The 70,712-nt window shown below is 33.1% G+C and overlaps 4 protein-coding genes, 2 long non-coding RNA genes, 1 other non-coding gene and 1 pseudogene across 22 annotated transcripts; 3 read left to right on the forward strand and 5 right to left on the reverse strand.

Annotated features, from left to right (window-relative positions):
- The first annotated feature begins 11,020 nt into the window (after nt 1-11,020).
- On the forward strand, nt 11,021-17,180 carry LOC132068494 (uncharacterized). 2 transcript variants are annotated; one of them, XM_059462098.1, is made up of 7 exons: nt 11,021-11,421; nt 11,987-12,093; nt 12,628-13,412; nt 14,826-14,958; nt 16,288-16,640; nt 16,722-16,859; nt 16,944-17,180. In XM_059462098.1, the coding sequence occupies exons 1-6, from the start codon at nt 11,139-11,141 to the stop codon at nt 16,840-16,842; spliced, it is 1,782 nt and encodes a 593-aa protein (XP_059318081.1). In that variant the 5' UTR covers nt 11,021-11,138; the 3' UTR covers nt 16,843-16,859; nt 16,944-17,180. The 2 variants fall into 2 exon arrangements, with proteins under 2 accessions (XP_059318081.1, XP_059318080.1); XM_059462097.1 differs by having other exon boundaries at nt 16,722-17,180.
- Nucleotides 17,181-17,416: 236 nt separating this feature from the next.
- On the reverse strand, nt 17,417-17,559 carry LOC132069102 (small nucleolar RNA snoR2/U65). Its single transcript, XR_009417669.1, has one exon. It is a non-coding gene; the product is annotated as a small nucleolar RNA snoR2/U65 (small nucleolar RNA).
- Nucleotides 17,560-18,231: 672 nt separating this feature from the next.
- LOC132068495 (putative UDP-rhamnose:rhamnosyltransferase 1) lies at nt 18,232-19,841 on the reverse strand. The gene has a single exon (XM_059462099.1). The coding sequence runs from the start codon at nt 19,818-19,820 to the stop codon at nt 18,357-18,359; it is 1,464 nt and encodes a 487-aa protein (XP_059318082.1). The 5' UTR covers nt 19,821-19,841; the 3' UTR covers nt 18,232-18,356.
- A 4,060-nt stretch (nt 19,842-23,901) lies between these two features.
- Nucleotides 23,902-25,596, reverse strand: LOC132066955 (uncharacterized). Its single transcript, XR_009416970.1, has 3 exons — nt 24,918-25,596; nt 24,558-24,831; nt 23,902-24,444 (listed from the first exon to the last, which is right to left on the reverse strand). It is a non-coding gene; the product is annotated as an uncharacterized LOC132066955 (long non-coding RNA).
- Nucleotides 25,597-28,875: 3,279 nt separating this feature from the next.
- On the forward strand, nt 28,876-31,030 carry LOC132066956 (HVA22-like protein e; annotated as a pseudogene).
- An 840-nt stretch (nt 31,031-31,870) lies between these two features.
- On the reverse strand, nt 31,871-41,980 carry LOC132068497 (uncharacterized). The gene is made up of 16 exons (XM_059462100.1): nt 41,804-41,980; nt 40,302-40,377; nt 39,375-39,496; nt 39,209-39,262; nt 38,971-39,096; nt 38,754-38,873; nt 38,039-38,174; nt 37,213-37,383; nt 36,352-36,504; nt 35,215-35,321; nt 34,820-34,910; nt 34,598-34,739; nt 33,873-34,029; nt 33,664-33,780; nt 32,834-32,960; nt 31,871-32,217 (listed from the first exon to the last, which is right to left on the reverse strand). The coding sequence occupies exons 1-16, from the start codon at nt 41,950-41,952 to the stop codon at nt 31,981-31,983; spliced, it is 2,085 nt and encodes a 694-aa protein (XP_059318083.1). The 5' UTR covers nt 41,953-41,980; the 3' UTR covers nt 31,871-31,980.
- Nucleotides 41,981-48,933: 6,953 nt separating this feature from the next.
- LOC132068498 (pentatricopeptide repeat-containing protein At1g66345, mitochondrial) lies at nt 48,934-53,821 on the reverse strand. Of its 5 annotated transcripts, none has more exons than XM_059462104.1 (5): nt 51,920-53,821; nt 51,632-51,742; nt 51,278-51,352; nt 49,604-49,872; nt 48,934-49,525 (listed from the first exon to the last, which is right to left on the reverse strand). In XM_059462104.1, exons 1-2 carry the CDS (start codon nt 53,749-53,751, stop codon nt 51,724-51,726), a joined length of 1,851 nt encoding a protein of 616 aa, XP_059318087.1. In that variant the 5' UTR covers nt 53,752-53,821; the 3' UTR covers nt 48,934-49,525; nt 49,604-49,872; nt 51,278-51,352; nt 51,632-51,723. The 5 variants fall into 5 exon arrangements, with proteins under 5 accessions (XP_059318087.1, XP_059318086.1, XP_059318085.1 ...); XM_059462103.1 differs by having other exon boundaries at nt 51,278-51,396; XM_059462102.1 differs by having other exon boundaries at nt 48,935-49,525; nt 51,278-51,452.
- Nucleotides 53,822-55,522: 1,701 nt separating this feature from the next.
- On the forward strand, nt 55,523-60,620 carry LOC132068499 (uncharacterized). 11 transcript variants are annotated; one of them, XR_009417407.1, is made up of 7 exons: nt 55,523-55,666; nt 55,827-55,991; nt 56,063-58,773; nt 58,888-58,996; nt 59,537-59,642; nt 60,174-60,293; nt 60,388-60,620. It is a non-coding gene; the product is annotated as an uncharacterized LOC132068499 (long non-coding RNA). The 11 variants fall into 11 exon arrangements; XR_009417404.1 differs by lacking the exon at nt 59,537-59,642 and having other exon boundaries at nt 56,063-58,274; nt 58,389-58,773; XR_009417401.1 differs by lacking the exon at nt 59,537-59,642 and having other exon boundaries at nt 56,063-57,088; nt 57,940-58,773.
- Nucleotides 60,621-70,712: the final 10,092 nt, after the last annotated feature.

The following is a 70,712-nucleotide window of genomic DNA, read 5'->3' on the forward strand; positions in this document are numbered from 1 at the left end:
AGCTTACGATTTTATAAGAATCTAGTCATTTTTGCACCGATTCTATATTTTTATTAAAAAGTTTAGTATTATATATTTATAATGTAACTGTGACTTTAATAATTATTATATATTAACTTGAAATCATTGATGAAAGTCATAAATTTCATATTTGTCAACAATACACACTAAATTTCCCCGAGAGATTTTATCAATGCGTGTTTAGTAGGCATATCTTTAGAACTTGCTTGCATCGTTCACTTTTACGTGTCCGCTATAGATTTTGCACATCCCTTAAGAAATAATAAATGAAGTGCATATTTTACCATGATATCTATATTAATTGCTGTATAATTGTATTGGATTTGGAATGAGTAATTAATGTTAAGGTAAAACAAGAAAAACAAATGATTTTTCTCTTGATATACGAAAGTGAACAAGTAAAAGTGAAAATTTATTTTTAGAATAATGGACAAGTAAAAGTAAACATGGGGAGGGAGTATAAGGTATTCGATCAATAGGTCGAATTCCAAAATAGAATGTCTAAATGAGAATGAGGCAATATAATGGTACGTCGATATTTGGCCTAATGTAATTTTCACCCATTTGTAAGTTGTAATTCACGGCCTTAGTCTAAATCAAAATATGTTCATGTAATGAAGATAAAACAAATGTTACTACATACTTACAACTTAAGCAAGTGAAATCGGACAATCAAATTTAAAAATACAATGTACTTGACCTAGCTAAAAAACTTGCTTGCATTCAAAGCAACAAGTATTTTCGACATGTTACTGTATAACAAAATATTGTTCAAGTTCCAAAACTCACTTCTGATCGTCCTAAGAATTGGGGATGAACTAATCCCTATGGAATGAAAATATTGTTTACTCTTTGCGTATTCATCCAGCAATGAGATTTTCTGCTCTAATTAAAAGCAATTCAACTTAAGTTATACTCCCTCCAGATCAAAAAAAGTGTCCACTTCGCATTTTTTTTTTGGGTAAAAAAAAGTGTCAACTTATTAAATCAAGAAACAATTAACCTTATCTTTCCAGATTTGCCCCTATTAAGTGTTATGTGATCAAATCTCAATGCCTATTTAATTAGGGGTAGTTTAGTCAATTTACATATTTTTTTCTTGGAGTGAGTAATTTCTTAAGGGGTGTACAAATAATTAAGTGGACTCTTTTTTTGATCCGGAGGGAGTACTAGATAAATTTTTGCACTATGCATTTTTATAATTCTTATTACGAATGATATGTCAAGATATATAGTCTAGAATTCATTGGTTGTATAGACTCATTCTACTCATCAATAATTCGAAAACATTAACCTAGACAATTTAGCCAGATTTTTTTATATTTAGGTTAATTTTTATTAACTAAACAAATTGTATTTGACAAAGCTTACCTTTTCTTGTTAAATGTATGCAAGCCACAACTTAATTAACTTATGAGTATAGCTTATTTAAAATGATAAACAAGTAAAGATTATTATTACGCTCGCATTAGAATTGCGTATAACTTATTATGAAGGATTTATTCATACATGAGCTCATGATGCTTTGTATTGCAATTGAAACTAATTATTAAAACAACATATGATATACCTATCTATCTTCGAGATTGATTCAGCGATCAAGAGATCACAGTTTAAATCGCATGTACGAGTTCAAATCTCTTAGGAAGAGTAGTATCGTTCAATTGAGCCACTCTACTCTACGTTAAATAGGTGAAAAGTAATAAACTAATTAACCAATTATATCTATTGTTACTCGCTCCATCTCAAATTATCTGTCTATTTTTTGTTGTACATGTCCCTTAAGAAATATTAATTAGGAGAGGTATTTGACTAACTTTACTCTTTTTTACCTCTAAGTTATAATCTCTCTGCATTAAATGTTTACTCTATTTATGTGTAATTTCAATTAATGACAAAATTCTACAAAGGGTAAAATGAGAAAAAAATAATTGATTGTGCCTTAAACTTTTAAAACGATAAATATTTGAGACAACTATTTTTAATAACCACGATCAATAATTTGAGACAGAGGAAGTAATAATTTAATTATTTAATTAAAACAAGAAGGACCTAATTTGCAGGAGAAATGGAGGTTGATCCAATAAAAATACTTGGAATTAGGAAAATGGTTTCCCCAATAAGGCAAATGAAATGAATGTGCTCCTCCCCTCGGGTTTACCATCGAGCCGACCCACCCGGACCAAGTTGCACCTTTTACGTCCCTTTGGTTTTGAACCCACAATTAATTAATTACATAAATAAATTAACACACTTACTTTTGTACTTTTAACCAGCTACCAATACTAACCCAAAAGATATGCATGCTTAGCACGGGACTTGTTTAATGCAGATTTTTTTTTTTGTGTGATTTGAGGACTATTGCACAGGAGGGGATATATTCTATGTGCACCCGAAGGATAGCGGTTGCGGTTCCTTGTCATTAAAAAAATACCGTAATACTCGTATTAATTGGTGTATAATCTTAATAGATTTGGAAAATGATTTTGAAATGCGTAATTAAACAAGAAAAAAACAACTGTCTTTCTTTTAATATCCTAAAGAAGACAAGTAAAAAAAACTTATTTTTAGTATAATGAACAAATAAAGGTGAACGGAGATAGTATATGCATACTTTAATTATAACTTTTAACTTAAATTATTTCAGCTGTCCCTTTAATTAGGTCAATTTTTTCTCGTGTAATTATTAATTTTGGCATGACGCTATGTCATCTTTACCTAATACCAACTAGAGCCTAGAGGGATCCTCTTTTGGTGAGTATGATCCAAGTCATTGGTCATCCTTCTCAAGAGACCTTATTCAACGGCATGTGACATAAGACGTGGATGTACTAGATTAATGTGAGTTATTACCAGCAAAAAGAATGAAACCATATTTGTAATATTAATTTATTAAGTACAATTATTTAACCCCTTACAAGTTACAACTAAAGAAGGGATGAAATGAACTCGACACGCGCAGGGGCGGATGCACAGCCAACCGAGGGTACCCTCGACAAAAATTTACAGTGTATATATGGGGTAGATTTTTTGTGTTTATGTATATAAATTAGCTTTTGAACACCCTCAATAAATGTAAAAGATTAGCTCAAGTGGTTCAGAGTGTTCAAAATTATCTCGAGTGCTATAGGTTCGATTCCCATCAATAATATTATTTTTTAGATTTAGCTTTTGTTATTTTTTTTCAAACCCCTTGAGTTAAAATTCTAGATCCGCCACTGAACACGCGCCATCATATATAGCTTCATTCACCAAGTTGGCAAGTGCCCACGCCACTCGGGGTTAAAACACGTTAAATAGAATCATATATAATTAATCCAACTTGAAGTTTATCTTCAGAAACAAATTAAAAACTTGAACAAATTGGAAAAAGGACAAATGAAAAAATAGCTGTGAACAAAATTATTAACACTTAATTAGTGGTTCACTTTTCTTCCATGTGGAAGAAATCTAGCAAAGGGTAGAAAGTAACATGCAATTCCTTACCTGTATTCATGACTAGTAATTATCCTTTCCCAATCATCGCTTTTATCTGGGTTTACTTCCTTTTCTAGTGAGCGTTTGACCATAAAAATTATTCACTTTTTTTTAAAAAAAAAATTCACTTTTTTTACTTTTAGTGTTTGGCCATAAAAATTATTTACTTTTTTTCGGAGTTATATTTCGGAATATCAAAAACAAAAAAAACTTGTTTTTCAAAATTTTTTCACTTTTTTACACTACATTTCACCAAAAATTACAATTTCAAAAACTATGACCAAACACAACTCCAACTCCAACTTCAAAAATTTCAAAAAAAGTGAAAAAGTTTTTGGCATTAATGGCCAAACGACACCTAGTTCTTACTAGATGATGAAAGTCAGTGCTAATATAAAAAATACGGAAAAGGGCCAAAATTACCCCTGAACTTTGAAAAATAGTTCATCCATACCATCGTTATACTTTTGGAATAATTATACCCTTACGGATTATACTATGGGGTCAATTATATTCTACTGCTAATTGCCACGAAAATCATCTAACCCTTCAAAATTATTTTACCCTCAAATAATTTTTTACTCACTAAAATAACTCAATCCGACCCGATTTTTTTTTTCAAAGAAAATAATACGGAATTATTTTTATATTTTTTTGAAAAATTATCCGTATTATTTTTTTGAAAAAAAAATTGGGTCGGATTGAGTTATTTTAGTGAGTAAAAAATTATTTGAGGGTAAAATAATTTTGAAGGGCTAGGGATGATGCCACGGGCATTAAGCTGATTAAGCATAATTGACCCCATAAGATAACCTGTAAAGGGTATAATTGGCCCTAAAGTATAACGAAGGGTATGAATGAACTATTTTTCAAAGTTCAAGGGTAATTTTGGCCCTTTTCCGTAAAAAATAATACCACACTTTTTTTTTAGTCTATCTAAAAAAAGAATGATATATTTTTATGTTTAGAAATCATTTAACTCGAAACTTTCGCTTTTACCTTTAATGAAATGATTTAAATCCACACAAATATCTATGACTTGTTTTAGACCACAAGTTTCAAATATATTTCCTTTCTTTTTTAAATTTCGTGTCTAGTCAAACTATGTCACATAAATTAGGACAGAGAGAGTACCTTTTAGTAATATAATTATGAAATTTTTATTATAGAAAGTATTATAATTCAATTAATTGGAAATATCAATAAATTATTTTACTTAATCCGCTTCTTTCATATATGACTTTTCTGATTTGGTTCTCCAATTGAAAGATTTGAAATACACCTTTCTCCTACCGAATTTCATGCAATCATCTCTTTCTACTCAACAACACTGAAAAGCGTTTTCTTGCGTTAGCATCTGTTGTAGTCTTAAATTTTTAAGCATAGACCAACTTCATCATTTTAAGAAAATATGTGTATATGTTTCTTGACCGTTTAGTCTTCTTGATGTTATTCCTCATTATTTGTGTGAGACATATGTTTCTAAAATTAATGCATTTTTATCCTTACCCAAAGGTATAGGTTTTAAATCTTTTAATTTTATGACTTCTTTAGCGATTTTTGTGTTTAATTTAAATCGTTATTTATTTTTTCCTGAATTTCTCTTCTTTAAATTTTCTCTAAGCATACCTTTACTATTTTCTGAACTTATTATCATTATTTAAATGTCCTATCTTTTTTGTTTTTGTTTTGTAATTGTCTCCTACTTCTTCACGTGGACCCATCTTATTTTTATTTTTTTTAATTATTATAGAAGAGTGGGTGGACAACGATCCCATGCTCAAACCTACTCCTCTATAATAGTATAAATTTTCTTTTATTAAATACAATTTTCTTTCTAAAATGATATTTAGAATACATGGTGAATGATGAAACCAAACTGTTTTTTTTTTTTTTCTTATTTACGAAATTTTTCAAGTTTTGCCGAAATATTTTTAATTACAAATGTAATAATTATTATAGTATCTTCAATTTCTAAATATATAAATTCTATTAAAAAATAAGTTTAGAAATTTACATAACACTCTGCATTAGTCTCGCACTTTTAACATTGCCAGTCCTTTTAGGACAGAGAGATTGTGCCTCCATTGAAAGATAATAAATATATTTTTAAATTGTGTATACTTCATCATATGTCAATATATTCTCATGTCCGTTGATTATTTTATCAACAACAAAGGTGTAAATATACCTCTCAACTTTACTTTGCGATTTAGAATAGATATATCCCTCGCTATAAAAGTGGTATATATACCCCTGTCAGTATAAAATGGTGCAAATATACACTTTTTTGCTAACGGGATTTTAAAAAAAAAATCATTTTGGTTATTTTTTAATTAAGAATATGCCACGTGACTTTAAAAAAAAAGTTTACCAATTTTTTTTAAGTATACATATTTTTCTAAAGCCACATGGTAATTTTTTTTTCCTGGTGTGTTGGGTCTAGTTGGTTTAAAAAAATATTTTCGTGACTTTAAAAAAATAAGTCTACCCATTTTTTTAAACGAACCAGACCCGAAAAAAATTATCATGTGGCTTTAGAAAAATATGTCTACTAAAAAAAATAGGTAGATTTTTTTTCTAAGTCACGTGGCATATTTTTAATTAAAACATAACCAAAATGATTTAAAAAAAAAAAAAACTCCCGTTAGCAAAAAAGGGTATATTTGCACCATTTTATAACGGCAGAAGTATATTTGCATCATTTTGTAGCGACAGAGGTTTATATATATCACTTTTGTAATGAGGAGTATGTCTACTCTAAATCGTAAAGTTTAGGGGTATATATGCACCTTTGCCCTTTTATCAAAATCTATTTTCTTTTATCGATATCTATTCATATTGGGTAACGCTGACAAAAAGAATTTACTATATAATTTTTCGATGACAACAGTAGAGTCCGAACCAATTTAAGCTTTGATTGTTAGACTATGGTATTAAATTTTGATTTGCCAAATACATACAAACACTATTGCATATTCTTTCATATATAGCGCAGCTCAATTTTTACTTTTAACCTTTTTTTAATATTTCTACTCTACTATCAAGTACTTGCTATCTCCTACTTATACAGTTGTATCAGATGAATTGCTGACTAAGACTAACTCAGATAACAAGAAATCATTTCTATATACTTCGATCATACGCGGTATACTTGCACGTAACTTGATTGTTTCACCGAATACTTGCTATATCTATCGCCAATTTAGCCGTACGTGTTACTTTTCCCACCAAGACTTAATTAAAATGTGAAATAATATTTTCTTTTTGTCAGTTATATCTGAGCTTGCTGCACTTTGATTGTGACTTATCATCTTCCACCTACGTAATTTTATGGGGTGATTCTATCAAAACTTAAGTAGATGAAAAAAAATCACCTAATATTTTGCGTTCACTCTAGAATTCGAACCAAACCTAATGTTCCCTTTAATTTTATTAACAACTCCTCATACTTGTTTGTCGTTATATAATTATAGTTAAGGTGATGATAAATATCTTTATGTCCACAAACTCGTGCAATGTAATCACACTGGCTTTAGACCTTTGACTGGGAAAGGCACGTGCACTGCATCTTTGACTCAAATATCTCGATGCTTCTTGGGAGAAACACGCACGTGCACTTTCTGCCTTTTGGAACAACTAAAATTGTTATTTTATGGCCCTTATAGTATGCTTACTTATTGAATACTAATCCCCTAATTATTAACTTTTGTTAGCATTTGGTGTATATATTAATTAACATAGGATAGGATCCTCTGTCGACCTCAGGGGACAGACAGAATTTGGATTCATCATATTATTTGTGGTCCCACTTTTTATTAAGTTTGTTGGAACTTCACAGATTTCCTATCATATTTAGTAAGAGTTATGAACAGCATAAAATTTGTCTGCTTTTATTTTATGGAAGATTTTGTTAAATCTTAAAGGAAATATTCCTAGGCAGTCGCATTTTTTAAAAATTAAAATTAAAGATGTTGAATATTGAGATGTTTTGTGTGATTTCATATTATTATACTAGCATATATGTAGCATCTAGAAAATGAACATGAAATCTTCATTTGTACGGTATTAATTTTTTTTTTATAATTTGGTCCATATTTGAAAATTACTACATTTTCTAAAATACTCCATCCAATAATTGCAGTTTGTAAAGAATAATAGAAAAAGCAAAAAATATATTCATTCGATCCATAATATTTGTCTTTTAATTTTTTTATAGAAAGATATTTAATGACCTTAATAATAAGAATATTTACCTAAAATATCCTTTATCTTTATCGTAAACGTCTCATTATTAAAACTTCACTAATTTAAGCAGTAATGGTAAAGTCCAAAAAAAAAAAAAAAAACTCCTTTTTTTCGGGGAATAAAACATCAAATATTATGAAACATTTTAAATTTATCAAGACGAGTAATATTTGGGATTCCCATTTAAACCGGGGCTTTATGAGAAAGCTGGATGAAAGGACCTTTTGTATGTTAATGTAATATGGACCTTAGACCTAACTGGGCCGAATAGACTCTTCGTAACATGGACTTCAACAATATTATTTGGGCCTAAACAACAGTAGACCAGATCATTTTGTGTTGTATTTTGATGTTTGCGCTAGAAAAGAAAGGCCTATTTAATTGGGAAACTTACGTAAATGTACAAAAGGCAAACTTAATTACCGGCAGTAGCCCTATATATATATATATATATATATATATATCATGCAGCAAAATCGAGCGCGAACATTAGTGCATGCAGCAAAATCGAGCAAAGGGAAGGGAACTTCTCACCGCTTGGTTTAATTCTACGCCTTATGACCAATATATAATGCAGCAAAATAGAGCGTGAACATTAGTGCATGCAGCAAAATCGAGAGCGAACATTAGTGCATGCATCAAAATTGAGCAAAGGGAAGGGAACTTCTCACCCCTTGGTTTAATTCTACGCCTTATGACCAGTAAGCTATCGCTTCATTCAATGCTTGACAACTTTCTTCATACGCCATGACACGTCTATCTTTGACGCTGATCAATCAGCTAAAAGACGATGGTTGCGAAGCAAGGAGTGAGGTAGCGCTTGCCATGGGATGAGAGCTCTCACCTTGACAGGAGGATTGGAAGGACGAAGATCTGGAACAAGTGCAGCTATCAAGTGGGTTTTGCCACTCCTTGTCACGGCTTAAAGAGGTTTTGAAGATTGCTTGCCATATATATATATAGTGTGTGTGTGTGTGTGTATTTAAGTACAAATATACAAAATCTGTACATATGCTGGCTACTTTGTAAACTAGATCACCCAAAGCTCTTAGGCCGTAATTTTCCCTATCTAATTTTGTAATGCCATGAATGGTTTTGAACAAAGCAATCTAGTTGCTAATTGGCTATATCGTAATCCGTATGTTGATTTGGATATCACATGATTGATTATAGCTTGAAAGTATAATGACCAGATGTATATGCAGGATCATGCATAAAAGGTATTGATCTATTCCCACAATTTGACTTGTATGTATGCATTTAAGTTTAGGGCTCTGGAGTTTTAAAGCTTTTAGTTCATATCCCAAATGAATAGTCATTTTGCATTATCTGTATGTAATATCAACTTATTGTATATGCTCACAAATTCCTTAAAAACTGTTGTCTATGTTTAATTATTTCGATAACCAGTGTCGAATGACACCACTTGGTTTAGTGTGCCTCCCCAACTAATAGTAACGTAATTGAAATTGCATGTTTTCCAGAATGTAATGTAAAGAAGTCACTAGTAACGACTAAGCTCGCTCTTGAACATAGATTCAAATCCTCTTCTTAAAATTATCTGAAATGAGACCTGCATATTTATTATTACTTTTGTATATGTTAAGTTAAATGTCATTCTCAACTTTACTAGTATTTGATAAATTGAAGTTTATGCATATCTCAATCTCAGCACAAGTGGACCAAGCCCTTCCACTCTGATCTTTCTTATTTGGGCTGTATCCTAATTAACCAGCCCAATGATAATCCTAGGCTCCACAAAAGAGTGCCTGTTTGGATTGGCTTATTTGAGGCGCTTGTAAGCCGAAATAGCTTTGAGCATTTTTATAGTGTTTGGATAAGATAAAAAATGTGTTTTTTAAAGACTGTGTTTAAGCCAAAATAACAAAAATAAGCCAAAAGTAGGTTAGGATTACTAATTTATGGGCTTTTAGCTTTTATAAGTCATATGTTATAAAATTCTCGTCCAAACAGGCTCTAAGACTTATTCAACAAATCTTACAAATAAACAAATAATCTCTGTCAAATACTTGTTTCATTTCAATTTGTTTGCCATTTTTCACTCGTTGAACGTTTGATTAATTGTTGGAAATAAATAAGAGTCAATTACGACATAGAAAGTATTATAAATTGTAATTTATTAGATAAAAAATGATGACGAATTACTTTTTAAATGATCAATGTCCAATTAATTGAATATAATAAACCGAAAACCAAAAACATATTTCGACAAAAAGAGCGAGTTTATATTTTCGTGTGAGAGTGAGTTTATGATGCACTGGAAGGAAAGTTTAAATTGAATACTAATGGCAGCGACGTAGCATGAAGACACAAACTACATGGGAATGCTATTTTTGGTGGAATTTTTAGAGATGATCAATGAAAGTGGATATTGGGACATTCAGGTAAGATGAGACCTACCTCAAGTCTCACTACATAATTATGGAGCATCAAACAAGGATTACAATTAGCAAAACCATTGGGATATAGAGAATTAGAAGTGAAACGAACTAGCATAACTGTTGTCAAGCTTATTAAACAGGACGACGTACAACTTCATCATTTAAGGGAAATTATTGAAGATTGCAGATACCTATTGGAAGTCAACAACACGACTATTATCCACATTTGGAGAGAGGCAAACAAGTGTCAACTTTTGGCTAATGAAGGTCACATTGTCACAGACATGCACAAGATTTCCTAATACAAGGGAATGCAATCAAAGAAACGGAGTTTTTGCTCATAGTAAATTTGAGTGGTGTATCTTATGAAAGATCTCAATTTTTTTTTAGTAATTTTCATTGTACCAAAAAAAAAAAAAGTGAGAATAACTTTAATTGTTGAGTACTTTTAGAATTCAGGATTAAGTTATTAAATTATAGTTAAATTATTATCTCTAGACTAATCTATCCCACGTCGAAGGTGGGACATGGTGAGCCACCTTATGCGAGGTGGTCGGTCGCGCGCCCATGCTAAAATTCTCGGTATACATGGTTAAATTTTATTTATTATGAGTATATATTTAATTTTACACACCCTTAACACAAGTGAGAATAAATTTGCACACCTTTCACCTAATTTCTGGCTCCGCCAATAAAGTGGGATAAAATAATACCAAATTTGATAGAAATGAGATAATCTAGAATTAAGTTTGTAACCGGTGGAGTTGTCAATTAGGGATAAAACACAATTACAAATATAGCAGTACTATCACTTTTTTCCAGTTAGTACTACTATCATATTTCGACAAAATAAAAATGTATAACATCCATAATAAGCCTTCTTGACCATTTTCTCCCCTTTTTTTCACATTCTAAACCAAAAAAAACCCAACAACAAAAACCCACCCGACCCAATAACCATCACCAAACCATAATCCGTCAACCCAAAAAATGGCGTTGCTCGGCGAGGATGGCCATGGTTACGACTTAGCTCGTAAACTCGAAACCCACGGCATATGGCGATCATGGCTAGGCGATTCACTTTATACAAACAACTTCATTCACTTCCTTTCTTCTCCTTCTACTTGGGATTCCTTCATGAAAACTGACGATTCAAAAACTAGGGTTCAGATTCAACTCCAACTCCGTGCTCGTGCTCTCCTTTTCGATAAAGCATCGATCGCTTTATTCCTAAGATCTGATAAATCTGCAATTTCTAAGCTCAATCCAAATTGTACGTGCTTTTGAACTGCAATGTGTGTTTTGAGTCCATATTTGTGTACAAGGGTAGCTCAATAAAATTAGTGGTCTAAAGCCGATTATTTGACAAGAGTCTATCACTTTTTTTTTTTTTTACTTCACTTGTTATTTATCTACACTCTTGTACGTGCTTTTCACGCTCTTTTGAACTGCTATGTGTGTGTTGGGTTAGGTTTTTTCGATTTTGCTAGGTTTATTTTTCGGGGAAATTATGTCTATGTCTACTGAGAAAGAATATTTACCCGGTCTAGCCCAGTATTTCCTTAAATTACCCGGTTTAGCCTAGTTTTTCCTTAAACACCTCTTGTACACTTTTATACAAGGTGGACACATTACCGTAAGTGTATAATGTTGTATACCGTGTGTATAAGCACTGTTGCGGAAAAAAAGAGTTGGTTATGCGAATGTAAACTGAAAACATGGCTGTGTTGGGGGAAAAAAGTTGGTTTGCGAATTTAAACTGAAAAGATGGCTATGTAGGTGTTATATTATGTTGGGCTGTGTATTTTTGAAAATTTCCCTTGTTATTTTGTTTGCAGATTTGCAATTGCATGGTGATGATGTGTATTTTACTCTGGAGAATTGTTCGCAAGATGGAGCTCAACAGCGTGAAGGTGTTGCTGGTACAAGCAATGTGTTATCAAAGGTGTGATAGATTGAAGATATTTGGTTTCATGTGAAAATTACTAGCTTTACTATATAGTGTTCACATTTAGATTATTGGATGCTTAAAAAACCGCAACTAAAACAGGATTACTGTTCTGAAGTTGATGACTTACTCTTTAGAAGGAATGGAGACTGGATTAAGATTTTCAATTTGATAGATTAATAGTTTTTTGATTAAATGAAGGGAGGGAGAGAAGAAAAGTGTGAAACTATTGTTGTTATCTAAAGGAAAGTACCGCCCCTCTCCCAAGTCATAATAGCTCGTTATGAGGTGGAGTATAGATCAGTGGCGGAGCTAGAGGGGCGGAAAAGGGTTGATTCGCCGGAAAATCACACACTATATATATATATATATAAGGTTAAAATGGCTTTTACGTGTATAAGTAGATTATGAAAACCCCTTGGTGAAAATCCTGCTTCTGCCGTTGGTATAGATGATTTTTTCATTTTTGTATGGTTGTTTTTTTTTTTTTTTAATTCACAGCATAGCTCACATTTCCCTACATATATTCAGGTCCAGTCAAAGTTAAATTTTGGTGTTGGATCAAGATATAGTGAGTCAGAAACTGATGCAATGTCACAGAGGTTGAATGATTTACCTGAAACATGGTATAACCAGTTCTTTGAAACATACAGAGCAAGTAAATCATATAGGATACAGTTTGGTGACAGGGAAGCAGAAAGACGAACACCTGAACAGATGTCCTTTTATCTTAGAGTTGTTGAGAATCATAAGAGAAGGCGAGTAGCTTTTAAGGTTGATCAGAACATTGGTCATGGCATGTTGGATGATGGATCAAACTCAGTTTTAGATAACGACAACCCATTTTTTCCTGAAACTATGTCTGCCATGAATTGTGTTCCTGATAGTGCAGTCTCACGGAGAAGTCAACTGAAAGAGAACCGGAAAGTGGAGTTCAATGGGGTTCTAGATACTTTACCCCAAATAATGACCAAGAGCCCTAGCCCTATTATGATTGAGAGGCTTGGTATTAGACCAGAGTACCTAAGCATGGATCAAGGCAGTAATCAAAATCATGGAAAGAATGGTGCTGAGAGGAGTAAGAAATGTATTGGTGAAGAGCAAGCATTAAAGTTATCACAAAAGGTGACGGCACAATTGCTGGGAAATGTGGGTTTCGAAGGCTCATCTGAAGTTCCACTAGAAGTCTTGACTAAATTCATGAGTTGCCATATTCGTAAATTAGGTTCTACCTTAAAACTCCTTGCTGATAGCTACAGAAAGCAGTGTTCAGCAATGGAACTTCTCAAGATGTTTCTCCATTCTGATGAACATAGGTTGGTGGTGCACTTTTTCATATGATATTTCTTATGTTTGATTTTTTCCTCTTCACTTTGTTATAATCTCTGTTTTCCTTTTTTTTTTTCCTCCATGAAGTATGACGCATTGGGTTTTCATCATGCTACAATGCAAGGTTTAACCTCTTAAAAGACTTGTACTTAAAGTACTAACGCATGAAAATTAGGTCCTCATTGTTGTAACATATTTTCCAAAGAACTTAATAAATAATGTTGCTTTTTGTTTACAAACAACTTTCCTGGTGATTAACTCTGCACTTCACATTTTATGCTGTTTAGATTATATATTTCTCATGAATTTGTTGCTTGTTTTGAAGTATGTGAAATACGCAATGATAAGTATATCAAAGAAACATCTTTTCAGTGATCTTGAATTGCTGAAGGGAAGTATAGGTAGGTGAAAATTGTTGTTTTAATAACTTAATCATTGTGGTTTCTGTACAAAAGTTGGTTTGCTTTTGGATTACTGGAACACTTGGAAGTCCTATCATGCCAAAATAGGAACAATTTCATTATAGTCTTTTTGAACAGAAACAGTTTCAGTATAGTCTTTACCCACCTCAATAGGGAATTGCTGGTGTTAGAACTATTGCTACAACTCTTCCTTGACTCCGAGGGTTTAATACGTTTAATAGCTGAAGTGTCTGCATTTGATGTCTGTTGCAGGTCCAATCATATACATTGTGAAAGTATGATCTCAGTAATCAACTCTTTTTTTCTCTGTGAAAATGTAAAAGCTCATCCCTTTCAGGAGCTTTAGTCCGACTTTCGTTTTCTGCCGTTTCCCTTTTGTTGCTTTATAGTTTTAGACCTGAATATACTTTGTATGAAATTGGAGCTGATACTCGAATCACTTGTTATTGAACTTAGCTAAGACAGATGCAATTTATTGAGTTTTTCATGCATTCTTCTTCTTTTGCTCCTTTGTTCTAGGAAATTCTCGTCCGTGTGAATGACACAATAGTCATACCATTTATACCCTTATATCTTGCAAATAGACTGTAAAAATGATGATTTTTTGAGGTTTTAATCTCTCTCTATCTCCCTATATACATATACATAGATACCGATAATCTTCATGTTCTCTCTCTCTCTCTTGCCCTATAAAATAATACTCCCTCCGTCCCAAATTATGTGGCACCATTTGACTTGGCACGGAGTTTAAGAAATAGAGGAAGACTTTTGAAATTTGTGGTCCACAACAAGCCTTAGATAAATGTGGCTGTAAATCAGCTCATAAATTTAATTTGTTTCTAAATATAGAAAGGTGACATTCTTTGTGGGACGGACGAAAAAGGAAAGTGTGCCACATAAATTGGGACAGTAAGGAGTGATAATTTTTTCTCCCCTCCCACTTTCAGTATCTAACTCATTTTCCTTGTTTTGGTGCAGTAATCTTGCCGTGTTATCTGAACTTGTGAAGGATAATACTAGGAATGTTGTGCAACAAACTCAGCAGCAAGTACAGGGATTCCAACAACAGTTGCAACCTCAGCAGGCAGCTGCCCTTCGACAGTCACAGCAGGTATGTCGATTTGTTGTCAGTGATATTCATCAAATCATATTGATGTTGTCGCTCTTGCTATAATGTGGTCCATTTCTGCAAACTGGTAGTATAAGATTTTGGTACTGGACAAAATAAGTAGAAAGACTGAAAAAGATGTGTTAAGCCTTTTGAATTTTAGGGGTCATTCAGTCCGTGCGACTGGACTTGGTAGGATATTTCCTTCTACTAGATTGGATTGTATGACAGGATTATTTTTGAGATTATCACTCCTGTCCTATGTTCGGGTACAGCATTAATTTAGGGATATTTTGTCCCTGGGCTTTGGTCTTGTGGTGGTAAGAGCACAGCTTTTGAGGGTTAGGCACATGTCAAAGGTTCGAATCTTGTTGCAAACAAAAGCTAGGTATTTAATTGGAGAAGGGCATAGGGGCGGACCAATTATCCACGGAGTTTTGAACCATGCGCCACCGGCTCTCAGGAATTTCTCGGTTATCAGAATTAATTTGGGGATTTCTCCTCACTGTTCCCATCTATCGTTTAGTATGATGCCGGAATAAAAGTTTAAGTTCCAAAAATACTCTTGCGACAATCTCATTTATTTCTGAGTTCACAATTCACAATTCCTTTCTCATAATTCTTTTTCCATCTCAGGAATCCAATTCCAAATAGTGAATAGAATAGCATCACCAATAAAAAAAGCTTCCAATTATACTTTGACAAATTTTAGGAAAAAAATTGTAGCACTACAAATCAAAGAACACATATAAACTATTAAGAAACTGAAATAAAAACTTTAGAAAAATCGCAGAAAATAGATTTTTAACAGAATGCAAAAAGTAAAGAGTATCTAGTAAAACAAGAAATTGCACAAAATGATTTGGAAGGCTTTTGAATTTTCCCGAGAGAAAAATTGCAGAAGAGCCGTGGGTGCTGAAGCCATGGGCTCTTGTAGCTGCTGTTTTTTTGGGGGGGGGGGGGGGATTGCAGTGTCAGGTGAGGGAGGAGATTTTTGGGGGCTGTGGAGAGGTGTAGTGAGGGAACAGTAAAAGGGGATTAAGAAGGGAAGAAATAGGGAGCAAGGCTTGCCTGAATCCTTTTGCATGTTAGGGGCATAAGTGTCTCGTTACATCATTATCAGCTGGGATTTTGTAATAGTCCACCCTCCCTACCCCGAGGATAAGATAGTAGCTTAGATAAATCTATGTGGAGATTTAATGCTGAGGTGTACTAAAATGCGGGATAAGGCTAAATATTTTATCTTGGCCTTTATTCCACATACCAAATTTACCTATTGATATTCTGTTTTTTGGTTAGATCGTCTACAATTACAACTTGGGTTATGTGCAGATATTAAGAATGCATCCTCAAATGCAGCAGCAAATGCAGCAGATGATCAATTCCGGAAATCTGACTCCTCAGCAACTGCAGAATCTGATGCGAAGGCGCCAGCAGCTAACACCTCGTCCTGGTATGAGTATGAACATGAACATCGACAAAGACAGGCCCTTGGTCGATGTCAAGCTTGAACATCCAACTGATTTCCCAATGGACAATAATGCCTTTAATGCAATGGCTGCGAGACAGCCCCAGATGCAGCAGTTCCGTCAGCAACAAAATGCAGCTATGTCATCTCCCTATGCTCAAAACACAACTCAGTTTAGGCCAATGACTTCTCTTCAAATTCCTCAAGTGCAGTCACCGTAAGTAATATTATATGCAATAGAAGCTGTAGGCATCTAAATGCATCATATGAAGTATTATCATACTTGTGTTTTCCACAGGACTATGGGAATGAATAGGGCTCCCCCTGTAAAAGTTGAAGGCTTCCAGGAATTGATGGGTGGAGATGCAACAATGAAGCTTGATTCTGAAGAAAATAAGTTAATGTCTCCTCAAAAATAGCGTCGCACCAATGACTAGTAAGTATTGAAGTAGCAGTAGATGGATTCTTATTTCAGCTGTTTACTTGTCACTTTTGTGAACTGTTTTTTTACATTGTTTAGGTAAATTATATATCGCAGAATGACTGCAATAAGAAAATTTAGGTAGGAATTAAACTTTTGTCATCAGGATGGCTGCTAAGGTGTGTACCATATTCTGTTGTCATTCAGCTTTGTTCCTCTGGAAATGTGCATATGTAGCATTTGTATAATTTTATTTCCTCAACTCATGGACCTTGTAATTCTCTTCAGCAAAAGTAATATTATATGTGCTTATGCACAGAGAGTTTTTCCTGCCAATATGTTGAAAATTATGTATCTCAAGATGCCAAAATTTATGCAAATTGATCATCATCATGTCAAGGCCTCTTGACTGACAATGTATTCCAATGACTATTTTTTTTTTTTTTTTTTTTTTTTTTTTTTTTTTTGAGAAACTGGTACTGAATGTATTCCAATAACTATTAGAAAATAAGTTGGGGGAAGAAACGTATTTTGATTGCTTGAAAGTATAAAATTCAATTTTTTTTTTTTTAAATTGTAATCGCACGAAACGGCTCCGTGTAGGAATTGAAAAATCCATACACAGATTCCTATCAAAATGCGAAATGTTAATTAAAACTTATTATTGGTCCAATCATAGCACCTTCGGAATTCAATTTAGGACTTGCATTAGAAACATTGTCCTTTATTTATTTAGAAAAGAAAATGACCCAGTTCATGAATTTTCTCTGTGATTCTTGTTTAAATTTTCACGCATAGGACGATAAGTTTCTGCAGCTCACTTTTATGACAAATATTAACATGCCGGTTCCAATTTTTGTTGGATAACATAAAATATGTTGATAGCTTAGTGATTCTGCTACTTTAATTGCTTAAGAAATTATTCTTCTTGGAGCACAAGTAATACGTTGGACCAGAGATCCTACGTATTTTACAATGTTGATAACCTATGTGGACGAGGGTCAGATGGGGTACATATGATGTTCATGATCTTGGACAAATTGTTCTAATATCAGTTTCTGTTGCTAGTTTCCCATAAAGATCTTCCCATGTCCTTTGTCCCATTGTCTCTGCCATTACTAAAATCATATTGATCTCGGTGGTTTTCCAAGTAAACGCTCATGTTGTACCTGAGGGGTTTGCTCGGCAAATGTACAAAGTGAGAATGCGGTTAGGCTGATCCTTTTCTTCCAGTCAGGTTAGGTTGACCCAAAAGTACGGTAAGAAAGAATGAAGCCACTAGAGTGTTTTCTACATTGATTGTGGATTAAGTGACAAATGTATACTGTGTACAAATGCTGTGATACCTATGTAATGGTACCTAATGCTAAACATGCTGCTGCCCATATAGTGAAGTTATGAAGCCTTGCTTCGTTTGTTATTATTAAGATTAACACATCTGTACTTAAATAAACATTTGAGTATTAAGATATTACATATAGATCCGAACACCTAATAATTAATTGGTTTTGATTACATCAAGTTCTGGGAACTATGCCCTTTGCACATTTTTCTATGATCTTCCAGGAACTGAATTAGATCTTCTATGTACTTGTCATATAGCCTTCTGTCCCCAAATATTGAGCTGATTTCTTTTGCTTTCTCTCTAATTTTCTTTCCATCTCTTTCTACCATTACCATCTTGACTGAACTGGAAACGGAGTCCCTTGTATATGAACCGTCCTCTTCATTTCTTGGTATTTCTATACCAATCTCCTTGTCCTCTAGGATTCTTGCATTCAACCCTTGATCAACCAAAAAAGGCAGCATAATCAAAGCGTGACCAAACATCAGCCCTTCTATTACCGAGCTCCATCCACAATGAGTCAAGAATCCACCAACTGACTCATGACTGAGTATCTTCAACTGAGGTACCCAACTCTTCCATACTATACCTCGACCATATATTCTCTCCTCGAACCCATCGGGCAGCTCAATATAGTCCATATTTTCCGAGTTAGATGGCTTCCTCAAAACCCAAAAGAACGGTAATCCAGACAACTCCAACCCATGGGCCAACTCGTTAATTTCAGTCGGACCAATAGTCACCTCACTCCCTAACGCTACGTAAACTACCGAGCCTTTTGTTCGTTCATCTAGCCATTCCTTAATGCATGCCCAATTTTCATTATTCTCATCATTGCTATCGTGCAATGGAGGTGGCATTAACCCCACAGGAAGTATGGGCCTGTGGTGAAGATCCTCTAGTAACTTCAGCCACTGACCTTCGAACTCGCGACACTGACGTATGATAATTACGTCAACGTCCTTTATTGTAGCCCCAGTACGATAGAGGTCCGAAACGCCGGACACGTTCTTTTGCATGGCGTCAACTATCCACTTAGCCTCGTGGCGACGAAAAGCCGCCTTTGTTTCGAACGGTATCCATTTCGCCGGCACCATGAACTCCTCCGGGGTTGGTGGTGGATTAGTCGAACCAGTAAGCATCATGTCCGTAGACCCCAAAAAAGCCAAAAAACAAGCATTAATAATTCGGAAAAACCCCCTAGATATCCCTAACCTAGTTGTGATTGGCGCTAACCAATAAGGTGCAAAATCATGAATTACCCAATCAGGAGAATTTTTCTCCAAGAAACTTGTCAACTCAAGTTCCATACCATCTAAGGCTTTCTTGAGATATACAATATCTTTAGTGTGAATATCCATAGTTGCTTCTGCATTTTCTGGTAGTCCATCAACTTTTGGAAGTGGAATTTTTACTAAGTTTATGGATGTGGAATATTCAAGGGGGAGTTTCGGGAGTCTATCAATATTTCTTGGAGTTGAAATGAAGGAAATTTTGTTACCCTTTTGAGCTATTAATTTGGAAAGTTCAAGATATGGTATAATATGACCAAAAGCTAACCAAGGAAACACAACTATATGAAGTTTACATTCAACTCCATCAGCCAATGATTTTACAAATTCAGCAGCCATGGCTTAAAGAGGTATGTTTTTCTGTGTTTTGTTAATAACCTAAGGGAATCACAACTATATATGTTTTTCTGTGTTTTGTTAATAACCTAAGGGAATCACAACTATATAAAGAGTGGCAATGTCCCTTCGGGGAATATTTAAAATAAACCAGCAAGATAAACATTATTTTAGAAAAAATATATATTAAGAGTATCATAGCAGTATCAAATACTAAATCTAATGGCCGTGATTGAAATGCAATATAAAACGTTTAATTAGTTCCATAGGGGAATATTTAAATAAACCAGTAATGTTTGTCTTACTGGTTTATTTAAATATTAAGAGTATCACAGCAGTATGAATTACTAAATCTAATGACAGTGATTGAAGGCAATAAAAAGTAGTATAAATTTGCAATTATAGAGATAGACCTTTATAAGGACGCGGGTGATACACGTTATTAATGTTGAATTAGGGATAATAATTGGGGGGAATTAGTGATAATATTGTTGTAGGATCACAAGACGACTATTTTCTTATTTTAAAGATCCATTACTTTAATTAGCTTGCCCTGCTGTAGCCTGTAGATATCATACTCAACATGTTATTTCTAAATAACTAGTGATATATATGTGTCGGTCATTTTTTGTGCTCCTGAAATGTTAATTCTAGCAAATTCACTCTTTCAAAATATGTGAATAGTAAAGTGAATGGTAATATTTCTCTGTGGCATGTTTATATTCTTTTGGGTCATTTCTATATTCACTTGGGAATTTAAAAGAGTAATTTCTTTCACCCCCTTTTTAATAACTTTGATAATTATACTCGAGAACCACTTTGCAACTTAATAGTTTGTGGCAAGGGGTGAAAATCTGCATTATAAACTCAACAATGATGAATCTTCGCTAGGCAATGCAGGAATAGGATGGGTTTTTTTTGACAGTTCCTCTTCTAAAAAACATTTAAGTATCTTTCTAACCAAATAAAAAATAAAAAATGAGAATCCGCAGTGTGGTGGTAACAACCGGGTATGTTGTTTGTTGTTGGTGGTAACAACTAACAACGTACCCGTAACCCCACAAGTGGGGTCTGGAAAAGGTAGGTGTACGTAGACCTTATCTCTAGGATAGAGTGTAGTGGTACAAGTTCTCATATCATACTTTCAACCTTTTTTTTTTTTTTTTTTGAAAGTTTTCGAACATTTTAGAACTTTATTTGCATCATTTATGGGAAAGAGGGAGATGAGAGACCATGGTTAGTTTATTCTAATGATTATATTTGGATAGCATTTTTACTTTTGTCGTAAGTTGTTTAATACTGTTTCTGTATTAGTAACTGTAAACTAAATAGAAATTGGAGAAAGCTTAATGCTAAGCTCAGAGCATGATTATGAACAATCATCGAGAACATTATACACATGAATGATATGATAGATTTAGGAAATGAGATTGAATAACAACAAATCAATCAGTAATAAGGATGCTCAAGAACATTTCAGTGTAAATTAGAGTACTGGAAAAAAGTGTTGTCATGAATTATTGTCACATATTTAATTGAAAAATAAAATAAAATGTAGGATCTATTTAGGAGTGGCTTAAAGCGTAGATCATTTTCAAGGCACTATAACGTGTGGAGCAACATTTAATATTTTTCACGTTTAAAATTTTAATGGAAAGTGATGGAACAAAAAAAATGAAAATGTTGAATCCACGACTTCAATAATTTTTCTATCTCTTCATGTTTATCATGACAGACGAGTTAATTAGAGATAATTTGTTGATTTAGTACATATCTACACGTCTTGTAATTCTAGTTGTTTAGTTTCGATCCATTTCTTGGCCCCTCGTTCATGGTTTTGATGCATATGACGCTAAATTAGGGAGATCGTTGTCATTTCCCTTCCAACTGTGTTCTACACTGCCATGTTACAAGTCTATCTTTGTTCACTTATGAAAATTGGTAGTCTCAACCTAGTAATCTTTGACTGCAATTGCAATCACAGTATCAAGTGTTTGAATCAAGTAGTCGATCGATTATTATTGACTATACTTTAACTATGTAGAATATATCAACTGTGATCAAACATTTTATATAAAGCATCTGATGATGACATAACGAAGGATACCACGCTTTTGAAGAAGCACAACAATGTTTCTTTTAATTCCACCTTATTACATGCTTATCATTTTTTTGTGGAATTTAATTGCTGCAACCCTTCTATATCATGTTGTTAGAAGTATAAGTTTATGTATCATTCTACTATTGACGTGCCAAGAGAGAACACTGATTCAAGAATATAATTTTTATGAGCCCAGATATTCAAAATTGTCCTGTTAAAAACCAAATCATATCATCAATAACCTAAACCAGCTCATATCAACCTTAACCCTAACACTATAATCTGTTAAAAACCAAAAATCTCATATAAATCTGAACATGCAAGAATAATGAGTAATAATCTATAGCAACAAATGGCAGATGTATTAACACCTAAGTGTCATACTTATCAAGGAATATAAACCATAATTCCCAAAAAACTTAGATAGAAACCCTTAATCGAAGTTAACCCGAATCCCTAACTTATAAAAACTTCCAAAACATGCAACAACTGAGAAAATAAACCCTTAAGGGAACTAATAACTCAGAAAATCAACAAAAACTTAGATGAAACCTTTATTCGAAGTTAACCCAAAACCCTAACTTGTAAGAACTTCAAATATATACAAAAACTGAAGAGAACTATACATAATGGAGGTGGGTAGTTAAATTTCATACCTTTACAATGTTTGTCTGAGACTGGAAGAAGGAGAGACGCCTAAATCGCCATTGATACACAGAAACCCTAACTTTTATGACTCTCTCTCATGAAATATCGGAATGTGTTTTTTAGGTCGTAGAGGGGTATATTTGGGTGGGGGTGAAATTATTTGGAGATGGGTCTGGGCGGGTTATATTTTGGGGAAGGGTAATTTAACTAAAATCGTGTAATTGAAGGGAATTGGGGTTTTCCTTCCAATTAAGGGTACAAGTTAATTGGACGGCAGGGGTATATTTAACTACTATCGCTAACGGAGGGCAAACTTAACTAATAAAATAAAGTAGAGGGGTATATTTAACCCTTTTTCCTATACGATATATATGAAAAAGTTGAATCCACGAATTCAATAATTTTTCTGTCTCTTCATGTTTAACATGACGGACGAGTTAACTAGAGATTGTTGATTCAGTACACATCTACACGTTTTTTAATTCTAGTTATTTAGTTTCGATCCATTTCTTGGTCCCTCGTTCATGGTTTTGATGCATATGATGCTAAATGAGGGAGATCGCTGTCATTTCCCTTCCAATTGTGTTCTACGCTGCCATGTCACAAGTCTATCTTTGTTCACTTATGAAAATTGGTAGTCTCAACCTAGTAATCTTTGACCGCAATTACAATCACAGTATCAAGTAGCCGATCGATTCTTATTGACTATACTTTAACTATGTAGAATATATCAATTATGATCAAACATTTTATATGAAGTATTTGATGATGACAAAACGAAGGATACCACACTTTCAAAGAAGCACAATGTTTCTTTTAACTCCGCCTTATTACATTCTTATCATTTTTTTGTGGAATATAAGTAGGCGTTTAGCCATGAAAATAAAAAATTATTCACTTTACTTGGAATTTGAAGTTGGAGTTGAAGACGGAGTTGTGTTTGGTTATAATTTTTGCAAAGAATATTTGTTTGTTTGAAGGTAATAGAAGCGAAAAAAGTGAAAACAAGGTTTTTAGTGTTTTTTCAAATTCCAAGTTGTATTTAGAATTTTCATGGCCAAACACAGATTTTCGAATAAAATGAAAAAAAATCCGGATAAGTGAAAAATTCTCATGGCCAAACGGGCCCTTAAGTGTCTATATCATGTTGTTAGAAGTATAAGTTTATGTATCATTATACTATTGACGTGCCAAGAGAGAACACTGATTTTAGAATATAACTTTTATGATCCCAGAAATTCAAAACTGTCCTGCAAAATAAATAATAGGATTATATTAGTGAGACTCTATCTTCACAGTTAACTTTCCATTCGTTATAAACTTGAACATTTCAGAAGCAACATTATAAATAATTAAACCAGGCCGCTGCTGCTATGACACTATAAGAAAACAACTATTTTGTGGAGGTTTTTGTCAATTTGTGATGGTTTCTGACTACCATAAGAAAAATTTGGCTGAGTAACCAGGTAGAGATTGTTTCATTTTGATATCACATAGAAATATAGTGTTATTAAGCTGATCAGAAGTAGTACAAACTATCTACTTCTTACCTGTATTTGAGTAGCAAACAGATCAGTAAATTATATTCTTCAGGAACCCCTCATTCTTTTGATATCACGTAATCCTTCAACAGTCAAGGTTCCTTCTAATCCAAACGAGCAACCTTTTGATGCAAATAGCTAGAAGTTGCAGATGATGCATTGTAGCTAGTAAGAAATGCTTAGCTCGCTAAGTCATCATTTGGTATTTAAGAATGTGTTTGAAGGAGCTGCTCCCATAGCCATACATCTTACTCTCCAGAGTGCTCTGCCCCTAATGTCTTGCTAATAATATCATGCGGGAAACTTCAGACTCATCGGCATTCAATTCAAGTTATTCCTACGAGCATAATGATATCATTACCAATTACAAAATAGTAAGACTTGTGATGCAAAATATTATACTGTAACAATGAAATTATTATTAGAAAAATGAACCAATGCTATACTTACCCCTATAGTCTGTGCCTCATCATTCACAAATGATCCGTTCTTTCTCTTATGAGTTTCAATAAACATTTTTCCACGGCTAGGGCTTTTTTCAATTTCTAGAAACTAAGAAAGAAATGTATTATAAAAGTTATCCTAAAACAGTTTAATTAAATAAAAAGTAAAACTATTAAGTTAATGCTCATGCCTGCTCATATCGTCTTCTCGAGTTAGCTTTTGAAACATCAGTATGACTTTTTTTCTTCCTTTGAATTTTTTTATTTCTTCTACAAAGCTCCTATCACCAAATACAATCAAGACTTAAATTTGCATCTCTATCTAATTATGATGAAAAAAACTTATTAACATAATTTTGAATCTTACCAGTGTTAATGGTTTTTCGTGGTAAGCAACAAAACTAGCCCATTGATCTTTATTTATACCTTATGGCACATTACTTATAATCTCATTTTTGCTTTTGGGCTGGGTCAAACTATTCATTCCACAACCTCTGCCTATGTGTAGCCCACTTCTTTGAAATACTAGCATTGGAATATCTATATGCAATAGACTCACTTACCTGGAAAAGAAATCGAGGCTTCAAAGAAGAAATATAAGTTAGTTTTCTCACATCTATTAAAATATTGGTGCAATAAATAAATGTATATTTAATAACACTTGTAGCTTCAATATTGTTTCAAAGTAGTCTTCATTGTACTTCTTACGCATGCCTGACGACCTCGCAAAACTAATCGGCAACAAATTTCAATCAATTTTGAATGATCCACAATATCCAGCGAGCAAATTCATAAGAAAAAAGATAGACAGAGAGGATCTGATTAATACCGTCAGAATGCACAGATAATTGAAAAACTACACGATGTCATTTTTACAGGTAATACTTAGTATTGATAGAACAAGTGAAGAAAACCAAAATAAGACATGGGAAATTTTATCTTTGAAACAGAATCAAGGCATATGCAGCATAATTAAATACGACATGAATACACCGTAGCTCATATTACTAGTACAATAACGAATTACTGAGAACTTGTTGTGCATGTTCGAAAAAACAGAGAAAAATATAAAGGAACGTAGAGAAAATAGAAAGAATATGTTTGGTAAAACATCCTTAAACACCATTTATTTATCTACTAAAGAAGTAATAAAGAAAGTAAGGACAAAACAAAACATTCAAAATAACAACAAATTGAAATACAGAAATATTTACGGAAACCATCACAAATTCATCTAATATTCAGAATAGCTAAAATTCTTAGGTTAGATAAATGCAGAAAAATTCTAATTATCAAATTATTTATTTGAACATAGTGTTTTAAAACTTTTTTGGTTCTCGCCCATATCAAAATGCCCTGAGGCATTTTGCATTGACGATTACTATCAAATCGATACAATTTGTATCGAATTGCAACTATTTCTCAATCAGCTGAAATTTAATGTATTTGTGGAGGTTATAAAAAACCTACACAAAATTATCGCCACAAAGAAGAACAATGTTGAGAAGGTTGAAACAAACACTACAAATTGAATATATAGTAGGAGTTTGTGACAACATCCACACTTAAACCGCCACAAAAAGAATTATTTTGTGGGACTTGACACAAACACCACAAAATAAATGTATAGCTAGTGAGGTTTTTCATGACCTCCATAAATAAACCGCCACAATATAATTTTTTTTTTTTTTTTTTTTTGTAGTGGGAGGACTACTTGAAAATTCTCCCAAAATGAGTTGACACATATTATATAAGTGTTCTAGGAAACTGAATTGATTTATAGTTTTTCACCAACAATAATTAATTTTGCCCTCTTCTTAACATTTTTAATAAGCTCTATCTTAGGAATCCATAGCTTTTGCTATGTTCTTTGTAATAAAATTTATAAGCTGCAAAAGTTATGCTAGATCAGAGTCAATTTAATTAATTTTAATTTGATTTGATTTAGTATGTAAACTTTTGTTTTCATTAATTGTTAGTGTAAGAGAAAGAGCTATTAACACAAATACGTAAAAATATTTTAAAAAGGTACACTTCAGGACAATTTTTTCCATCCTCTACTTTTCACAATTGGCACTAGCAGTAGAACGTCAAGCTTTAGCTGGGTTCTTGATTACACTCTATTTTATATTTCAATATACTTTATTTTTTGCTTCATCAAGCATGACCAAAAGCAATGTGAGCATAATAAGTGAATTTAATGAGCATTGACTTGTATTCGACCTGTTTTTAATACATATTCAATCCATTTTTATGATGGGTTGAACTCAAATTTAAACGAACGGATTGGATATGATTTTACTTGGGCAAATTGCACGGGTCAACCAATTATGAGTAAAAGTTACCCGCATTAGATGTGCTATTCAAGATTTTATAAGTGCTGGCCAGTAAACAATGTTTCTATATGATTTAATTTGTTCTGAATAGTCATAAGATGGTCAATTTAGGGCAATCATTCTACTGATGAATGCTGTTATTACACTCGTAATATGTAAAAGATGAGAACCAATTATGTTACATCTACCTTCAGAAGAGATAACAAGAAAAGTTCAATTCAATAAAGTAGTCTTATGAAGCATTGGCATTATGAAAATTCACATTAGCTGAATTTGGTACTCTTCTGGCTGTAAAAATTATTGGTGTAGCAATATACTTTGAAAGGTGGTTATTTGAACACCCTTCGTCGAAAAACTATATTATAAATATGTAAAATTATAAATTATACTAAGTATATAGGTTAAAATATATTAAGTTTTAATTCTTGAATATTTTTGGCAAAATTACTGACTTCCTCATTAGTAAAACGCTCGACCGTAGTGATAGCTGAAAAATAAGCTACTCATAGCCATGATGACTGGTTGAGTTTAAGAAATATGAGTAGCCATGATGACTGGTTGAGTTTAAGAAATATAACTGAGCCTCCTTGAATTTTTCTTGTATATCATTTTTATCCCTCAATAAATTCCCAGTTGGTGATAATGATAAGAGCTGGACAGATTGGAGATTGGACTATGACCCATTGTTTAGTTCATTTTGACTCAGTTTATTTCAGTCAAAGTAACTTTTGAATAGGTTAATGATGAACTCATTCATAGACTCAACTCACTTTAACTACTCAAATTCAGCTCAATTCGCGCATTTAACACCCTTATTTTTTATTATCATTTATACAAGTCAAACATGGATGGATAACACAATATAATGTCGTCAACACGTGGCAAATAGGAAATTAGAAATGATAATTGCGAAACATGACCTTGTAAGAGCTATTACCTAAGGGCTATACCGAAATCGAATTACCTAACCGAATCGGGAATTTCGGTAATTCGACATTCAGTACGATATTAGAGAGTATAATTTCAAAATTACGTATGGTATTCAGGTTCAGGTTTGGGTTCGTTCAGAGATATTAATATCGGGTATTTAGTATTTACCGAATACCGAATTATTTATTGAACAAAGGGCCACGCCTTGTTATAACTCATATATCTAGCAGGCCCATCAATAGAAAATAATCAGCTCAAAGAAGCTAAAGAGTAACCTGCAATCAGATGATTCTATATAATGACTAGGAAAATCTTGAGTGCTGACTTCTTGTCTTCTTAAACATTTCACCTGTTCCAAATGATTTGACATAACATGGAAATTGTTCATGTGAGAATGGACAGTGAGAAAACGAGTTTTGAAATTGTATGCCTATTGATACAAGTTGTCAGGATTACTTGAATGATTCATTGTTCATGTTGATAAGAATCTCTGCTTGGTCCCCTTATGAGTGTGCTTTATCAATAATTTGCCTTTTGTTAGCTATATTAATTTGTTTTCTTATTTATGAAGCTGCACATAGAAAAACAGAAATAATTGGAGAAACGGTATTAAATTTATAATACAGCCGACTCCAACTTCAATACGGTATTACCGAATGTCGTACCGAATCAAAGTTTGATTTACGGATTACCGAATTATCGAATTGAACTTTCTCGGTTCGGTATTTAGTATTTAGTTTCAACTATTGATTACTAAATTATCGAATCCAAACTTTGAAAATACCGAACTGAATCCACCCCTAATTACCTATATGCATGGAAAATCATGGTGCCTTTTTAAGAGATGCTACTACCTATGCATAGAGATTATCCTCTCCTCGTCTAGGGGTTTGAGTATTGGCCCTATCTATATATCGAAAGATGCTATGTCAACTTGCTTAAGAGTAGTTAAGAGGCCCCTATCTACTGTTTTATAACTACTCTCTCCCTTCAATTTAATGTAAAATAACTCTATCACATACATTGCAAGGGCGGACGTAAACCTTTAGGTGTCAAGTTCATTGGAATGTAGTATTTTCGATGCGGAATATAAATATATATGTGAAAATCTATTAAAATTTTAATAAATATTATATATGAAAATATTTATTTTAAAAGTATAATGAGTACAGTAACAAAAATGTTATTGGTCAAATGGCTTATCAAATTTAATATCAGATCCGCTTCTCATAGTTTGAGCTACTCTTTGTTGAGTTCCACATCCGTGAACTAGCTTTTGGGGTTGAATTAAGCCAAAGTCTATATCTTTGTCATGATATCCGGCCAGACTCATACTAATCACGCTCCAAATATCCCCTTCCGGGTTGTGCGATGGGATATTGAATAATATATCTTTATATGATTTTGACAATCCTCACCTCATGAACTAGTTTTTTGAGGTATGCCTAAGAATAGCAATAATGTACTAAACGTTGTCAATTACTCTATAAATAGAGAAGAACTCCGCTTTCTTCTTCACTTCTCTTTGTGTTCTTCTTCGGTTCATCTAAATCCTTTCTTTGTTACAATATGAATCGATTCTGGACTTTGATCACTCATCTTCATACTCTAGCAGGGTAAATTTATTTAGATGTCCCAGATTTTTTCTGTTCTTTTTTTTTTTTTTTTTTTGTTGTTGTTGTTGTTAATTGTTTACTCTTTTCTAACTTTAATACTATTTATTACTTCTTGAGAAATTTCTTGAAAGCTATTTTTATCTTCTTGTTAAAATGCAGGCCAGTGATGATGTTGCTTTATCCACTGTACGTATTATTCTTATTTTGATCGTTAAAACTTCTTCTTCTTTTTTTCTTTTCTTATTAAATTGATTCTTGGCTAATTTTATGAGTAACAATTGTGTAGAAATGCATCTGTAGTAGCTATAGAGAGCACATCCAAGTTGGATGATGAACAGTGGCTTGCTTATTGGATCCTATATTCTTTTCTTACACTTATGGAGATGTTGCTTCATCCCATCCTTGAATGGTACGTTAGCTTTTTAACTTTATTATTCTGGAAAAGTTTCAAATTAATATTAAGGGTGTGTGTTTGTAAGAATCAAAATGTATTTTCTGGTGGTTGGTACGTATATAAGTAGAAATATTGTCTTAATAACATTTATATATAATTTAGGAGGATACAGGATGAGAAGGTAGGTGTCGGAGTCGGAGTTGGGGTGTTCGGGGTGGGGAGGAAATAATGAGTGGTTGAGTGTGGCATGTCACTTATGGAACTTGTTTTCCTACTGAACCAACCAACATAAAAAAATTGAAAAATTATTTTTCCGGTCATACCAAACACATCCTAAAAGAATGAAAGATACTAATAGAAGTAAACGAATTATCTAATGAACACCACTAAAACGAGCAAATTTCCGTTTCCGAGGATGGCCCGTTGAAAATTTGTTCGTTGGAAGCTTTTCCGACGGGCTTTCCTTATGAAGTTTTCATCGAAATTCGCTTGTTTTTAGTAATGAATCGAATTTACCCTCTATACAATAATGGTTTCAATTTCTTTTATCAGTAATAATGCAAATTAACAAGTGAACTGCTTCATCTTCTGGTCACTAGCTAGCTAGTTTCATTTATAATATAAATACATGTAGTTATAGTTTTGATGACTAACTATGTAAAATTTTGTTTACATTGTGAGTGCGTAAACGTTAAATTCTTATCTGGTTATAATTTTCTTTTCCTTTATGGGACTGATTTTGATTATAGGATACCAATGTGGTACGATGTGAAGTTGATATTTGTGGCATGGCTAGTTCTGCCTTAGTTTAGGGGAGCTGCTTTTATATATCAGAAGTTTGTTAGAGAAAAACTAATCAAGAAATATCGAGGATCACAGCAGCACAACTCTCCTAATGGCAAAGCTAATTAAACCAAATTTGTGGACTTCATTACTCCAAATTAAATTAAGAAAGTGAATTCAAGTAAATGTGGTTAGGATTATGTTTGTAATAGTTGAAATTTTATTTACAAATTCTTTAAGTATAGACTATAAAGTCTTGATCTTTAAAGCTAGAGAAAAATTATAAGTTAATCAAGATTTGTTGGTTTGTAATCAGGAAAATGTTGTTCATTGTGAGGTTTGCTCAGGCAGATTAGAGTTACGCTGTTACCGAATTTAAAGATTGATTGACATGTGTCATAGTAGTTCTTTCTTCTTATTTCTTCTTTATGTAAGTTATATTTTGTATGAGGCAAGTGTTATTTCTTTTAAAAATACTTGAAAATTTTAGCTTAGATTTTATAAATTAAGGTATATAATCTCTCGCAGCAAAAGTAAGAGGTAAGATAACATGTTATTTGATCCAAGTTAGTCCGACTTTCGTCTTGCCAAAATGATGGACAATCGAGCCTAAACCAACTCTTAAAACTAGTTCATGAGGTGAAAATTGTTCAAGATCAGCCGAGGAGACATATATGGTCTATTCTTTCAACCAACGTGGAATACTTAGGACCCATTTGGCCAGGAAAAAAAATCATTTTATTTCAAAGTCACTGTTTACCCATGAAAATTCCAAATTCAACTCCAAGTTGGATTCAGAATTTGAAAAATAGCTTATAACCTACTTTTCAAGTCCATCTTGATAATTCTAAATAAAATACTGTCTTCTTTCCTTTGTAAGAAGTGTACCCAAACACAACTCCATCTTCAACTCCAATTTGAAAAATTCCACGTTAGCGGTCAGGGGATAACAACTTTTAAATAGCCAAGTTCAGGGGTAATTAAAACTAGACATAGTTTGTGGAGGAACTAATAATTTGAGCCAAATTTAGGAGTGTATGAAGGTATTCTGCTACTTTTAAATACAATTGAGATTGATGCTTATAGAATTTTTCCGGGTAATAATGATTGCCATTCGAAAAAAAAGAGTTATTTTTGTGAGAAATAATCGATTACAACAAATATTATATGACTATCAATAAAGAAACTTGACTGTAGCGCCCTTTGTAGATGAATCAATTCTCATTATCCCTATATTTCCCCACCCTCAAAATCATGTATATATCAGCTTGAAAAAAAATAATAAAAAAGAAAAGAATATTAACATAGTGAGGTCATTAAACTGGAAAATTCTCCTAAATATATATGTGTATAATATCCACTTGATCAATTTTATTGTGGAGGGCCTTCCAAACGAATGTAGTCATATTGATGCCCATAGAAAGGATAACCAGCTTTTATTTGCTTCAAATATATTTTATTTTCTCCCTTTTGTAGTTGTGACCCTGGAATTTGAAAATTGAAGAGCCAATATAATCCATGTATCCCATGTCTAGCTATTGCATTACTCCTCCCAATTGATGGAGTTTCAAAGTGAGGCGTTTGGCTAGAGGGGTTGTTGATCCTCCCCTAAAATTGCAAAAAATAAAACATGTTATTATACAAGAATATAGAGCACTAATCATTTGTAAAGTAATAAAAACTTAATTTTCTTTTTTGCTTTAAGCATCCGGTACCTGACTAACATAGAGATTCGCGTTGAAGAGGTCCACTAAAAGTCTAAATCATTTTCTATGAAGGGTTTTATGCTTCATCTTTGTGTGCGTATTCGGACTATTCGATTATTTTGGTCGAATTCTATTCTTAATTTGCTTTGAGTTATCGTTCTTTAATATTTTGTTGCTTTCTTTATCTCCGATAGTATCACCATTGCTCACGCCTAAGACCTCTAATTAAGAATGGACCAAGAGATCCCAACCATCTCACCGATAAACAATTACAATTAATCTCATTATAAAATGAAACAGTGAATATTATAGATCTAGAAGGTTAAGTTTTCATCGCTTAATCACTAGATATTGTATGTTAAACATACGGAGAATGGTCGTATCTCCAAAATCCCATTGAATTGTGTGAAATTGAGTTGTTGATTTTTGGTTCTCTCCCTGCTTTTTTTTACTGTGTTCATCAAGAAGTTTGGAATATGGATAAATTGTTAATGAGAAATTGAGGCAGGGTTATATACCTGCAAATGGGAATATGTTGCAGAGGCCAGTGCCACACGTAGTGTATAATTTCCCTTTGGATCAACTCTTGGGAGTTCAAATGAAATTTTCCATGTTGTTGGTATATAATTCTTGCTTCTAGTTCTCCTGCAATGCAAATTTGAAAAACTTAGAAAATACAAAACATATTTAATTACTTAAATTGAAAAGTATAGGGAAATATGAGTATATGACCATCCAAAGTTAACCTGCGGGGGGTAAGTACCCCTTCATTTATAATCAACATTTGCGATTTGAGCCTTAAAAATGAACTTTAGGCCTAACTTAACCCCAAAAGTTAGCTCAAGATGTGAGGATTGCTAAAATTATAAAAAGTCCAATTTTTTTCATCCCGCTGATGTGGACTCAACACCTCCCCACCCCCTCCGCCCACACACATTCAGGATTGGATATTTGGAGCGTGGATAATATAAGATGGGTGTCTTGAGCTTGTTTTTGGGATCGAGTTGAGCCCAAGTCCAATTTCTTAACATGGAATCAGAGTCAGGTGTATCTCAATTATTGGTTTACCCTATGTTGGGTCCCCATATCATATTATTCATGTTCCAGTTGGTAGGTCGGCCGTGGGGTGGGGGGTGGGGTTAGTTAGTTGAGTTTCTTGCATCAGTTCTTTAAGGATGGGATGATTTCTTCATATGGTTCTGGATATTCCTAAATTTTAAAGTTGAGTTAAACCCAATATTCATTTGTTTATCACAACAGAATTAATGGGGCCCAAAAACAAGTGACGAAGAACTGAGTTGAAACTAAGAAAGAGGGAAGCATGAATGATGGTACTAATTATAGTCACCTGGTTACATGAGCAAAGAACCAGTCTTTTCGATAATCACTGACACCAACTTTATATACCAAATCTTTTTTTGGATATAAGTCAGTGTATCGATCCCACAAACCATATTGTCTATATCTGTTAACAGAAAACAATAGTCAACTTAGTTTTTGATGCAAAAAAACTATACTAAAGAGAAGCAAAATAATTTAGTTTAAAGGGAAGCTAACTTTTGTGTAGTATCGTTGAATAACTGATTTGTGAACCCAGGCAATGGATCAGGGACAAAAAATTCTGCAGCAGTTCGATCAGGATTGCCTATTTCCCATAAAGTTGGACCATTTCTTGGAGGATCATAAATTAGGTGACCTAAGCTAATATCACTTCCTGCATTAATATAATTAATTCATGTTAGAAATTGTTTGATTTGGGAGCAAATAATTTAAAGTTTAATTCTATAATTTTCATACTATTAGATCAGTTAAAGATAATTACAAATAACTATTCATAAAAAGTGAGATTTTAGCAACCTGCAAGCTAGTCTGTTACATGCTATAAAAGGTTAAAAGACATTGCTATTGTAAAAGATTTATACTTATCGTATTACCGTATACAGTGTATATAACTTAAATTTGAATGTGGCAAAATCAACTCATTTTTTAGTTACTTGCCCAAGTTTAAATGGGGTGAATTATGACCAATCTGTTTGTTGACTTGACCAGACATGTTGGACCCACAATAACCCATCAAATTATAGGGTTGAAACGGGTCAAAATAAAATTCAAATATAAAAAGGATGAAATTGGATTATGTCCGATGGATTGAATTATGACACATTATTTAACCTATTTTGACCTAATTACATTTTAAATAGGTTAGATCATGACTAGTTTATTATTTTGATCTGTTTTAACCGGCCCAAAAAAAAGAGGAAAAAAGGAAAGAAAAGGAGGACCTTGTTTGACATTTATGTCATAGTTGTATTTGTAATCTCCAATAATTCCGGGGACCCAAGAATACAAGCTATAAGTTCCAGGTCTAACGCCGCTGATTTTGAATTGTCCAGTCTCATCTGTTTGGGTCCAAAATTGATAACCCTGAGAGGAAATTAAAAGTCATTAAGTGATCATAAACAATTTCTATGGAATTAAACATTGAATAGGGCTTAATTAATTACCTTGGTCTCATATTGCCAAGATCCAACATCTCCAGGAAGAGCTAATCCAATATATGCAGATTTTGCATATACAGGATCTTTGTTTATGTACCTAAACAAGATTTTCAAAGTCATTTTCATAATTTCCTCATGATACTTTTCGTACAACTGCTACATGAGATTACTCTTTGGATCATAAAGGTTCCAAAAGCAGCGACACAAACATACTCGCCTGTTTCAATTTATGTGTTTTAGTTTGACTGAGCATGAAATTCAAAAAAAAAAAAAAAAAACCTTTGTATTTTGTGGTTCAAAATTAAGTATGTATATTATCAAAATATTCTTTGAATTTTGTAGATGTAAAACATAATATGTTAGATATTAAAATTAAAAAGTTACTAAACATAGAAAGTAACCTGTCTCGAATGAATAATTGACCTCCAACTGTACCGCGTTCATTAGCATGGGGATAATCAACAGATTCTGGGAAATCATATGGCCATTTTGCAGTTTCTTCCTGCATCTGCAGAGTAATAAAATTCACAAATTAGCATTTGTCTAACTACATTAGTTTGATGTGATACTGTTTATAGGTATCACGACCCAAGCCCAACACAATTGTCAAGATATTATGGGGTCATTTGAACTCAGGCAATTCGCACTATTGCTCCTATCTTGGGGTGGTCTTTAATTTTTGTCCCTCAAATCGCTGGTCTTTAATTTTTATCCTTCCGCACTTTAAGTAATAAAAAACTGGCTCAAAATATCTTTGGCATTCTAGCTTCGAACCCTAGCAGAGTAAATAAAAAAAAAAAATTGCAAGGTAAGGTTTCATAGAAATTATGCATATTCGGGCAAAATTACATAGACAAGTGGTCGGAAAAGGCATAGTTTCTGTGTAACTTTGCGCGAATAGGCATAGTTTCTATGTAACTTTGCCCGGATAGGCATAGTTTCTATGAAACCTAGCCTTGCAAAGTTTTTTTCTTTTTTTCTTTTGACTCTGTTGGGGTTCAAACACAAAATCTCTAGTTTCATAGACCCGCGAATAAGGATACTTTAGCTCACAAATTTTTATTAAATGAGAAGTGGGGACAAAAATTAAAGACCAGTCCATTTGATGGGAAATCCTTGCAAAAACTTGTTTGAACTTTTGCCTCTATTTTGTATTGGTCTTTAGTTTTTGCTGCTTGTAACAAATAACTTTTTCTCAGACATAAATATCATAATATTCCACAAGTTATGGTTCGCGTCACTTTTTGCCTTACAGAATTTATGTCCCACTAGGCAAAAGTTTGATTGCTAAAGAGCAAAAATTGAAGACCAACCCATTTGAAAGGAAAAAATTAAGGACCAGCTTATTTGAAGGACAATTCGTGCAATTTCTTCGATATTATGCGCTTTGGGCCACCTCAATGCTTGGGCCTGAGATTTTTTTCATGGGCTTTAGATCAAAAGGTACCCCGACAATTGAATCTTAAACTCGCCCTCATATGACAACTAACTTTTGCTTCTCATTTCGGTGTGAATTTACCCAAGGTAAATTAATTTACCTGTTTTTTGGCATCTTCCCAAAGTGTATGGTGATTGTCACCAGAATCAGAGTTAAGGTAAAAGAAGACAGGCCCAAAAACCTTCTTCCATTGCTCTCCTTTTTTTAGTGTGACTCCTAACTCTGGCCCTGCGTAATGCCCACTAAAAAATATCTGTACAAGAAGAAGAATTAAACATAAGTATTGCTAAAATATCTATGCTAATTTCTCTTAAATGATTAGTCATATTGATATATTAGAGCACCATCAAGGGATGAGATGGAATAGTTAATTTTTTGAGAAATTTATACAAATATAAACTCAACATAACACATTACACCTACGCAGCCATATTTTTTAGTTTATAGCCATATAACCCTTTTTTTTTTTCTTTTTTCTTTTTCTGTTGGCAATAGTGTTTACACACACTTATACACAAATATCCCATATTTGGGACCAGCTTGTAGAAAATCTTTGAACCATTTCGAGTTTCCTTGCATTTGATATAGACTGAAATCTGTTTTCAAAATATACACATGTTGGTCAAATCGGGTAAGATCTGGATATATGGACCCATTTAGTTATGAGGTTGGGCCGCATGATTCACAGTGTAAATTAAAAAAACTGAGAAATATTGTATTTTTTTTTTATTTTTTTTTTTGTGTATCTGACTAGCAAATGTAATTAATTTTGGCCAACCGGCCCAACGTTTAACTTGCCCAAAACATTTCACCTTTAACTAAAAATCTCAACTTTAAATTCAAGAATAACGAGTCACTTATATATATATACTCGTCGAGAATTTAAATTAGTGGAGACAGTAAATCTAGATATCGAATGCATAACAAATACACAAAGTAATTTTAATAAAGGGTAACTTACTGCTAAGGAGGTGGGACCAGCATGAGAAGTTAGATCTTGCTTCATCGGTCCACCATTACGGTCTTCATAACTAGGTGTAATCACCCAAAAACCTACGTGTGGAGTATTGCAAATCCATCCATGTACTTTAATATCCTTATTCTCGAACGAATATTGGTACTTGTCATCCACCTAAAATGGAAAAATGAGATGGTAATTAAACAAAGTGTATTTAATTAGGGACCATTTGGTTACCAAGATTAAGAAAAATAATCCCAATATAAGATTTAATATTGTTTTATATTATATGTTTGCGTGGCATTTCATTTTCGGTACTATAAGCAATACCAGAATAATTTTATACAACTAATTTGGTTATTTATATTGAATCCAGCATGGATCAACAACTTATGCAAGAATTAGCTTTATGCCTAAGGAAAAAGTGAATCATGGACCAACTTATGCAAGAACTAGCTTTACAAAGATAAAACACCTAAAAGACTAAAATAACATTGGTTTCGTCTTTCTATTTTGTTTTACTTTAAAAATAAGGTAAATGTAGGACGAATCTAAATATCTATAATCAATTATTATTATTATAGTATTAACTTTAGATCGTTGTAGGAATCCATAAATTTCACATTTTGGACCCGACTCTAGTAAAAGTATAGACTTTTATGTTATGCCCGGTAAATGCAATGAACCGAAAATCCACTAAAAATATATATACTAAATAATTTAGTAATTAATAATTTTTTGGTAAATTATACAAAATATCCCTTATAATATGAGTCAATTGCAGATACATCTTTTGTGTTTTAAAATAAAAGCATTTTTTTTTTTTTACCTCGCCCTTAAGTTTAGGATTGGATGGATGTGTTAGTCTAACTGCTTCTTTGTAGTCAAGGATCTGCCCATCAGATCGATCTTCATCTGTTGGCATCATCGTTTGCATGTCATCTGATATGGCCATATAGTGGAACCTATTCATTGCAATTCAACAAGAAAATTTTGAACTTATGATCAGTCTAATTAGCATCACTAATAACTACGCTTAGAGTAAATTGAAATCGGTTACATGACCAATTTAAAATTAATAGAAAATTAGAGCTGTTAAAAAAAGAAACGTTTTCTACTTAGGGTGTGTCTGGTATAAAAGAATATTTTCTTAAAAAGTAATCGATTTTCTTATTTATGTTATGATATTAGGTAAAGTAATTAAACAAAAAAATATTATCCCAATTACATTTAAATATAATTTAACCAAATGTTACGAAGGAGATAAGGTGAAGGTGGAGGGATATGAGGTTTGGGGTGAGTTGCATGTCACGAGAGCTTCAAATTACTAAAAGAATCCAAGTTCTTTGTATTGACGGCATATTCTGAATTATCAAATAATATTGACCTACAACAATAAACAACTCTTTATATCAAGTCTGATACGATAACCTAGAAAATACAAAGTATAGCCAGTTGCACTATGACAAATATTTTATACTATCAATAAATATACACACACAGACTAAATTATAAAAATAATGTATAAATCTTTGGAATCTTACAGAGCCCTTCTTAGCTTGATGGCAATCCTAGCTTCTTCAAGAGTTAGACTGGGCCAGCCCTTCAAGTGTTCAAATACCCCATATGAATAAAATCCAGAACTCCCACGCAACATTACATACCTGCAATTTAAATTTATTTTATCAAAATTAACCTTTTTACCACCATTTTAACGTGATCAATTAGGTAGTGATGAATATTTTATTAAATAAAGCTTACCTTTTGTCAATGTTTAGAGGAAGATCATTGGCAGTACCATTAATGGAAGGATTCCATGTTCTTGTAAAAGAAACTTCGACTTTGTTTTTGTCTTGTGCAATTACTCTGAATTTTGTTGCTAAAAACCTGCGAATATTTATTTCCATGCTTAAAATTTATTATATTTTCTTCTTATGGTTTTACACATACACCTTGAAAGTACATATATGTATCTCATAAATGATTAAAGAAAACTTACATATCAAAAGTGTAATCCTTGTCTCCAGGACGTTCCCACACGGTATCCCAATATCTACATTATTTATAAATTGAGTAATTTATGCATTTTCAAACCTCTTTTTCTCTCCAAAATTTCCTATATTTTAAGTTAATAAAAAAGAAAGAAAAAAATGCTTATAACTTACCCTCTATTTGTATCTTTGAAGTCCGTCTCTAGTACATTATCAATACCATTGTAACGCACTCCAGCAATGGATCCAGTGGGATTAGTTAGGGTAATTTGGACAATGCCATTATCCATCAATACCTGATAATTTCAAGACTTTTAGCTCAATAATAGAATAAGATAGACATTGATAGTGTTGAAGACAAATAGGACTTATAAAGTGAGTTACTTTTAATTTTTTTAATCTTTTAGACAGGATGGTCACACTATTCAATATGATATCAAAGTAAGTAAATGTTCTGAGTTTGAGTCTCACTATATATTACCCATCACCAAAATGAATTTTCAAGTGTCTGGCCTATAAATCCGCACGGTGAGGGGCGTATTGATCAAGACATAATTAATTAAAGAAAAATAATCTTTTAGAGGAGAAAGTCCCAAGCATTAACACATAAACCTTCACATATTTTAATTCAAACTATTATACTTTGACGGTAAAAAAAAATTATGCAGGCCACTAGCTTGAAGAAGTAATAAGTAATCTTGTATAATAAATAACATATATAGTTACATGAAAAATAAATAAAACATATTATCTGCTATAACAAGTTATTCAATGTACACTACTGATAATAGGAGAAAGACATAAATAGTGCTAGAGTTTTTTCTGTCCTTCATAACCTATAATTTGATTAGAAAAAAAATGGATAAAGGTCAATCACACATAGTTTCAACTATAAGGTTGACTTTATTGTTGTGTAAGTTTTCAAAATCTTTTTCTTTTCGGGGAAAGTCTCAGACAGTTTATTTCACGCATAGAAAAACGCCATTTTTACCTTTTTTAAATTTCTTTTATCATTTTTAATATGGACAATAGAATTGAATTTCAAAGACAAACTTATTAGGCACTGACCATTCAAGAGGATTAGAGATAGTGGACACTTACATAATTACGTGAGATAAGCAGTTTGACAGGAGGAGTAGTTGATATCAACTTTTGACTATCGTCTAGTGGAGTATGCCTGCAATTTAACAAAAAACAGGAAATTAAAATGAATACACTAACTTTACATTAAACTCACCTTAGCTGGGGCAGTTTTGGGTACAACTAAAAGATATAACTAAATCATTATTAAAACCTTTTTTGGCAATTAAAATCCATTATTAAAGCCTTTTGAAGCACATAATTAATGTGAGATGATGTATTTCTCTAATAAAAATACAATTCAAAAAAATATCAGTAGATATATGCTAAGATAAAAAAAGTCAGCCTCAAATAAATCTCACCATTACCACATATTCTATTTTAGGGTAAAAAAGAATTCAGGCAAACATTTGTAGTAGAATTTCTTTCATTTTAACTTGTTAGATTTATTTTTGTTCAACCACCGGCTATTCAAAACGTACTGGTTTTATTGGAATAGGGATTTTTTTTTTTTTTTTTTGGTTGTTCAGCCAATCCTTACATTTATAAAACCAACTAAAGCACGATAAATAGGTAATGTGAAAGAAGGAAAGGTAAAATCAATTTAAGGACCAAAAACTGATGACTTTCGTGCAACCAGAGGAAATAGTACTTAAATGAATGTAGCTTTTTCAATTGCCAATGACTTTCTAGTATGGAATACTCATCATTATATTCCATGAAAGTAAAAAAGATAAATAAAGTTAAATTCCTTCTGGAGACGAATTGTCAAAGGATGAACCAAGTTGCAAATGCATAAGTTTTCTAGTCTAGCTTAATTAATGATATCATAGAATCTACGCAAGAACTCATAAAGAGTTTGAAAAATTAACAAACTATGGCGGCATCACTTTTCTTCTCCTTTCCTTTTAGATTTAAATGAAAACACTAACATTGTAAGAGATATTTATATGAAAATGCAGTCTTACCAATTGTAATAGGTAATTACCTTAATTTACAGTCGTTACTAAAAATGCGAAGTAAAAAATCCATCAAAAATTCGTCGGAAATTTGCTCATTTTCGACCGATTCCGTCGAAAATGCTAATTTCTCTGACGGAAATGTCCGTCAGAAGTTCCCATATTTTAAGTGGTTTAGTATAATAAACCATACATGCTAAAATTCTTGCACGTGTAACCTTGTTCTTGAGTTTTCGATATATTTATAATGAGTGGGTCTGAAGTAATGTTAGTTGCTCGATAAGTTGATTTGAGCTGATGGTGATAAGACATGAGGGAAAATGGTCGTACTGACGGGCTGACAAAAAATTAATTTGATACCATGTAAAAAAATTGTAAACTCAAAACCTTAATCAAGGTAACGGATTAAACGATCCCGGCACCATAAACCCTTTGAAAATCCTTACATAACAAATGTATTATCTAACAGAGATTGAAAATCCTTACATAACAAATGTATTATCTAACAGAGATGATGAATTCATAACTTTATATTAAAAAATAAAAAAGAACAAGTTATCATACTTAAATTGGTCCGTCGTCGACCTTGAACCACTAACAAGCATGAAAATCTGGAAAACAATGGAACAAAACCATAAAACAAGACGTGGTTGCCTCTTCCACCCTATCTTATTCATCTTTTTACTCTGCCACAGAAATAAAGAAACAAACATCAAGATTAATGAGAAGCTCTCGTAAGTATATGAGGCGGGATTTGACTAAGCACGGAATTTAAAAAAAAAATTTCTTTTAAAGAACTCGTATCTTAAATATGCTATGAGCTTTTTGTGGCTATAAAAACATACCGTTGAGAGTAAAATTTAAAAATGTACTCCGGCAGTCCCAATCTATGTGGCACCATTTGACTAGGCATAAAGTTTAAGAGAGAAAGGAAGATTTTTAAAATTGGTGGTCCAAAATAAGTCTTAGATACTTGTGTGACTGTAAATCATCTCACTAAGCGTAAGAAAGGTAATTTAAAGTTCAATTATTTCTAAATATAGAAGACGATATTCTTTTTGGGACACAATAAAAAGGAAAGTATGCCACGTAAATTGGGACAGAGGGAGTATCTACTTTTATTAAAACGAACTAATAAGAAAAATAGTGTCGCTTCTCAGAGGGAGTATTTCTTTTTTGGTTTCCGAACCGTTTCTGGTACCCGCATTGGGCCCCGACTAATCTGAACTCATGCCGCATAAAGCCCAAGGGGGCAAGCGCTCCCTATCAGAGTTTTTTCTATAACCAGAACTTGATTCCAAGACTTTTGGTTCAGGTGGAGCATCCTATCCTTTTGCACCGCTACCCTCGTTAGAGGGAGTATGTGAAACCGTGCAAGAAAAAAGTATGATACTAAAGGGATTGGAAAATAGCAAAGGCAAAATAGAGTAGCATGCGTACCTTAAGGCAAAGTAAAAATTACTTCGTTGATATCAGAAAAAATGAGAGAATTAAGGCAAAGTAAAAATTACTTCGTTGATATCAGAAAAAATCAGAAAAAAATGAGAGAATTAAGGCAAAGTAAAAATTACTTCGTTGATATCAGAAGAAATGAGAGAAAAATTATGGAAATGAATTCGTTACAGTCTTCAAATATATATAGGCTTCGAAGCCTATAGGTTTAGATGGTCTAATATTGTAATGGTGAAGTAGTTAGTATATGAAAAATCTAGCTGATCCTATACCAAAAAAGTGTGTGTTGTTTATTATATATGGTGAAGTAATACTAGTACAATTTTACGAAGAATAGAAGGTTGACTTTTTAGTTGTATTATTAGGTATTTAGGTATTTACTGTTGACGAATGTGCCTTTTTAATTGGGCAAAATCGCAGACACAGGGTTCTTTCTTTCTATACACGGCAGTTGCCAGATAAAAATATTGCAAATATAAAACAAAAGAACCAGGATTGTTGTGCTGTGTGCTTTCCAAGACACTCTTTCACTTTTGGAAAGTTCTAAATATTTGGCAATTATACAATTTTCACAATTTTAATTACTCAAGTTAATTGAATCATTAAACTTTCAATCTTGATGTAATATAATATTTTTCAATTATTAATCACTTTTATTTTTGTTTCTTTTATTATCATTAATAACACATTAGTTAAACTTCATGTCCAATCAAATACTGCTATATCAAATAGAACGACAAGAGCATTTTCTTTTCATCTTATTTTTCAAGTTCCAGTTAATTAACCCCTCTTGTTACCACCAACGGTTGTGGTGGAATGAATAATTAAGATCCTTTCATCGGCCTTAACCAGAAGTCCAGGGTTCGAGCCTGAGTATGGAAAAAATCTATATGAATTGTTTCTTCTTTTAATGAAACTTACGCGGCGGGAATGGGGATTAGTGAGGAACCCCTGCAGATATCGGATACAGAATAGGAAATCAAAAATAAATAAATTAACCCCTCTTATTTAGAATTAACTTTTGTATTTATTTCATTGGAACTGTGGGTATTTCTCGTTTTCTTTTTTTCTGATTAAAATATCCAATTATCAATTGAAGTCCCTGAGGGCAGTTGCACAATTTGGTCAGGTGAAGTCGTTAGTGGGTTTGTCAAAGTCTGTTTTGGTGGTTGGCCCAGACTTTAATTTGGTAAACATTCCAGTCATTAAGATGAAATATTAGTACTCTACAAAAATTCTACAAATATACATTTCTGGTAAGGAATTTGGAGAACTAACTTGTTCGAATTCAACGTCAGTACTTGGTACTTTAAACAGATTATTATTATAGGGAAGCCAACAATATTGTAAGCAGGGGCGGTCCTATGTGATTTCAAGTGAGTTTATATGAACCCACTTCGTTGAAAAATAACACTGTATATATATGTATATTTAATCTGTTTTTAAAAAATATATATGTATATACAGTGTTATTTATATATTTCTTATACATTGAACCCACTTGGTAAAAATCACCCGCCACTGATTGTATGTACGTCATATATTTAATATTTCTTTGTTTTTTTCTTGTTTAGTTACCTCAAATAGTTCTGTGCACTATTCAACTATTTCTTATAAATTAATTTGGTCCAATCCCAAATTGCACAAGTATACACTCGTTAGGCACCATGTGAAAATATTTCCTAAATATAGACTCGTTAGGCACCATGTGAAATACTTCCTTCTCCTACAACTTGTATTGTATCAATTGATAGACACGCTATTTGTATCAATTGAAATTGAATAGATTGTGGGTGATCAGAGTTCAAATTGGTAAAATCAAGAAAAAGAAGAAGAAATTTTTTCAATACGCTAGCGGCTAGCTTCTTTTCATCTGAATAAGTTTTCGTGGGCATATTTACTGATATCTCTACCGTTGATATGGGCAGCTCAATGGAAAGTTGAGCTACCTAAGTCAAACCTTAATAAGGGGATATATCTTGAAAACCTAAAATATTTTTATTAGAAATTTACTCTTCTAACTTTTAAGATGCAAATATAATAATTAGTATTTTTTTTTATAATCAATTTTTTCTAGTATTTTTTTTTTTTCCAATTGGCAATAACTAATTCATTTGATCTTCTTGGAATGTTATTATCGGTCTCAATTTTTAAAAGGTTCACCCAGCTAACCTTAAACTCGCTACAATGTGTACGTACAGACATGCACATATACATACAAAATATAAGTAATTTTTGGAAACATCTAATGTTTTTTATCGCTTTAAAATGAATTATTGAAATTAGGGGTGGCAAATGAGCGTGTTGAGCTAAATTTGGCAGGTCAAAATGATTTGAGTTAATAAATGATCGAGTTAATAACCAACCCGAAAGTTACTTGAGCTGAAATGAGCTAAAAAGTGATGATAACCCAACCCGTCCAATTCTTACTAAGTTCTTTTTTTTATTTTATTTTATTTTTTATAATTTGTTTAAGTATCTAAATTTTTTTCCCCTTTTCTTATTATTGTTATATATAACATATAAAAAAAAAATGCTTTTTAAAAATATTTAGACAAAGTTCCTCACGAGTCACTAATCAATTTAGGTTACATAACAATCCAACTTTAAATTGGCTGAATTGGGGGAAGAGCCAATAAATGAGCAGGTCATTGACTCAGCCAAACTTGAGTAGATTGGAGAAGTCATGTTTTTGTGGGCTAATTTTGCCACCTCTAATTGAGTTGGTACAATTATATGGGTGAAGTGCACAAATACCCGCTTCGGGGAAGTCGTGTCTGAAGCTGGACAACTTTAGATATTCGTGTATGAAAGTGTGAAGGCCAAACAAGAACGTTTTCGCCTTATGCTTTGTATGGCTTGCCAAAGCAACGTTCAGACATTTATTACTGAGGTGCATGTAAAAATTGATTAAAATTTCAGTCATGTATAGCTAAATTTTTCATGTATGCCTGAAATGTGTATTCCTGAATAATCCTGTTTTTCAATTATTCAACCATTACATTTTACCAAGTTCAATGTTAGTCAGATTAGTCAACATTTTTCTCTTTCGATGCAACAACAAGATCTTATTTGTAACAAGTGGTTTTCTTGGTTGGTTAGTTGGTTACATTTTATTCACGAAATGGCTTGGATGGGTATTAGTCTGGATACGACAAAATCATTCTAACATGACTGAAGTACATGTAAAAATGAATCTTTTTTGTCAAAAGTATTTTTTCTTCATGTAGATTTGCACCTCAGTCATACATGACTGCAATACATGTATAAACGAGCTAAAATTTCAGACATTTACATCTAAACAAAAAATAATACTAATTGTTTAGCCAGATTACTCAACATTTGTCTCTTTCGATGCAACAACAAGATCTTATTTGTAACAAGTGGTTTTCTTGGTTGGTTAATTCGTCACATTTTATTCACGGATGACTTGAATTGGTATTAGTCTGGATACGACAAAATCATTCTAACATGACTGAAGTATATGTAAAAATAAGCAAAATTTCAGTCATGTGTGTCTGAATCTTTTTTGTCAAAAGTATTTTTTTTCTAATGTATATTTGCACCTTAGTCATACATGATTGCAATACATGTATAAACGAGCTGAAATTTCAGACATGTACGTCTGAACAAAAAACAATACTATTTGTTCTTTAAATTTCAACATCCAACACACGATTCAACATCCAAATCTATTCTAAATAAGCTCAAATTTGAAACATAAGTTCTATATATCATAAAGAACAAATCCCAATCATCAATTTGTCAAAAACACAACAAATCTAATAAACCCATTTGACACCCTTTTAAATTTTTGACGTATGCCTGTACCTCAATCATCTTTACATGACTGAACTACATGCAAAAACGGGCTGAAGTTTCAGGCATGTGCATCTGAGCAAGAAGAAGCAGTCATTAATGTTTGAAAGTTATCTAATAAGTGGAAATTCGTGCCAAAAAAAAAAAAAAAAAAAACTCAAAGCAAGTACAACTTAAATGGAGCGACTAAAATAGCACACCCTGTGAAAATTTTACCAACTATATAAACTATGAGGACTTATTCTTTTAAGGCAAACTTACTCAAATGACTACCTTATTGTAGTTTCCTACCATTTGTAACTACCCTTTTAAATATTACCATTTGTAGCTACATTTTAGCAAAATCGTGTATGTTTTCACGTGTATTTGTTGCCAACAAATACATGAGAACACGGTTAAAAAAAAAAAAACAGGATCCTTGATTTTAGCCTTTAATTAGATATTAATATATATTTTTTGATGTATTTTAGTGATTTTTTTTTTTTTTTGCTTTGATGTATTTTAGTGATTTTTTTTTTTTTTTTTTGCTTTGATGTATTTCAGTTATTTTTTTTTTTTTTTTTTGCTATAATGTATTTCCGTGTCTTTTTTTTTTAATGTATTTCAGTGATTTTTTTTTTTATATATTTTACTGATTTTTTTTTTATGTATTTCAATGGCTTTTTTTGATGTACTTCTTTGATGTATTTCAAATATATTGTGTACATTCCAACTACATATGAAGCCAAATATATTCAAATTTTCGTGTATTTGAATGGATTTCACCAAATACATTCAGATACAAAGACAAAAATTAACAAAATACACTAAGAAATACACTAAAAAAATACAAAGACAAATACATTTAAAAACAGTGTATTTGTGAGATGTAGATTTTTAAATGTATTTGTATTTGGCTTTTAACAAATACACACGGCCAGATCTGAGACACTACCACCACCAAAAACCCTAATCTCTCCACCACCACCAAAATCCTAATCTGAGACACCACCACCACCAAAACCCCAAATCTGACACACCACCACCACCAAAAAACCCTGACCTTTCCACCACCAACAAAACCCTAATCTCTCCACCTCCACGTCATCTTCTCCTCCGCCATCTCAAAATCAGTGCCATCGCCGCCACCACCAACAAATACACACGACCAGATCTGTGCCATCGCCTCACCGGATAGAGTGAAAAGAGAGAGAGAGAGGGGTGAGCACAAAAGGAGAGGGAGAGGGAGAAGAGAGAGAGGGGCGGCGGAGAGAGAGAGGGGTGAGCACAGAGGGAGAGGGAGAAGAGAAGAGGGGCGGCGCGACCATGGTGGTGGTGGTTGAGAAAAGGGGAGAGAGATTTTTTAGGGTTTTGAGAAATGGATATTGATTAGGAAAAAAGAAAGATATATGTGTTTGGGTGTGTATTTTTGATATAGCTACCATTTGTAATTTAGAAAAGTTAATCAGCTACTAAATATAATTAAATAAAAGGGTAATTAATATTAATAATTAGGTCTTAAAAGAAGCTACAATGAGTAAAAATTCCTTCTTTTAATTTCTATCGACATGACTTACAAGCTTAATTAAATAGGCCGTTCGCACAAATGGCCCTATTTGCGGCGGTCTTTAACTTCTGCACCTCAAATTTGTTGTCATTAATTTTTGTCCTTCAACATTTTTAGCGCGGCATAACTTAAATTTCACTCGGCATGATTTACATTTATCTAGAACATATGTATCATAACATTCCGAAAGTTATGTCAGACATAAAACTTTCAATACTCAACATAATCTGAAAACGACATAATCTTAAATTTTGGTCGGCATATTTTACGTTTAACTTCGGCATATGTATCATAACATCCACACAAATTATGCCCGAGAAGGCAAAACTTTCAACACTCAACATAATTTGAAAAATACTACAAAACTTACGCCGTATAACTCAATGCCTACATAATTTGCGCCGAGCTAAGCAAAAGTTCAATTTTACGAAGATAAAAATGTTATAGAAATTATGCCGAGCAAAACAGGTCTAGATATTTTCCATTAAGTAAGTGTTAGGGGCAAAATTAAAAACCACGGATATGAGGGACAGAAGTGAAAATGGTAAAAAAAAAACAAAAATTGCCTAAACATTCCAAAATATGCTTATTTTGTAAAAGTGATTTTTGTCAAAATGCTTTCCTAATAAGTACTTTTTTATGTTGTAAGAAAAAAAAATCTAAAAACAATTTAATTATATATAATCTAGACAAATACTATTGGAGGTGATGTTGGGGATAGAGGCTATGATGGTGCGATGAAGATGAAGTGTATTGCAGGGTGGGGGAGAACATAATCAAGAAGATGCTGTAGTTACAAGATACGTCATTGAAGCTTACAGATCTGGCTTCTATACAAAAACTGAATAAGCCAGAGCGAAAAGAGCTATAGTGAAGTCCAGCGACTGATCTAAGACTATTTATTGAGGTCAAAGTGGACCAACTAAATAAACTAGCAATACATTTAGAGGTCGTTTGGTTGGAAACTAGTTACCCCAGGATAACTTATCCTGTGATTAGTTATTCCACCCTCCCACAGGGATAAAATAACACTACAATTCCGGGATAACTAATCCCGGAATCAGTTATACCGCGATTTTATCCCAACCAAACGTGGGATAAACTCATCTCAAATATAATCCCGAGATTATTTATCCTAATCCCTCATACCAAACGAGCCCTCTCTAACCAAATACTCCAAAAATGCAAGTAGGTATCATTCTCCAGATATTCTTGATGGATTTATCAACTCTCCACAAACAGCAGCACATATACGCTTCCCTTACTGATTGAGGAATGACCCATTTGAGTCCAGAAATGCACATAAACATGCTCCACAAATCAGAGGCAACTTCACAATGTAGAAAAAGATGGCCAGGATTTTCAGCTTCTTTTATACACATAACACCTGATGGGTAGCTCAATTTTCCTTTTCATCAAATTATTCAAAGGCAAGCCTCATTCAGAACTGTCCAGGTGGAACAAATGACCTTGGGAGGCAGTTTAGTTTTTCCATATAAGTCTCCAAGGCCAGTTGTCAAGCAAGGGACTGTTGGAGCACAAATGACCTTGGGAGACTGTTTACCCCCATTTAAGTCTGTCTGCTGCCAATGGGTTAAGGAAGCCTTGCTGTAGAATAGAGAGGAGGTTTAGCAACTCCGAGAATTCCCAGTCATACAAATCGCTTCTAAGCATGATATTCCAGTTAGTCCCTTCTTTGCAAGTTGCAATGACAGCATCGGGAACCTGGGCTAGATTGAAAATGGTGGGAAATCTTCCTGCATATTGGAGTTTCCTGTCCACTTGTCCTTCCAAAACCTGATGATAGTGCCATTCCCTGCTTCAAAATGAATATTCTGAGCAAAAGAGATTCTTTTTAATCAAATAAATGAAAAAGAGCTCATGAACTACCAGAACTAAGATTGTGGACTGTGCTGATAAGGAAAATGCAGAAATCAAGCTATATATAGGGTGTGTTTGGTACAAAGGAAAATGTTTGCCATAAAAAATGTTTTCTTGGAAAATAAGTGATTTTCTTACTTATTTTCTAGTGTTTGGTAAGTAAAAAAAAAAAATATTATTCCAAGAGCATTTACATGTAATCTAGGAAAACACTATGAGGTGGGGTGGAGTGCGGGGTAAAGGGTCACGGGGGGTGGGGGGTCAAAGGTGTAGGGACATTGGATGGTGGTGAGGAGACAATGAACTTGGAATGCCACTTATGAAACTTGTTTTCCCTACTCTCATTAGAGAAGTCATTTTCCTTATTTTTAAAGAACTTGTTTTCCTAAATGTTTTAGAAAACATTCGCACCAACCAAACACGGAAAAATTAGAAAACCATACCAAACACACCCATAGTAATGAAATTCACTCTCAGAAAATCAAGATTTTAAAGGTGGTGATCACGAAGAAAATAAGATTGTTGGCAGCAAGGTTCAGCATACATACTTGAGTAGTTAAGAACTTGTAGCATCTTCACCATTTCCTAGCTTGAGGGGGAGTGTTGAGAGTAAAGAGAAATCAGGGGTAAAAACAGTCTTTTTACCTAGTCTGTTAATTAGTAACTAACCGTAATTAGGACAGTTAGTTATAGTTAGTTATAGGTCATCAAGGATTTAAGCTGAGAAGATCCTATATATTAGTATCCTGTACTCTCATTTGTAAGCACATTGAATATGAATTTCATTACAAATATTCTCTCTCATCTTTTTTCTCCCGGTTCTTCAATATTTCTAGGGTTGAAATCTGTGATTAACAAGAAGTCGAAGTATCTAATGTGTTTAACAAGCCAAGTTCTTTCAATATTTAAGCTCAGTTACTAAAACAATAATGCCTAACTTAGGTCTCAATTAGAGTAAGCAAACTTCATCACGACAAAAATGATTTTGAAGGATCTTCTTTTTCTGTTCAGATAAGGTTTAACACATAATGACAAATGAAAAATGAGCAGAAAAAAATGGAAATGCTCGTGTTAAATTGGAACAAGTTAAGATTGGTAACCATCTAATGAGATCTCATACCTAAACCCTTTAGCAATCTCAAAGAAGTGAACATTTTCCTCAGGTGTGCCTACTTTGATGCCATGTCCAAGGTTCAAAAGATGTTTCCCTTTACCAGCTTTCTTGACAGTATCATTTATTCGACTGGTGATAAATTCCTTTGAGCCAAAAAGGACTCCAGGATCCACATTACATTGTACGGCCACTTTTTTTTTTTTTTTTTTTTTTTTTTTGATAAAACCTTGTACTGCCACATTAGGACCCAGTCGTCTCCTTCCATCAGCCATATCAACTGTCCAATCCAAGCTTACTACATCTACACCAGTCAAGGGTAGTCTCTCAAGCAAGCCGCCAGATCCACTTGGGTAAAGAATCAGTGGGAGATCAGGACGAGTTAGCTTCACCTAGTCCACTATCTGTTTTACATAAGACAGACTAAACTCTTCAAAATCGACTGGGCTTAGCTCAGTGAACCAGAGGGAAAGAGAAAACGAAGCAGCTTTTTATCGTCTTTCTCCAACATCTACAATTCTACAACTGGGATGTTTACACAGGGGTGCCTCCATTTCTAAAATCTTTGTTAATAATAAAATACCTGTAACAGGAGTGTGAAGACAGCTTAAACAGTGAAGGAATAATGCCAGCTTGCATCAAGTTCTTTGCGCTCCAGCTTCTTTTTTCCACCAATTAAGGGAGAAAAAAACACCTGTGAATTAGTTTGATTTACTACGGAGTAATATATTTTCCCTTGCCCTTCACCACCGTTTTTACTTAAAAACGTCAGGACTAGTTCTCATTTTGCTCTTACAACTTACAGTAAATCATAGTCTTGAATCTATCTTTCCGAGCTTCAAATCAACTGGAAGCTCAGAAACTACTTTACCGTATGTTGTCAATCTCTGTACGTCTTTGTCGGTACAGGTGATGAGCCCGTGTTTCATCGCCCCTCTCCAAGTGGCTTGCGATCAATTTCTTATAAACATGAATGCCCGGTTTCAAGGATTGACCAATCATTAAAGATAGAAACTCGTCCGCTTCTTTCAATCTTCCACGTTGACACAAAGCAATAATTAATGAATCAAAAATCGAAGCATTAGGGGAGATCGACCTATATTGGATTTCGTAGTAAAGCTTAAGTGCTCCCTCAACGTCACATGCGTTGGCATAACCAGCAATGAGGTAAGTATACATGCTTTGATCCGGAACGAAACCCTTATCCATCAGTTTAGTCAATAGTTGATCAGCATACTTTGCATTTCCATTTTCACAAAGCTTGGCAACAAGTTTGTTAAAAGATAAACAACTAGGAAGGAAACCATATGCCATCATTTTATCACAAAATTTCAAGCTTTCTTCTAATCTTCCCATTTCTGAACAACTCTTAATCAGATGATCGAATGTTTCACCAAATGGTTTTGTATTCAAGCACTCCATTTCACCCATCAGCTTAATTGCTTCATCTATTCGCTCTTCCTCACAATATGCACCAATAAACGAATCGTACACTAGTGCATTCCCTTCAAAACCCCGCCTAACCATTTCATCGTAAACTCCCCAAGCGGACTCCAAATCTCTCGTCTTCACCTTTGCAAGAACGACCAAAGAACAAGAAATCGTATCGAGTATCATATTCTTTTGCAACATTCTCTTCATCAACCTCAACCCGTCTTCGATCCTACCTTCCTCAATCATCCCATAAATCAAACACGTATTCACAACAACCCCGGGTTGTTGACATCTTTTTCCATGACTTTTTTCGACAACATCCAAAAATCTCTGCAACCTCCCTTCTTTACACAAAGCACTAATCATTATTCTAGTTGTCATTTCGTTCGGGTATATCCTTTTCTCAATCATATACTCATATATACCCCAAACCATACAAGTCTTTTCGGACTTTTGCACTACATGTAGCAAAGTATTATAACTAATGACACTTAACATAAATCCATTTTCATCCAACAATTTACAAACATCCAAACTCTTATCTATCAATCTCAACTTAGCACAACTTTGCACAAACAAATCAAACACAAACGGACACGAATCGACTAACTTATAACTCCCAATTAAAGAATCAAGAACAACAAATAATGTCTCATTTCTCAAAGCTGATTCAATCAATGCATTAGCATGTCTAACAAGCTTAGATTTTGCAAGAATATGAATTATAACACAATAAATAAAAACCCCATGTCTAGTATTGCTATTTTTAGCTGACCAATGAAAGAAATTGAGGGCATTTTTAGCATCAATTGGTTCTTTGAGATGTAAGAGTATTTCTTGAATAATTGAGGGAGTGAAGTGAAAAGACTGGAACTTTTTGGTTAAAGATTCCCAATTTTCACCTTTGCGTAAGGAATTGCAGATAGAAGTGATGATGGGGTTGTTGGTATTGGTGGAATCTTGAAGAACTTGGAGTGAATGTGTTGAATATGAATTTTTGTGGGGTTGAATGAAGAAATGGGAAGTTTTGGGGGCAGTGAAGTGTAAAGATTGGAACTTTTCTGTTAAAGATTCCCAATTTTCACCTTTGTGTAGGGAATTGCATATATTGGTGATGATGGGGTTGTTGGTATTGAGGGAACTTTGGAGAGTTTGGAGTGAATGTGTTGAATAACGTGTGGTTTTGTGGGGTTGAATGAAGAGATGGGAAGTTTTGGTGAGTAAATTGGAAGATAAAGGTGGAATTAAACGAGGTAGCTTTGTGTTCATGGTTGATTGAGGTGCGTAGGGCGGCGGTGCAGGGAGTTGGAAAGAAAGAGATTCATTTTGCTCTTTTGAGGTTTGGCAAATTATCTGGGTACTGTTACTAATTGAGTCACTTTACCAAACGATGAATCACTATAGAAGGCAATTTTTCTTAACCCCTCGGTTTGGATGGTGGTTTCTGAGTCATTAATGTATGGTTTTTTATAAAATTATATTTGTTTTTATTATTCTTAAAATTATGTAGTATAGTGTTCTAAACTCGTGGTTCATTCCATGGTTATATAATTGTGAAAAGTTTCAATTTTTGAAATTACAAATTTGGTGATTTTTCCGTGATTATGTATTTTATTTCTCCATTATACCCTCCCTCTACGATCCACCCACCCTACCCCCCACCCCCGCCCCTCCCACTCACCTCCAACTACCCCACTCCTCTGCCACCCAACCAGCACCCACTACCCCTCACCACCGCCCAACCCCACCCCACCCCACAACAACTCACCCCTACGCTCATCCCACAATACCCACGTCACACCACCCAACCCTCTACTACCCCTTACCACTATCCAACCCTACCCCCACAACCACTTACCACCACCCTACCACCAACTACCCCACTCTCATCCGATAGCCACTCACCTCACATCGCCCACCCCTCCACCACCCCCACCCATTACGTACTTATTTTTAAAGTTCCTATTTTATTCTTTACTTGAGTTTTATTAATATATACTCCCTCCGTTTCAATTTATATGAACCCATTTGACTGGGCACGACATTTAAGAAAGAGGGAAGACTTTTGAAACTTGTGGTTCAAAATAAGCCTTGAAATTTTGTGTGGCTATAAATCATTCATAAAGTGAATTTGTTTCCAAATTAGGAAAGAGGTCATTCATTTTGGCACGGACTAAAAAGGAAATAGGTTCAAACAAATTAAAACAGAATGAGTATAAATTAATTTCTAATTAAGAGTTAAGGGTGTTTTAGTAAACTTACAAGTTATTATACAAGATCTACATCAAACCAAACAATACAAATGTTATTAAACCACAACAAACGATGCAGTCTATCCAAACATTGTGTTCATTAATACAGTACAATACAATACAACACCATATCGTACCATACCATACTGTACATTAATAAACCACGGGAAACAACCATCCAAACAGAGGGTTAGTGTAATCCAAAGATTCCATGTGGCCCAAACCCCGTCTCCCCTCCTTGATGGTCCTACTTAATTATCCCTCGGATTAAAAAAGAGTGTTCACAAAGTCATTTACACATCTTAAAAAATACTAACTTCTAGATAAAAATGAGTAATTTGACTAAACTATTTCTAATTAAATAGGTATTGAAATTTGATCATTTAACACTTAATAAGCGCAATTTTAGAAGAATAAGGTTAATTTATTGATTTGATAAGTGAACACACTTTTTGAACAAAAAAAAAAGAAAGTAAGTGAACAGTCTTTTTGATCTGGAGAGAGTAAGATCTATTGAAAGAGATATTTTGTATTATAAACTTCTTCATTTTCACGATTCGAACTTGATAATTAGATTAAGGATGAAAATATTTCATTTATTCCACAAAATTCCTTGGTGGTATTTTCAAGGCATTAGCAACACTAGAGAATTTATATTTACTTTTTATATATATATATATATATTTCTACTATATAGAAGCGCAGGTGAAGACGCAGGATCGTCGTCCATCCAAGGGCAAATCCGTCATTTAGCTCAAGGGCAAAAGAGATATTTAGATTTTCTCAACATAATTCCAGAAGAATCTTTCCATTTCTTTCATCTTTTGTTCCAACTATGGAGAAACATGGGTTGGACTTCAGAATTTTTTTTTTTCCAAACTTTCAAGGACTGCTCTTCAACTTCATCTTCTCAAGTGGAAGTGCAATTTTAGGTCAGTTTTTGTCTCAATCTTTACCCTAATCAGATTTTTCAATTTCATACCTAATGTTTAAAAATGGGCTCAATTTAATTTTCTCTTTCTCATTCACCTTCTACTCTCCCATTTCTATCACTGGACCATTTTCTGCACACAAACTCTCACTAAACCATAGAGATAATAGATCTGAAGAACAAGAAACTTGGGTGAATCAAAGATGTCGTGGCAAACATATGTTGATGACCACTTGCTTTGTGAGATTGAAGGTAATCATCTCACTTCTGCTGCTATTATCGGTCAAGACGGCACCGTTTGGGCCCAATCTGCTAATTTCCCTCAGGTTTCTTTCTATATCCACATCTTTTTTTTTTTTTTTAATGATTAAGCTATACCCACTTCCAGTTTTGCTAGATTTCATCTGGGTTACTTTTGTTTTTTGCTTTTACTTAGATTCAAGCGGTTCAGAATTTTCTTGATGGTGGCTTGTTGTTTTACTTTATTAGTTCACTTTTATGAAGTAGGGGTAATTTGGTTTCTTATGTAGATTTTTTGGGTGTATTATTGAATTATTGCTTATTTGGTGGACTATCATGAAAACAAAAAATTGAGATGGCTATGGAAGGAGCTTTTGGTGCTTTAGCTTAGACAGATGGGAGTAATACTTGCATAGCTTTGTTATTTGGAAATGTAATGCACAATTTTTATGGAGCGAAATCCTTTTAAAATTGCAAGAGATTTAGTTATGCCCACACTCAAATTAAGAAAGGCACAACTGCTTGACCATTATAAGGTAGTTTAAGCCGAAAATGTATCCTCTATTTTGTAACGATAGTTGTTACATTTCTTTGTCTCACTACTTACTAAATAGTAACTACTATGTTATAATTTCGAGTCAAAATAAGTAAGAAACAAATCAGAAGAAAATATTTTAAAGTCAGCTTTCAGTATTTTAGAACTTCTGAGATTGACATAAAGAAACATTGGTTCTTTACACATTAGTGATGGTTTAAGTGATAAAGAGAAGACAATTTAGAGGAACATCATAATGATATTTTATAAGGCTAATGAAACTGAAGTATAGTCTTTGTTTCAGAATTTTAATGCTTGCCAACTCAAGATTCATATTTGTATTTATCTTTTCCATGACAAATTTCATTAATAGTACAGTTCCTTTGTTGGTAATCAATATTTGTTGGGTATTTATATTAGTGTTCAGTACTTTTAGTAAGTAATATTACTTAATCTTTTTGTTGTTGGATTTTCTACAGGTTGTTTGTGCATGTTTGAAACTAGATGCATAGGTGCAACCTTTTGAGAAGTACCGAAAATTTGATTCAAATAAATTATGTTTATGGACGGGGTGACACTTGGCTAAAATAAGAAGCTTAAATGACTTGGCTGGCAAGTGACAACTATATGAAAATGGCCATTCACAGTGTAAGTCTCCAATCTTTTTTTGTGTGATGTTGAGCTTAAGTTGTCTCATGCTCTGTAGTTGAGGTTTCTCATCATGCATGGTCGCGAAGATATTCTGTTTTGCTAACTCCGTTTTATGTTTTGTCCCGGTGTCGAGAAAGGGTTACCAGTTTAGTGTTTCTAGAATTACCTTTATCTTATTGCTCTTTGGCAATGGTATTTCATTTGCTTACATGTGTAATCCTACAGTACCATTACTACTATTTTAACTTTTTGTCAACAAGAAGAATTAGATATAACTTATAGTTTTTCAGAATGAGTAGATATTTTTCCATGTGATATCTTTTCTCAATTAGTAGTTAACCCGTTATGGAGCATTGACTACAGATTGTTGTTTAGATGACTTTATTTTATTTTTTTACTCTCAAGTTGTTCGAGGGACGAGGGGATAAAATACAGTAAACAACCATATGAATGGTGGAATAATATGAATGACAGCTATCTCATGTAACAATTTCTTAAGAGCACGATTCCGGTCGTGCTACAGTTACTAATGTTATTTGGTCAAGAATTATCATTAGCAAAAATATTTCTTTCGATTTCTTTGTCTAGACAATCTGTTTGAACACTAAGGTATACATGATTAATATCATCGATTATTTCTTCTTTTTATTTGATATTTAGGTCAGTAGAAATGTGTATCTGTACAATCCTTCTAATGTGTTTCTCAATCTAATGATGTTAATACATTACTTTGATATCTGATCTCCATGCTAGCCTCCCCATTTTCATTGTATAAATGAAATTTAATTTTTCTGTTTTAATCCTTACAAGAACACAATGTCAATGTGTTTTTTATTTTGACTATATAGAAGCGTGGGTTAGGAGAATGGATCGACATGGTGCCTTATGTGTCAATAAAATTACAATCAAGGGCAATTTAGAGATTCAAGGCAGGCTTATTTAGGTTAGTTTACGTGTCAACAACCCTCTAGCTGTCACTTTCTTCTCACGGAACTCATCTCTGTGCCGACTGCCTCTTCGATGTTCAAAAACCCGAACACCACACTCCTTTTCACCTCACACACTCCCATTCCACCTTCCCACAAAGGCGTTCGAGGTATTCACAAAATTCGGCAAAACGGAGAAGCCAGGTTTGTCTCAAAGGGTACCAAAGGAGATTCCAACCATTCATATTCCTCTCAGGGTAAGTTCACAGTTTTCCATATCCTTTAAACTTGGGTACATCATTCATGTTCTTTGATTGTCGTTTATCTCGACTCTTTTGTGACATTTTGATCAATGAATTTTGTTCTGTTAGTTTGTTGGAGAGATTGCACAAGCAATGTGTTTTTTATTTTAACTATATAGAAGCGTGGGTTAGGAGAATGGATCGACATGGTTCCTTATGTGTCAATAAAATTACAATCAAGGGCAATTTAGAGATTCAAGGCAGGCTTATTTAGGTTAGTTTACGTGTCAACAACCCTCCAGCTGTCACTTTCTTCTCACGGAACTCATCTCTGTGCCGACTGCCTCTCCGATGTTCAAAAACCCGAACATCACACTCCTTTTCACCTCACACACTCCCATTTCACCTTCCCACAAAGGCGTTTGAGGTATTCACAAAATCGGGCAAAACGGAGAAGCCAGGTTTGTCTCAAAGGGTACCAAAGGAGATTCCAACCATTGATATTCCTCTCAGGGTAAGTTCACAGTTTTCCATATCCTTTAAACTTGGGTACATCATTCATGTTCTTTGATTGTCGTTTATCTCGACTCTTTTGTGACATTTTGATCCATGAATTTTGTTCTGTTAGTTTGTTGGAGAGATTGCACAAGATATTACACATGTCGGATAGGATAAATAAAGCTTATGTGGATGAGAACCATAAGCCATGGTGGCCTCTGCTGCCTCACTCACTTTTGGTAAGTTTTTGCCTCATGTTCTTTTCTTTCTCGCGCCGATTCTGGCTTTACTTGCTGATTTCTGCGAAAATTTGTCCACTTTTTCTTCGATGTTAGTTTTTCTAATCTTTTGAACAATATATTGAATACAGTTGTATCAGGATGAAGCATCTCTGAAAGGTCACAAGTGAATTAAATACTGTAAAAGAAAGTAATGTAATGAATAGCTCTTTTAGATTACTTGAAATGAATAATTCAGTTAAATCCCGAAGCATCTCCATTATGTAATTGTAAATTAAGTTTCTCATTTTAATCAGAATCAAGTTACTAAGAATATAATAGAGACATGAACTTAGTTGAGAAAATAAGTGAAGAGAAATTAGTTTAATTTGCCTCATGAAATTGATTCTTTGAAAACCTGCAATTGGATCTGCTTCAAGGAAATTAGTAGTCCATTGTGATTTTTAATTATCTGCTTTTGATCAACTAAAATACTTATAATCTATAAGTTGTATAAATGTGACTCTAAGCTACTATTAAAGTATTGTGTACTTTATCCAGGTAAAAGTAACAGGTGATGCTCGCTCTGCAATAGAAATATGTCAACAAATTGTAATACTTGGGATTATCATGCAATTGATGTTATTTCCATATTCTGCTGCATCAGGTAAGAGCTAAGCCTCAAAATTTATAGACATTACCAGCAAGAAAAATCTGGACTTTCATTAGATTCAATATATTTTGTGGGAAATGAACAACTACAATAGATAGAATGTAGCATATATTCTTGTGTTTACATAAATGTATAAATACATATATTGTATTGACTTTTGAACAGAAAGAAACAGCCCAATAAATTTATTCAAAAAAAAAAAAAAAAACCCAATAAATAACTTTATATCAAATTTACTGCTACGTCTTATTAATTAAAATCAGCTGAAAATCTCTCTGAATTAAGTAAGCATGAAACATTCTCTGAATTAAGCAAGCATGAAACTTCCCTGTCAGGGAACTATATTGCTTGACTATCATATTCCTATATTGCCATATATTTACACGTTCATCCTCTTATGGTATTGGTTTGAGAGACGCTTTGTGCACTTCTGCCACTGACATACTAAAGTTGTCCATTATCACATTCATTCTTTTGTTTCTTTAGTGTGATCTTCATCCAAGATTCTTAATTTGGTATTTCCAGGAAGTTTTTGAACCAAATTAAACATCAAACTGCTATCTTTCTGCAAAATTGCACTACCTGTTTTGAAAGCTGGATTCCCGAAGAACAAAGAATATATGCAACGGACAATACTTTAACAAGGTATGTCACACAACTAACTCAACTCTACTGCTGCTACACGCTCTACTCTCTCCATTACACACTTCTATTTTAACAAGAAAGCCATCGATAATAGCCTCTCCAGGTATTTTGTCAACCACGCATCACACAGCTACAACGTTAACTGCGAAGAACAAGATGAGTGCCAGCGGCATAGTCGGTGGTTGTGTTACTATATTGCCTTTTGCCGCTACCGGCTTCTATCAATATGTAACTAATGTGTGTGTGCATAGACAATGCAATCATCAATGTGTATATAAACATTATGCTTCAGTTGTGCAATACCTTCTTCTGTCAAACTGTTAATAATGTGTATGTTTATATATATATATATAAAAACCGTTTAAACGATATGCTTCAATTGCCCCGTACATATGTCACCATAACTTTTACATCAGATGTGTGTTTATATAGGTAACTATCGGGCCCGTGCGTGCACGGGCAAAAACCATCTAGTATTATATATAAGTGCCAAAGTAATGATTTTGTCGTCCTCAGTCAGATTCTAACTATTTGGTTGTGAAGTTTGCTAACCAAAATGATTTGTTTTTCCGCATATGCCCTTACATTTGCTATTTCTTACTTTGCAGACCAAAGTGTCTTTCCAGTAAATTGAAATACCTCCAAACCCTTTTTACATATCCCTTTGGATCAACTTTTTGCAGGTTAAGTAGGACTATATTTTTTTGTATGTTTTATTTTTATCCCTACTTTATTCCCTTATTATTTAAAGTTGTCACATTTAATTTGGTAAATATAGTAAACTTTGAGCCTCTTTAAAATGCTTAAAAAGTTATGAATAGTGATGGTGTCATATAACATAAACACCTATGCACAAAGATAATAAAAAATTACTACTATATAAGGGAGAATACCCCTTTTTTGTAGTCCTCATATCATTTGCTATTGTAAGTTATTATTCATCTGATTGAACGTAAAGTTTTGTTTGTTTTATTTTCTCCGGTAATTTTACGTAGCGCGTGCTTGCAAACATAAGTAATAAAATAAGTTTTCACTTAAGATAGGATTAAATTTTATATAAAAAAAATAAACACAAATAACTTATATCATTATTAAATATTTTAAAAACGTATCAAAAATGTATATTATAGTCCTTCCATCTCTATCAAAAACTGAATTCCGAAGTATGGCTTAACTCATCTAATTTTACATGCACACACTTTTAAGATTAAATTTACCTAATAAATGACTATATTAAAAGAGGAACTATAAACACTGTTTTCATATATATATATATATATAATATTTGGAACAAACTTTAGTTAAAGAAAATATAATTTGATCTCCAAAAAGTAATAACACTAAAAATTGTAAAAAAAAAAAAAAAAAAAAATTCACACATATTTTAGTATTAAAATATTTTGAAAAATACGGGATAGTCAATATTTTATATTATTTAGGATTAAATATTTAAGTTTAACATGAAAATGTTATTACAATGTACATTCCATAAAAAGAGTTCATTAAATTAAAAAAAAATAAGGAAAAAACATTAAGTATTTTTAAACATGCATTTCTTGAAAAGAAAGAAAGCTTGAAGTGAGAACAATTTAATTTCATTCACTTTTCAGTACTTTTTGTGTGGTTTAGTTTGAAAGAACACCTACAAAAATATCTTGTAATACCAAGGCTTTTAATTATTTATATTTTTATAAGTTAACTTTAATAATTATCGTACAACAATATGCATTAAATACTTTTTACATTAATTGAATATTGTAATGTTTTTTTGCAAAAATTGAATCAGCTAATATGCTTTCAATTCAGAGATATAAGGAAATTTAATTTAACATATGAAAAACTCAAAAAATTCAATAAAAAGGAAATTAGAAAAAAAATTCATTTGTTTGATTTTTTATTTTTTTAAAATTTAATATATAAACCAAGAAAAATATTTTACTTTAACTTTCAGATACCTTTTTGTACTATAACATTTTTGAATTCTTTAGAAAGTGTCAAATTGATATTACATAAACAAGAAGTAAGAGCTAAAAAAAAGTTTAAAATATATCTAAAAAATTAATTTTTAACATCGGTTTGGGCCCGGGCTTAGCACGGGCCAAATGACACTAGTATATTGTACTACTTTCTTTTTGCTTTATTAGTAAAGCAAAGCAATATTGTAAGGTCGTATTGTGGATTACAATGATTATTGGGATAGAGCCTTCCTTTTGCATATTGTACCATTTCTCAATGTCGATTTGTGTTTGTCATTCTTGCACATGATCATGCTAATTTTCTTTGTATCATTTCAATTTTATTCAGATGTCTTCGAAGGGACTCTTTTGCATATTGTATGTACTTCAGTACTTGAGTTTCAATTGTCATATTCAAAGTGTCAACGTAATGTAATCCCATTTCTAGCAAACAAAATAACATTTCTACTATAAAATGAAGGGATAAGGCATCAGTACCCTTGAACTATACCCGAAGTTTTAGAGACATACTTTATTTTTACAGGGATCCTATTATTTCCTGAACTATTTTAAAGTGTAATAAATGCACCCTTCGATGTTGAGGTGGCATAGAGAGTGTCCACTCTCTTAGAGGCATGAGACAAAAAATGAGCTAAATTTCTGAATAATATGGACAAATGTCATTTTTTAATTGGACACGTTTACAACTAATTAACATTACAAAAGGTTAATCTTGAAGAACTTTTTTTTTTTTTTTTTTTTTTAAAAAGGCAATGCTCTCCATCTTCTTCATTTTTGGGTCTCAAAATTCAAAAAAACTCAATCAAATGTTCACCATTCAAGCTTAACTTTCAACTACAAATTCACAACAGTATCATCACCAAACTCCAGTAATCAATTTGGCCAACAAGCAAGAATTTCAACAAATCATTTTTTGTTCTTCAAGCTTTTTCAAGGTTCAACAATGGTGGAGTCAAAATTCTTTCTCCATTTTCGAATCTCAACAACAACTAAGATTTAGAATGAGTTTAGCACTTGAATCTCAACTTTAAAACTTCAACAATCTTCGAATATGTTCAGCACCTCCAATTCTTTTTTAAAGTTCATACAAGAACACTAACAATTGTCCTTTTCATTTTTCTAAATAAAAAGTGATATTTCCAATATATTTTGGAATTAAAAGGAAAAAAATGAAATAGTTTATAAAAAAATTGCGAAATTACACGTGGCAGCGCGTGTATTTCACTACCCACCAAGAGTTTGGTTTCCTATGCCACCTCAACACTTGGGGTTGCATTTATTATACTTTAAAATAGCCCAAGGGGTAATAGGACATTTGTAAAGGGTAGAGTATGTCCCTGAAACTTTGGGTATAGTTTAGGGAGGTACTAATGTCTTTATCTCTAGAAAGAACATGCTAGCATGACATCTTCTTTTTTTTATTTTGTTGGATCTGAAACTTAAGGAGCCGTTTGGACATGATTTGAAATCATGATGGTTTGAAGTTGAAGTTTTGTTTGGACACGCAATTTGAATTTCTTAAATTGTATTTTTTTTATAGACATAAAAACCTCACAAGTTGTGAAAACAATCAAAACTTATCAATTCTTATACAATCTTACTAGATGAGCAAGTCATAGTTCATAACAAAATTAATACGCTACTAGAAGGCCTTAAAAAAAAGAATAACATCAATTGATCAAACTTTAGTTCAATAAAATGAAAAATTGAACATGAGTTGTAGTGTAACTATATAATCCTCTCACATGGTTGGTAAGATTAAATTTATTATAAATATACTACCAACTTGTAGATCTTTTAATATTTGATATAAATGATTGATAAACATGAGTGGTAAATGTATATACCAACGTATGGATCTATTTTGACATAAAATATACACTTATGGATCAACTTTTACATTTAAAAGGTTTGAAATCATGATTTGAAATCTCAAATTATGCCTTTTTGGATGATTTGAAGTTTCATCTCATGAGATGAAATCGTATGTCCAAATGCTGAATCATGAAATAAAATGAAAATCTCAAGTCCAAACGCCTACCTAATGAAAGAAAAGTTATTTCAAAGAGGAACATCAACATAAAAGTCGAAGTTCTTCTAAAAGTAGTACGTATACAATAACATAACATCTAAATTGTTATAAAAAAATAAAATTAAATGCAAGAGAACATATAAGAAAGGGACTTGAAGATTGATATTATTTCTTTCACTTCTGTGTATCTTCCATAGGACATGAGTGGTCCTGATTATAGGAAAACTAATTTAGTAATACATTTGGTGATCACCAACTAAAAGATAACTTACATTTGATGATCACTAACTAAAATATAACTTACTTTCGTGATCACTGACTAAAAGATAACTTACTTTGGTGATCACCAAAGTACTTGAATGATACATGGACATTCACTATTAAATATTATTTACAACATTCCCCTTGAATGTCCATTAATAGATAATGAGCCTCGTTAAAGCTTTACTAGGAAAAAATTTATGTGGGAAAAAGTCCTAGTGAAGGAAAAAGAGTACATATATCTAGTAATACGCTTTGATAGCTGCCTCATTAAAAACCTTACTAGGAAAAATCCAATTGGGACAAAAACCTTAGTTAAGGGAAAAAGAGTGCAGCGCGTATTTTACTCCCCCTGATCAAAACTTCACTTGCTGTCTCGGAGACGACGCATTCCAATTTTGCATCTCAGCTTCTCAAATGTTGAGGTTGGAATGTTTCAATGGATAGATTCGCCATATTATCAATCGAGCGAATTTATTGAATATTTATTTCACCTTCTGTTGAATATTGTGTCTGAAAAAGAAATCTAACAAAATGCTTTATCCTATCTCCTTTGATATATCCTTCTTTCAAGTGAGCTATGCAAGCTTGGTATAATATTATTGGAATCTTCATCTCCAAATAAATATCGCATGATTGCAGAATGTGCTGAGGTATTGATTTCAGCCAGATACATTCCTGACTTGCTTCTAGATACATTCCTGACTTGCTTTAAAAGTTGCTGCTATCCTGACGGACTTGAATAAGTATAATTGACTGTCATGTAGAACGTCATATTATGGCAACTTTCTCACATGCTCACATAATTTGTTTGAGATTTAACTTTATAGAGATCGTATGAATGTCCTGCATTTCATAACCAACAAATCTTGATAATATTGGTTAGAATCAATAAATTCAAATCATTATTTGATTCATCCTGATGTCTCCAAGAACAAAAGTGAGGCTATATCTTGCCTGCATATCAATAAAAGCATTATCTCATGGATAGTAATAGCAGGATATGTTAGTGCATCAATTGCACTAAGACATGGTACTTTCTAACCATTTCCGTGAGATCCAAAATTGATCTTTCTGTATGTTAAGCGATCTTACAGCCATTGGAGTACTCAATGGAATCGCTTTAAGGCCTTTTCAATCCTTTAAGAATTTTTCATATAAACTTCGCTGTCTAGCTAGACATGAAAATATTTCAGTATACGCATTCAAGTTTTTCATGCCTCGCCGATCGTATGAAACCTCATTGCATCCACCACAGGAGAACACATCTCCGTACAATAATGTTAGGACTTTTGCGAAAAACCTTTATACCACAAGGCACGAGTCGTATTTTATATCTTACGGATTAATAATTCATTTCATTTTTTGCTCAAAAGTTTCTTTATACCCCACTGACATTATATCTTCAAATGTTTGGACTATAGGTCCAAAAGATTTCATATTTACCACGTGAAATCAAATATACTTGAATTGCGTATTTTCATTTGGCCAATCATCTATCTATCCACATTTCTTGACAGATTTGAATTCAAGATCCTTGTTACCATTTATAATGTTGAGCGCTACATTATATCAAAGATGCCGTCGACGGTCATTTGATATCAGTTCCTATGCGACATAACTTATTGAGATCTCTTCATTTTTCATCATTTTCGTGCACCGAATCTTTCCCAAGGTTTCATGAAGTGTTATGTCGTGGTGCTCTTTTAAAGCACTTGCCTCATTATTATGGCCATTTTGATCATTTGCTCCTCTCCTTCTTCGCGGCATTTACCTTTGGAACCGATTGGTCTATCACGCTTCAGGCGTGCCATAGACTCTATCCTTCAAGGATTTTAATTCTAGTAGGAGAATTCGCAGCTGGAATATGATTTTCACTTTGGTCAGCAAATGCGTCTGGCAGTTAACTGGAATTATATTTTAAACAAGGATCATATTAGTGATAATTCATTATATATAGTTTATTTTTCCAACTGCTTATCATCTCTCCCTCCAATGTTAGGAAATCTAGCATTTACCCCCAATCTTACTTGAGGACCCATCTTTGTGCGTTATGGTGGAGTAATTGAATCATATACCGCACATTCACATTTTTATATGGGAATTATTTGGTTCCTGACATTGAACCAATTGTAATAGGGGAACCTAGTTGGCTTGATGCATACAAGCTGCTACATATTAAATAATACATCTCATACCAAAACTTTGTTTGGAAGGTTTGTTCTCATAACCAATTGTTTAGCTATAATTAGAGGCATGCAATTTCTGCTAAACCAACTTGGATGTAAACCAAAGATTATCAATATAATTTCATAGTTTGGAACCATGCTCTTAATTTAACAATTTGAGCAAACAACCTTGCAAAAACCAAACTGCAAGTTGATACCAAATGCACATGTGACCATAACATAGATGCATCTATTAAAATCATATAATAGCAAACGGTCCACATGGCAGGTGAACGAGCCCATATTCACCTTTTTATGTTCCAGAATTATTGAGGGATTCAATCCCATCTTTAGCTGGTATAATTTTCAATTTATCATGAGAACAAGTAGCACAAGAGAATTCTTGAAGAAACTTTTATTTCTTCAATATATAATAATGTGAATTCTCAATTATTTTTGCATCACGTTAGAACCAGAATGGCCAACCGGTCATATCAACTGATATTTATTTCAATAAACTTCTAGTTTACCATCGCATGTGATTCCATCATCATGCTCATAATTGTGTAGTTCAAACAGGAGCGAAGCAGGGTAACATTTCACATTTATATTTCTTACCCGCTATATGATTGTAGTAATATAAAGATACCATCATTTATAGTCTCAATATGAATGACCACTTTGGCGAATACTTTTGAAACTCAATAAGTTTCTTTGAGACTTAATACAGTATAATGCTTTCTTGATAATCAATTTAATTCCTCCAAAGTAGTAATAAATTGGCTCTTCCAGAGCTCCCAATTAATTGTGTACTACCACATATTTCATAACACCATCCGTATGGTGAACATATCCTTTAAAGGAGAAAATTATATCGTTTCGGTCGTGATCAAAATTATTATAGGCAAGATCTATTTCTTGCTTTAATCTTTTCCCTGTAATAATCATAATCGACAAGATGATCAATGACTACTTATTCCACTTTAACGATTTCTCTCAAACCTCCCCTAGAGGTGAGTTGTGGTATTAGCATATACATACATAAGCACATATTTATCCATATCGTTTATCATATCTTGCCACATTCACTTTCAAGAATGGGCCAGCATTCACGATGATTATCATACGTCACATTCTCTTCAAGGAACAAACTATAATCATTTGTTTGTGCTTCATAAATTTTCATTATAAGCTTATTGTGATGCCTGAGAATTTATCATATTTATATGACCCACCTCAACATCGCTTTGAAGGTCAAGTGCGCCTCCACTTTGTATTCCTTTCTTTTGATGGAGGTTATGTATAATTTATTAAATTAGGTCGCACAACAACCGCATGCTCAATGACCTTTCATATCACATTGATGGCAAAAATTACCTTTTGAAGGACCATTTTTAGAACCCATAATGTTCTTCCCTTTTATAATTATCATAATGATGACTATTATTATTTTGTCCTTTATCACGTCCACGCTCATTCATATAGCCACAACAAATATTTTGTCATCTTTCAGACTTATCATATCTTGCTACCACATTCACTTCGTGGAATGGAGCAAAGTCGTGGGATGGGCTTCACAAGAGCATATTAATTTGCTCAGTCATAATCATATCATCAATATCGTGCATTGGGACTTAAACCCAATGTCTTATTCATATAAAGGTGTTTTTAAGCCATAACGAGATCAGACTTGAACCCAACTTTTTATATTATCATCATAGTGCACCGGGACTCAAACTCGAGTCTTTTAAATAAAGTACCACTCTATGATTTTACGCATAACTAAATTAAGTTTTACCAAGACATGAAATATACCAATTCATTGTGGTCGAACATTTCTTGTAACCTGTATTACAGTTCAAAGTGGACCATAAAATCATGTCATAATATCTCTCGAATTTTTCATATTGCTCTTCGGGAGCAATTTTGTGACATGATATAGATAATATTTCTCGTGTACCTATCTTCAATTGTAGCCACAACAGACTTATGAAAATATTACTACTTCTGGTGGTTATAGACATAAATAAGTTTAGACACAACGAGGCATAGAAAATATTGTCACTTCTGGTGATCAGGTATTTCTTGTAAACTTTCATTCTTAGCCATTAAGGATGACGAAATTAATATCATAATTCCTTTTAACAATATTGTTCTTCAGGAATAAAATTTGAGGCATAAATGATCCAGAACCAATTAGGTTCCCATGGACCCAATAAATTCAACGACTTGTGATAGCCATATATACTCCTTGTGAGGCCATCCTTATCATGTGAAAGCATGAGTTAAATAACTTAGAGTATTGCATACCTGAATTACCTTTAGAGGTGATGAATTTTGCAGATGCTCAAAGGCAAATGTCATTCGCAAACAATTTTAAGATATTTTCATTGCATAACAAGTAAGAAAATCTTTCTAAATCTCATCATATAAAAAGGGTAATCCTCCACAACCAAAATTCTTGTATTAGTGAAATAATCAATTTGGTCATCATGTTTACAAGAACTTCGTGTAAACATCAATATGCATATTAGCGAATTAAAGCTATGCAAAGGAGCAAAGGACCTATATTTTATGCGGTAGTGCATAAATGTGTGTGTGTATATATATATATATATATATATATATATATATCATGGTGAAGCAATATGGCTTCTACCTTATATATATATATATAGATATATATTAGAAATAGCAAGAACAAGAACAGAGAAAAGAAATTTTGATCTCATACTACTTTATCAACAAACCCTCAGAATAAAAGCATGATACTTACCTGGAAATTGCTTTAATCTTTTCAAAATCTTTGTTCAAGATGGCGTAGTCTCGTCGATAACGTGTTATAAAATAATAAAATTAAAATGCAAGAGAACATATAAGAAAGGGACTTGAAGATTGATATTATTTCTTTCACTTCTGTGTATCTTCCATAGGACATAAGTGGTCCTATTTATAGGAAAACTAATTTAGTAATACATTTGGTGATTACCAACTAAAAGATAACTTACATTTGGTGATCACTAATGTAACGACCCATTTGGTCGTTTAGCACTTTTAGGCCTAATATTCCTAAAACACCCTTTTCGTGGTCTAATTTTGGTGTCTATAGTCTGCGATAACGGTGATTCAATTATTTAATCGACGAGTTTTAGTCCTCATTTGATACGCGAGGACGAATGTTCTAAAGGGGAGGGGGAGAATGTTACACTCCATAATAATCCGTGCTACTTGTATTAAAACAAGAAAGAATGAGTTAAGAAGGTTCAAGGAAAGTTAATCGAGTTAGTAAGAATATCGTTATAAATAGGGTTGTCTTAAGTATCTCGATGTCACGACCCAATTCACGAATCGTGGTGGCACCTACACTATCCCTTCGAGTAGGCGAACCACATTACTAATAACAAGTTAAATAAGCGGAAAATTTATTTAAGAATAAGTTATCAAGTTTTAAATACTTATTATAGCAAGAAATGTCACGCCAATCCCAAAAATCTGGTCAAAGGGTACAAGAGCGCTAACATAGGACTAAGTCCGAAAATACCCGAAGTGCTACATATTGTCTCGAATACAAAAACGTAAATAGATAGAGGAGGTTCTTCGGGGGCCACGGATGTAGCTCACCTGAATAACTAAAGATGTCACCCTCACGTATCAGCCACGGGGTTTAGAACTGGAGCCTGGATCGTACTCTGCACTCAACAAAAGTGCAGCAAGAGTAGTATCAGTACAACACTTGTACCGGTAGGCATCATAGGCCGACAATGATTAGATAACGTATGAAGAAGTCAAAACCAACAAGTAAGCACATAGAGCAAACAGGTATGGTCACATATCAATACAAGTAAGGTGTAAAGGAATCATGAAATCAACCAAGACAGATATAATTCACCAAATGATCAGTCAAATATATATAAGTGGATGAATGAAATGCAATATTGTATGTAGGATGAATGCAATGCATATGCAGTTTTGTACAACATGT

This window comes from Lycium ferocissimum, chromosome 8 (assembly GCF_029784015.1).
Source record: "Lycium ferocissimum isolate CSIRO_LF1 chromosome 8, AGI_CSIRO_Lferr_CH_V1, whole genome shotgun sequence".
Lineage (NCBI taxonomy): Eukaryota > Viridiplantae > Streptophyta > Magnoliopsida > Solanales > Solanaceae > Lycium > Lycium ferocissimum.

Bases quoted from the DNA above. Each gene is read 5' to 3' on its own strand.
- LOC132068498 (XM_059462104.1), bottom strand. From the start codon at position 53,751: ATGAACACAAAGCTACCTCGTTTAATTCCACCTTTATCTTCCAATTTA.
- LOC132068494 (XM_059462097.1), top strand. From the start codon at position 11,139: ATGGCGTTGCTCGGCGAGGATGGCCATGGTTACGACTTAGCTCGTAAA. The intron at 11,422-11,986 runs GTACGTGCTTTT...TTTTGTTTGCAG, and splicing joins TTCTAAGCTCAATCCAAATT to ATTTGCAATTGCATGGTGAT. The intron at 12,094-12,627 runs GTGTGATAGATT...ACATATATTCAG, and splicing joins CAAGCAATGTGTTATCAAAG to GTCCAGTCAAAGTTAAATTT.
- LOC132068497 (XM_059462100.1), bottom strand. From the start codon at position 41,952: ATGTTTGTTTCTTTATTTCTGTGGCAGAGTAAAAAGATGAATAAGATA. The intron at 40,378-41,803 runs GTATGATAACTT...GTTAAATTGCAG, and splicing joins TCGACGACGGACCAATTTAA to GCATACTCCACTAGACGATA. The intron at 38,175-38,753 runs GTAAGATTCCAA...TGCAATGAATAG, and splicing joins ATCAAGCTAAGAAGGGCTCT to GTTCCACTATATGGCCATAT.
- LOC132068495 (XM_059462099.1), bottom strand. From the start codon at position 19,820: ATGGCTGCTGAATTTGTAAAATCATTGGCTGATGGAGTTGAATGTAAA.